The following is a 69433-nucleotide window of genomic DNA, read 5'->3' as shown; positions in this document are numbered from 1 at the left end:
TCAGGCCTCATCAGTGCTGAGTAAAGCAGGACAATTATCTCCTCTGTCTTACATACGACACGCCTGTTAATACACCCCAGAATGATATTAGACTTTTTTCCAACTGCATCACATTTTTGACTCATATTCAATTTTCGATCCACCGTAACACCCAGATCTTTTTCTTCCAAACTGTTTGCAACCCCTCCCAGCTTGGTGTCATCTGCAAATTTTATAAGCATACTCTCCATTCCATTTTCCAAGTCATTGATGAAAATATTGAATAGTATCAGACCCAGAACTGACCACTGTGGAACCCCACTAGCTACACCTACCCAGTTTGACAGTGAACCATTGATAACTACTCTTTGAGTACGGTCTTTCAACCAGTTGTGCACCCACCTTATAGTAATTTAGTCTAGACCACATTTCTCTAGTTTGAACGGCATGTGGGACTGTGTCAAAAAGCCTAACTAAAATCAAGATAAATCATGTCTATTTCTTCTCTCCATCCATTAGGCCAGTAAAGAAGGAAAATAGGTTGGTTTGGCATGATTTGTTCCTGACATATCCATGCTGGCTCTTCCCTACAGTTCTATTGTCCGTTAGGTGCTTACAAACTGATGGTTTAATAATTTGTTCCAGTATCTTTCCAGGTACCAAAGTTAGGCTAATTGGTCTATATCTCCCCAGGTCCTCTTTGTTCCCCTTTTTAAAAACAAGTTCTATATTTGTCTTTCTCCAGTCCTCTGAAACCTCATCTGTCCTCCAGGAGTTCTCAAAGATAATTGCTAATGGTTCCAAAATTGCTTCAGCTACTTCCTTATATACCCTAGGATGAATTTCATCCACCCCTGCCAACTTGAATCCAACTTATCTAAATATTCTTTAACATGTTCCTTCCCTATTTTGGTTTGTGTTCCTTCCTCCATGTTGTTAATATTAATTGTGTTGAGTATCTGGTCACCATTAATCTCCGGTCGTGCCAACCACTGTGCTCCCCCCTTCCGGGGGACCGGCAGTCCTCTGTTCAGCCACTTCCCTTAGTGGCTACTGCAGAAAATTGTCTGGCCACTTCCTTGTAGCCCCAGCATCCTTCCCTCAGGGCCTCAACCTGCAAATCCCAGCAGCCAGCCAGGAGCTGACTCTCACTCCCCCGGTCCCTGCTAGCAGCACTGCTCCATCCAGCGTGCTGGCAATTCTCTCAGCCTTCCAGAGACACAGATCTTCGTCCCTGGACTCCCAGCAAAGAACTCCCCTCCTCTGCTCTGCAGCTCCCTTTTTATATGGGAATGCTTGACCCTGATTGGCTCCTCCCTTCAGTCCTTCTCTGCTTGCCTCCTACGCAGCCTACGTAGGGTTTTATTAATTTCTTAGAGCCCAGTGTGGGGCAGGCGACCAATCACACTGATATTCTTGTTCCTAAATGTATGCATTTATATTTTGCTGTATTAAAATGCATACTGTTCGCTTGCACCCAGCTTACCAAGCAATCCAGATCACTCTGAATCAGTGACCTGTCCTCTTCATTATTTACCACTCCCATAATATTTGTGTCATCTGCAAATTTTATTAGTGATTATTTTATTATTTCTTCCAGATCATTGATAAAAATATTAAATAGTGTAGGGCCAAGAACCGATCCCTGCGGGCGACCCCACTGGAAATAGAACAGCTTGATGACAATTCTCCATTTATAGTTACATTTTGAGACCTATCAGTTAGCCAGTTTATAATCCATTTAATGTGTGCCATGTTAATTTTACATTATTCTAATTTTTTAATCAAAATGTTGTGCGGTCCCAAGTCAAACACCTTACAGAAGTCTACGTTTATGAAATCAACAATTTTGGCTTTATCAACCAAACGTGTAATCTCATAAAAAAAAAATTACATTGGCTTGGCAGGATCTATTTTCCAAAACCCATGCTGATTTGCATTAATGACATTAACTCTTTTAATCCTTTATTAATCGAGTCCCATATCAACCGCTCCATTATGTTGCCCGGGATCAATATCTAGTTGAGAGGCCTATAATTAACCAGGTCTCCCGTTTACCCTTTTTAAAAATTGGCAGAACATTAGCTTCCTTCCAATCTTCTGGAACCTCCCCAAAGCGCTAAGATTTATCAAAAATCAATGTTAATGGCCCAGTGTGCTGCTCAGCCAGATTTTTAAAATTCTTGGATGCAAGTTAAAAATGTCTAAAGATGTTTAAAGATGTTGCACATTGAAGATGAAAGAAGGAACACACATTAATATCAATAAACTCCCTGTATTTCACCCTTTCTGCTCAACGGAAGAATAAATGTGGGCAGCTCACTCAGTACATCTGGATTTGAGTGACAGGACTTCCCATTCTCAAGCCTGGGGAGAGCCTTGTGGCCTGTGTGCCAACTCCTTTGAAAGGCAGAAATGCCCCCCACCATACCACTCCAGATGCCCTCAGGATCCAGCAGGCATTTATATCAGGGGTTCTCCATCACATACGCTACATTTATGAAACTCACTTTTTCTATTCTTTCAAAGAAAGGAACATTAATTTTCTGGAAGCAGTCCAAGATTTTTAGTTAACAATAAAAAGAGTGTTTTCCTAAGGAAAAGGGAGGGAAAGAGGGGGGGGAAAGGAAGGCAAGTATTACTCAACTATTTAGTCTAAGAGTTTGAAAATCAAAAGGATCATTTGACAGATTGATATCAACTCTAATAGAAAACACACCAGCCCTGGGAAAACTCTTCTGCATAAGCCTTCAGTCTGATAGCTTAAACAATTATCCACAATTTGGAATTAATTTTTTTAATTCCCACATCAGTGTGTGTTTTGTAAATGCTTAAGGCACAGATAATTCTGCTAAGAGAAAACCAGAAATTCTAGGCTTATCCAAAACAGACTGAAAATTAGAGGCTATTAACATCATCTTCCAAATCACTTCTGAGCACTTCAAAAAGTAAAAGTACCTCAGACCACAGGGACTATACAATATCAAAAAGCAAAATGCTGCAAGTCATAAAAAACCCCAAACAGTCTCATTTTGAGAGTGCCTTAGCAGCAATTCTAAAACCAATAAAGTACATCAATCTCCTGGTGGCTACTGCAATCAATCCAGGAGATTTTACTAGGTGGTTAAAAGTCCAGTCAGAGGCACAGTGGGGCTAAGGCAGGCTCCCTACCTACTCTGACTCTGCGCGGCTCCTGAAAGCAACTGGCATGTTTGGCTAGGCACAGGGGCGGCCAGGGGGTCTCTGTGTACTGCCCCCGACCTGAGCGCCAGCTCCACAGCTCCCATTGGCTGGGAACCAACGGGAGTTGCAGGGGCGGTGCTTGCAGGCAGGGGCAGCACGCAGAGCTGCCTGGCAGCCCCTGAGCCTAGGAGCTTCCAGGAGCCACACGAGGTAAGTGCCTCTCACCCTCTCTCGCACCCAGCCCTGAGCGTCCTCCCGCACCCAAACCCCCTCCCAGAGCCCACCCGCCCTCCTGCACCCCAACCCAGCCCAGCCCGGAGCCCCCTCCAAAACTCTGAACCCCTCGGTCCCACCCCCCAGCTCAGAGCCCACACCCCCTCCCACTCCCCAACCCCCTGCCCCAGCCTGGTGAAAGTGAGTGAAGTGGGGGAGACCGAATGACAGAGGGAGGGGGGATGGAGTGCGTGGGGTGGGGCCTTGGAGAAGGGGCAGGACAGAAGCTTGGCCTCAGGGAAGGGGTGGGGGGCAAGGGTGTTTGGGTTTCTGCAGTTAGAAAGCTGGCAACCCTAATGGGGGAGTGGATTCTTGGGCTTTCCTTTCCTTTTGCACAGAGAACTATAAACCAGTATACAGTCCTATCCTGAAGTCGCTACTCAAGCACCATTCCCATGACCTTCAATGAGCATTTTTGCCTAAGCAAGGACTGAGTGTGGAATAGGGGCCAGGGCCCTGTTGAATGGTAATGGTCCCAAAATGGAGCCATCCTTTTCTGCAACAGAAATCTTGTGTAGTCAAGTATTTTCACAAATAAATTCCATCATCTAGTGACTCCATCTCCCTTTGAAGTGACTTCACATCTGGGACATCACATGGCTACCCCAAGGAAGAAATCGCAAAATCAGGGTAACAAATTAGGAGTCAGTGCTCATTTTACATTATAGGAAATGCTGTGTTTCAATTGGCTTGGAGGATTGTTTTGTTCCTTTGCTGTGTCTGTTTAGAAAGCAGGTTATTCATAAAAATACTTGGAGGAAAATGCTGACTGCAAGATTTGTTTTGAGATCAGTAAATAAGGATCAGCCATCTAGTAATCTGATTGGCTGTCTGATTCCATGTAGTATAATCAGAAGATTAATGGCTCTGGTAGACATCTACTTTGGAATAAGCAAGAGTAAATGGCTCAGTTGTTTGGAACTAAAAATAGTTAGAAAGTGAAGGTGATAAACCCAGCAAGCTCAGGAGAGTTTGAAAGGAAAGAGAAACAATACACCATATCATTTGGAAAAATGAAAAGATTTGGCTGGATTTCACATCAGCTCTACTCATAATGAAATTAGCCTCTGTTCAAAGAAGGGATGAACTCTCCATGGATTTTTGCAATTGTTTTTTTGATTGGTCTTTACCAATCTCCAGCACTGGACACTCTTTTAACTCCTCTGTCTTTTTGCAATTCAATGTTATTATTAATTAATTATTTAATTATTTTATTTTTATTTTATTATTTATTATTATTATTACTTTAGCACCTAGGAGCCCCAGTCATGGAGCAGGATCCGCTGTGCCAAGCACTGTACAAACACAGAACAAAGTCAATTCAGGGCTCCTGCCTCAAGGACCTTACAATCCAGGAATAAGACAAGAGATGATAGGTAGATATTGAGAGGGGAGTACAACTACAGGTCTGTCTCATCTTACGCTGGGGTTACATTCCGCGGTCAGCGTGTAAAGCGAAAACCGCGTCTAGTCAAAATTACATTGAGTGTAATGGTGGGCGGAATCGCCTGCACTACAGGTACAGTATTTAAATTGTTATTTTTCTCTTTTTTGTTTGCTTTTGCCAACCACGTAAAGCTGAATTCGCACATGTTAAATGCGCGTAAGATGCGACAGACCTGTAATACAAAAAAGAGTGAGAGGACCATAAAATGCCACCATGCCTAAACAACAGAGTAAAAGGCACTTAGAGATGTTGAGAGCAAAGCCATATTTAGGCTGGACAGAAGCCTGCTGTGGATTTTAAGAGTCTGACTGAGTGACCGGGCAAGAAAATGGCAGATGAAATTCAATGTTGATAAATGCAAAGTAATGCACGTTGGAAAAGGTAATCCCAACTCTATATACAAAATTATGAGGGTATAAATTAGCTGTTAGCACTCAAGAAAGAGATCTTGGAGTCATCGTGGATAATTCACTGAAAACATCCGCTCAGGGTGCAGTTAGTCAAAAAAGCTAAGAGAATGTCCGGAACTATTAGGAAAGGGATAGATAATAAAACAGAAAATACCACAATGCTACTATATAAATGCATTGTACGCCCACACTGTGAAAACCGTGTGCAGTTCTGGCTGCCCCATCTCACAAAAGCGTTATTAGGATGGGAAAAGGTACAGGGAAGGGCAAAACAAACGAGTGTATGGACCAGCTTCCATCTGAGAAGAGACTGGGGCCAGGTCTACATGACATGCTTCCTTTGGTATAACTCTGTCGCGCAGGAGTGTGAAACGTCCACACCCCTACGTGACGTAGTTACACCGACCTGAACCCGCCGTGTCGACAGCACTAGCCGCTGGGCTCCCATCTTAGAGCTTCAGCAAAGCCGCACAGCGTCCGTAGTGTAGACCTGCCCTGGGACAGTCATGAAGTCATGACCCCGTGTCACCATGGCCCGTGGTGATGTCATGGCAAGTGTGGCCAGGGCAGGTGGTGATGTCATCACCCCGTGTCACCATGGCCCGTGGTGATGTCATGGCAAGTGTGGCCAGGGCAGGTGGTGATGTCATCACCCCGTGTCACCATGGCCCGTGGTGATGTCATGGCAAGTGTGGCCAGGGCAGGTGGTGATGTCATCACCCCGTGTCACCATGGCCCGTGGTGATGTCACGATGTCAGAGCCAACCCGGGGCCCAGCTGCGGACGCCGCAGGGTTCGGGGGCGGGCGGGGTTGCCAAGGTAACCGGGAGCCGGGGCTGGTCTCGAGAGCCGGCGGAAACACGTCCCGTTCGTCGCCGGAAGTGCTCGTGGAGCTGCTTCCGGGTTTGCCCCAGCGCGTGGGGCCCCTGCGAGAGACGCGAAACCCCCCGGCCCGAGACCCCGCCGCCCCCTCCTCCTCCCCGGGCCGCGACCCGCCGAGCCCGGCCTCAGCATGGTGAAGCCCCGTTACAAGGGCCGGAGCAGCATCAACCCGTCCCGCGCCAGCACCAACCCCGGTACCGAGACCCCCCCGCCCCCACTCCGTGCTGCGACCCCCCCCCGCCAAACCCTCCCCCTGGGCCCCGACCCTCCGCCCCCCACCCCCACTCCGTGCTGCGACCCCCCCCGCCAAACCCTCCCCCTGGGCCCCGACCCTCCGCCCCCCACCCCCACTCCGTGCTGCGACCCCCCCCCCGCCAAACCCTCCCCCTGGGCCGCGCCCCCCCCCCCGCCACCTTCCCTCACCCCCCCCCGCCAAACCCTCCCCCTGGGCCCCGACCCTCCGCCCCCCACCCCCACTCCGTGCTGCGACCCCCCCCCGCCAAACCCTCCCCCTGGGCCGCGCCCCCCCCCCGCTACCTTCCCTCACCCCCCCCCGCCAAACCCCTCCCCCCGGGCCCCGACCCTCCGCCCCCCACCCCCACTCCGTGCTGCGACCCCCCCCCGCCAAACCCTCCCCCTGGGCCCTGACCCTCCGCTCCCCCCCCCCGTGCTGCGACCCCCCCGCCAAACCCTCCCCCTGGGCCCTGACCTTCCGCTCCCCCCCCCCGTGCTGCGACCCCCCCCGCCAAACCCTCCCCCTGGGCCCTGATCCTCCGCTCCCCCCCCCGTGCTGTGACCCTCCCCCGCCACCTTCCCCATCCCCTCCCCGCCAAACCCTCCCTCTGGGCCCTCTCCCTCCGCCCCCCCCCGTGCTGCGACTCTCCTCGCCACCTTCCCCATCCCCCCCCCCCCCACCAAACCCTCCCCCTGGGCCCTGACCCTCTGCGCCCCCCCGTGCTGCGACACCCCCCACCCCGACAAACCCTCCACCTGGGCCCCGATCCTCCGCCGTGCTGCGACTCTCCCCCGCCACCTTCCCCGTCCCCTCCCCGCCAAACCCTCCCCCCCGGACTCCGCCCCTCCGCCCCCCTGTGCTGTGACCGTCCGCTGCCAAACCCTCCCCCTGGGCCCTGACCCTCTGTCGTCCCCCCCTGGTTTTGCGACCCCCCCCGCCACCTTCCCCGTCCCCCCGCCAAACCCTCCCCTGGGACCCCGATCCTCTGTCCCCTATGCTGGGCCATGACCTTCCCCTGCCACCTTCTCTACCTCCCTCCTCCTCCCCCCTCCCCCCTCCCCCCTCCCCCGCAAAACCCTTCCCCTGGGCCACGACCCTGCCCCCCACCCACTGTGCCTCAACCTTCCCGCACCACGTTCCCTCCCCTATTCTGTCCCCTGCCCCGTCCCTTCTCCCCTCCCCCTTAACTCTGCCTTGTTTCCCTAGATCGGGTGCTGGGCGCCGGGGGGCACAATGTGCGGGACCGGGCGACCATCCGGCGGCTGAACATGTACCGGCAGAAGGAGCGCAGGTGAGGCTGGCAGCTGTCGAGGGCCTGAGCATGGGCTGGAGTGGCCCCTCTACAGTGGGCTGTCTCTTGGCTCCTGGGGCCAGCTGAGCACCTCCCCTGGCTTGTAGCTGTGGGTGACCCAGGGCAATGGGAATCCCAGCAGTCCCATGCACTTGGGTCCAGAATAAAAGCTTTGCGTCGACCTTTGGGTGCAGACCTGTGCTGTGAAGGGCCACCACTCTCCTGCACCAGTGGAGCAGGTTTAAGTCTCCTCCAGGTCTTTTAGGTGGTTCCCAAACCACCAACCTATGCTCAGTGTTAAGGGGGTTGGCAGCACTTGTATAGCTTGCCATGCCAATAAAGACTTATTGATGATTCATATTCTTGTCCTCCACCTGGGTGACCCAGATGTCTCCTAATCCGATTATGAGCCAATGGGCAGTTATTGTTTCCAGTTGTTCACCTATAGCCATAGACTTTACGTGGGAGGAAAGGTCTGTGTGTGCGCTTGTTCTATTGGCACTGGCACATACTGCCAAACATAACGGCTCCATCCAAATGTGCCTCGTTCAATAAAACTGATTGCCTAAAGCCTGAGGTCATATTCCTTCTTCAGTAAAGTGAGTCGGTTTAGGCCTGGTCAGTACTTGGATGGCAGACTGAGATCCTGGTCACACAGGGCCCTGTGGTATGTTTGCAAGAATAACCCTGGCATCTTGGCCAAATTCCAGTGTGGGTGAGGATATGCTGGCTGACCTAAATCCTCCTGTTGTCTTAGCTATACAAGTTATTCTGCCCTTCCAAACAGTACTGTTGCTGGTAAAAGTGCCCTTGTGTATACAGTGTTTGTTTGCTTAGGGCCTTTCATTCAGACAAACCACATGGTTTTTGTATTGTCTTGGAAAGAGTGAACTGTGACCCTTGCTGTGTGTCTCTGCTGCTCATGTACTTACACAAGCTCTCATTTTTCTCTTGTAGAAACAATCGTGGTAAAGTGATTAGGCCTCTGCAGTACCAGTCCACCGTGGCACCAGGCACAGTGGCAAGAGTGGAACCAAATATTAAATGGTTTGGTGAGTGTTTCTATCTCGTGACTCAGCAAGGTTAAAATAATGGTCACTCAGATGTTCTAAGGGGATGATGTGCACAGTATGTCGCTGTTCCCTGGAACACAAGATCTGTTGGCCAAACGTTTCTAATGTGGTTATTGATTTTGGGGGGGCCAACTTGAGATGCCTTAAAGATGCCTAGTTTTCAGAGGGTGGGTTCGCAGCTTTTTCTGAAAACCTGGCCCCTTGAAGGTGTATAAAATTGGGACTCCAAAATCACTGATTGCTTTTCCACATCTTGGCCACTGTTATGGTGTAAAGAGAAATTAGCTTTTCCCATTGATGAGGGAAGCACATTCCTTACCGCTGAAAGAACAGAGGCTCTTGCTTCTCATAGGGAAAGCCTTGAGTGTTGTGCATTGCAACATTGGCCTGCCAAGGTTAAGAACCTGAGTTGTCTATACTGATGGAATGGGATGCAGGAAAGTTCACGTCATGCCACTATCTTGGTTTGGTCCCTTTAATGTTTTATGACTTCTAATGTATATTTATGGAAAAGCTACAGTAAAAGCTAGTAGTAAGTATTTATATACTTAGGGCAGGATTTTTAAAGGTATTTAGGTGCCTGAAGATGCAGATAGCTGCCTGGTGGGATTTCAAAGGTACCTAAATTCCTTTATAAATCTGTGCCTTGGTCCTTGCACTGAACTGTCATGCCAAGAGCAACCCCCGTGGCACTGGATTTGTTTTGATGTCCCATTTTCCCATAGGTTCTCTCCTCTTGTGTGTGTGGCCACTGTGCATACGCTGTAAGTGCAGCATTCCATCTGCCTATTGGGATTCCCTGCTGTCCTGAGGCAACATAACGCAATGATGCCTTTAGAGCCCTGGGAATGCTTGTGTGGTCCTGGCTCCATATATTGCTGAAGGGACACATACACTCAATTGGAATATAGAATATGAAAACATATTTGAAACTCGTGAATACCATCTCCCTTACATTTTAGACTCTGATCGGGGAAGCCCCCTGAAGCAGGGAGTTTTCAATTGAGTCTTATTGTTTAAGAAGATTGCCCAAATAGACACCGTTACAATTAGCATGATGCAAAGTTTGCCCCTTTCGCTCTTCTCCGCACATTAATTTAAAGCCTCCCTAATACTAATACAGAAACACAACTGCACAGCAGCACCCTTTTAAGCAGGAGGGCTGCAACAGCTCTAAATCGATGGTTGAAACCAATCTGTAATGGTGGGCTTGTGACCAGGGCAGGATTGTAAGGGTTGTAGGAATTGCCAGACTGGATCAGACATGAGGTCCATTTAGCCAAGTGTCCTGTCTCCAATAGTGGCCAGCACCTGATGCTGCAGAGGAAGATGTGTGCTGTAGGCATATGAATGATAATCCATCTCTTTGTACCATTCATTTCCCCAATAAACAACTGGGTGTGTTGTTGCTAGGGGATGCTTTTTTAAAAGTCTCTCTAAGTGGTGGGAAGGAAAGAATGGAGTGGGCAAGTCAAGGGTTAAGTTTGATTGTGCCTCTATCCAGTGAAACCATCTGTTTTTCTCCCTGGTATTTTCAGCTCCAGACAGAGCTCTAGCGCATCACTTGGTTTGTGTGTGCCCTATGCCCAATGTGGGGACTTGTGAAGGTGCAATGTTTATTTTTCTATACCAGGAAATACTCGTGTGATCAAGCAGTCATCTCTGCAGAAATTCCAAGAGGAAATGGAGACTGTTATGAAGGATCCATACAAAGTGGTCATGAAGCAAAGCAAGCTGCCGATGTCCCTTCTCCATGATCGAATTAGACCTCATGTGAGTATCGCTCGTTTCCTCACACGAAAGACCTGTTAAGATAGTTCTGGGCAGGAGCCTTAGTTCCTAGGTTTCTTTTCTGGAGTCATTTATGAGTGGTCATGTTATATCTGTTCAGTTTGGTGAAGAGTTGTATGGTGTCCTCTAGGGGCAGACTTAATTCCCTCATTCAATGTCACGGTCTTTTCTCTGGCAGAGGAAGGATGGATGCAGTCTCTTGGGTGCCTGCTAGTGGCACTGTGTCAGCCTGAAGGAATCACTGAGTGATCTGAGGTTTCATAGCAGCTTGCTATCCCGGTCTTATAAGCTAAGCAGTGTATCATCCTGTCAGGACTTGGGTGGGAGAGTACAGGGTGCTGCAGACAGTGTTGGTGCTGACTCCCGATATGTCTACGCTTTGAACTGGGAATGTGACGCTTCCCAGGGATACCCAGGCCTGTGAGGCACCTCACTACCACCTGCTCTTAGCATGAGGGAGCCTTGTCTGTGCTTGCCAGGATCAGCTCCCTGACTCTACCAGCCACAGGCAACACAAGCACTTTCCTCTCAGCCTATGCACAGTTTGCCATCTCTTTGCAGGTTAGCGATAGATACACTCCCCCTCTTGAGTCCTTTGGGCATCCCCCTGGAGTTCCCAGCCCCGGATCTACTGAACACTCACAGAATTCCCAGATCCTCTTTTCCCAAAGGAACAGTATTCCCTAGCTTACCAGTTACACTCTGGATCACTGCTCTGCTTAACACACAGCTCTTAATTTTTTTTATAGAGAAAGCAAAATATAAGTTTATTTAACAGAACAGAGATTCAAAGGACAGCAAGCAGAAATATTGGAAACAAAGGATTAATTATAAAATGAAATAATCACACATGTTCTAGAGCCTAAACTTCACTAACAAGATGTACTCTTGTCTAATAAGATATTGGTTACCACAAGTCCTTATCACAACTCTTTTCAGCCAGGATGGTTGAGACCCTCCTTTCATAAGCTTGTCTCCCCAGATGAAGGATGCCAGGGCATCTTTCTGCACCCCTAGCTATATTAGACCACTCCTTTGTTCTTCACCTGTAAACAGGGTCCTTGGATGGGAACAAGTCCTTAGCCACCTACTTTAGGATAATCTGTGTCTTAATTGGTTTTGGTCTCTAAAGGCTTGGATTTTATTGAGGTTGTACAGAGTTAATTGTTTAACTTGCCATGGACCTGTAAGTAACACATCCCGGGTGAGCACTCCCTCCTTGCATTGTGGCTCCAAAATCTTATTCCTTTAACAAATCTGTTTATCAGAGCTGTCTGTGCTGTGACATTTCTACTATTCACGAAACAGCGAAATAGCCTGATATTTGGTAGGACACATTTCCCATGCCTTGCAGAGTAGTTACTAGCAACATTCCCATTAGTAGAAGACTTTTAACCAGACACACAACTCAAACAAGTTCAAAGAACTTTCCACTTAGTACAAAATAGAAATGAAGGCATAGTTATTGCCTCATGTTCAGTCAGCTATAGAGAGTAAATCAATACCCCGTATTCTGTTTTTCAGTACCTCTAAAATGATCCTATTTAAATGTAGCTCTGGAATCCTGCTTATGAGCAGGCAAAGGTGGTTGTAACGTTTGGCTTCTTGGTCTGGTGATTGGTGAGAGTATGGTTCAGTGTTCTGAGTGAGAAGGCCTCACTCTGGGTTTTCATCAGGCTGCTTGTTTGCCCTTGAATATCCTCTGTGGTTCGTAGTTGATGTACTGTGAACTCAGACTGGAGCTAGCAGTACTTTGAGTGGGTTACTGCACTGGAATATTTCCCAGGGATTGGGAAGATGCATTATTTCATTCATATTAATTTTATACAAGTGTATTTGCTGCGTGTAACCAATAAGAAGGTCTGTATTATCCATTGGGACTTAATCTCTTTTGGCAGTAAATTTGCCTTAAAGCAGTTTGTGTTAAAGTGCCAGGATAGGATGGCTGTGGCAGTTTGTTCCCATGCAATCTCTGGTTCCGGTGCTTGTGATGGCACAAGTGACAGCCTGACAATGAGGTCTTGAGGATACTGGTCTCACTCTGCTTGCCTCCTGTTGCGTGATAGATCCTAACTCAAATTAGAGTAAAAAATTCCTGTGCATGTAACCTTCTTTCAGGCACATCAAGTTTTAGTTAGGATCAAGTTTCTCTTATCTAAGCTATTATTTTGGACTCTTGCTAGATGTTTTCATATGAAGACTTTCCATGTGCAACTAATAACATTTCACTTAATTTAGGTAAAAATTTTATCTGAAACTAAAATGCACAGTAAAAAATAAGTGATTCTTTTTATCCATGAAGTAGATTCATTTCCAAGAAAATGTTGGCATTTGTAGCTGGTCTAAAATAAAAACTACGAATTTGAGCATGATTATTCTTGACAAAATCTGTGAATTTGGCGAGATTTGTGCACTTGTTAGAAAAACAAAGGACTGATCAAAGATAACAGTTTAATTTTCATCATTGTAGTCTCAATTATATTTGACTAAGTTTATAATAAAAGAAATGAAACACAGTTCTTTGGCAAGTGTAACATAATTTTGTTTGCTTTCCTTTTTATTAAACAACTATTCTTGTATTTCTCAAAGGGAGTTAAAAAAAACTTGACTCATCCAGATAGTGCATACAACTCTTCTTGTGACAGCTCTTTGTATGTTTTGAGCCATGGTAAAGTTAAAGCATGTTTTTATTACTTTTTACCAACCTATCTTCCCTCAGAATTCCAAAGTCCACATTCTTGACACAGAAACTTTTGAAACAACTTTTGGCCCCAAATCGCAAAGGAAAAGACCAAATCTTTCTGCGAGTGATGTGCAGTCTCTTCTGGAGAACGCTGAGGCCTCCGCAGGGACCTATGACCAGGGCAAGGACCGAGACCTGGTGATGGAAGATACTGGAGTGAGGTAAAAAGCTGGGCGGAGTTAGTTACAGTCAGTGTTTAAACTCCCTAAGAGCAACGCATGTTTTAGTTTTACCTTGGAAAATGTCCACTGTGCTACTCGTACTGTACACCTTTTGCGGGGCCTAGAGAAAATAAGAGGCTGAGGGGAGCTAGACTCTTTAAGGTGTCCAACGTGGTCAATATTTGACTTGGATTTTTTCTCTTGCCGTCTGTGTGCCTGCATAGTTCACCTAGTGGCTGCTTCCATGTGCATGTACCTTCAAGTGTAATTCATGATGCATGACATCTCTGAATATGTACCAAGGGTGTCTTGAGAGTAACAGGAGCCCAGTAGGTGCACAAATACAGGCACATGAAAAGGTATATCTTGTTGGAACCGCTTTATGGGTATTCCTTCTGCATATTCCTAGGCTGATAAGGACTGTAAAACCCAAGTATTTGTCACTTTGGCCTCATCTCCTGTGTGTGCAGATAGTGTCAGAGAATGCATCCTCCAGGTCTTTCAGCTGCTGACATGTGTTTGATAATCCACTTCTTAGGGATGAAGCACGAGAGGAGATCTACAAGAAAGGACAGTCCAAAAGAATCTGGGGTGAGCTTTACAAAGTAAGTGTAATCATGCAGAGGTTGAGAGAGATTCATACATTTGAATTCCCACGACTTGCTCATGGGAGGTGATTTGAAATTGGTGATCCCTCAGCCAAATGCAGCAGCACACCAGCCTGCACAAACTAGTCACTCCATAGAACAGTGATTGGGATGGCTCTGTGAAGACCCTTTGTTGATGGAGCTGGACTGTAAAAACCAAGTGTGGGTGTAGCAGCATTCCCTTCTTCTTCTTAGCATATGTACAACATGCCTCAGGTGGCACGTGACTAGAATTTATCATCAAACTTGGCCCGCAGGTTGGATCATTAACTTCCCCGGTCCGGGCACTCATGGGGAGCATGACATGAACGTTGATCCATATCCCCCAGCATTCCTATGGTTAAAGCTCACTGGAACCATACAATAGGTGATGGTTTCCCTTATAAGGAAGGTGGCAGGTATTTTGCTTGCCTGCCTGCTCTCTCGTCAGCCTGTTCAAGAGTCTAATTTGAAACTTGACCTCTCTTAACCACGAGGTCTGGTACCACCGTGCAACAGCAATTGGAACATGGGAGAAGAAAGGTGTAAAAGGATAGAGATTCCCACAGTCTTCACTCAGACTGACCTTGAACCCCTACCTTAAGGGGACAGAGATCTCATAAGCATACAACCTAGTGGGTGACTGTCAGGGTTAAGGCACAAACCTTCCCCGGGTCTTCATCTGAATGGTTTATCTGTAGTGATGTCAAGGTTGTTTAGGCTAAAACATCAAATTCCGGTATTTTGGCAGGGTTTCCTCTGGAAGGCTCTGACCTTCAGCTCCCTCTGAGTCACATGGACTGCTAGAGGAATGGGAAAGAGCCAAGGTTAGAGCGGTAACAGGACCAGATGTGCATCCTCTTAGTTACTGCTAGACTAACGTGACGTTGCTCGTCTGCTTCTTGCTCTGAGTTTCTGAATGCAGCTTATAACCTGTACAGCCACCTCTCCACTTAGAGACCTTGTAAAAGTGCTGAGAATGATAAGGCAACCTGAACAGATTTCAATTAAATGGGTGCCAAAAATGCAAGAAATAGATAGGGAACAAATTCACTTGGCCCTGAATCAAGCCATATAATGACTGCTCCCTGTTGCAGGTGGTTAGCTGACTGACTGCACGTTCCTCCTTGTTTCTTGCGTGTTAATATTGATTCAAGAAACATTTTTTCATCATGATCACCTATAAAATGGTGGTAGTGATTTTGGAATTGGTCTGCTAGAAGTGCGTTTGTACTCCATTCAAGGTTTTACTAGTGCCTCTCTACTGTTACTCTCACCTTCTTGTCAACTGTCTGTAATGGGTCACTCTCTTATCACTTCAAAAGTTATTTTTCCTCCCTTGGTATCCTGCTGTTAATTGATTTATCTCATTAGACTGACCTCACACTTGGTAAAGCAACCCCCATCCTTTCATGTATTTATACCTGCTCCTGTATTTTTCGCTTCATGCATCTGATGAAGTGGGTTCTAGCCCATAAAAGCTTATGCCCAAATAAATTTGTTAAGTCTCGAAGGTGCCACAAGGACTCTTTGTTGTTTTTGCTGTGAAACGATTGCTCTTCAACTTGATTGATTGCTGGAAACAGTGCCAGTAAAGGAACACGATCAGGTGGCGTAGGCTCCACATTTAGGTGTAGAGTTTTACAAAATCAAAATGACTCTCTACTAGTTTATGCAGAGTCATTTTAATTCCGTCTATTAAGGTGATTAATTAGAGCCTTTCCCTGGAGTGTTTGCAACCAAACTGTCACAGCATCATCCTTGCACACAGGAAGCCAGTGACCGTCTATATACACAGAGTAACTTCACTGTCCGCCACGGCTTCAGTGGGAAAAGTAAACCCCTTGGATGTTAGTTGGTTTGACTAACCAAAGGGATAGTGCGAGTTGCACACGGAGCAGGGGAAAATATAAGTGTTTTTAGCTTGCCCATTTCCCCTTAAAAGTGCTGCATTCGCTTTCAGCCTGAGGGTCCAAACTCTCTCTCCATGGATTTTCAGGTGATTGATTCGTCTGACGTTATTGTGCAAGTTCTTGATGCTAGAGATCCTGTCGGGACTCGTTCCCCACATGTCGAATCTTACCTCAAAAAGGAGAAACCGTGGAAACATCTCATTTTCGTCCTGAACAAATGTGACCTTGTCCCTACTTGGGCCACCGTAAGTACTGTCCTTCCTGCAGTGCTTTGGGTTTTCTTTGGGGGGTATTGTAGCCCATGCTCTGGTGCAAGTGTCAGTCCTCATGCTACAGGGCACAATGTAACTGTGATCAGTGGGAGCTCCTCTAGGAGTTCCTGCCATCAGAGTAGCAGTTACACTGCAAATGCCTCCAAGTTTTGCTTAGCTGATCAACAGTCACCAGCCACAAACTCTCTACTTCCTCTGGCTGGTTGTAACAGTTCAGCTTTTTCTTGCGAGTATGCTAAGTGTTAGTCCTCTTAAGAACTAGCCTGTTTTATATTCTTCAGCTAATTGGGTTTAGCTAGCAATTAACATTTTTGGAGAATTGTCTTGCATGTATAAAATGGAAGACAAAGCATTTACTGTCGGGTTTGAGAAACAATTCAAAGATCTTTGAATTTGCTGTTTCCTTAGCAAATCAATTGTTTGAAACCCAGCCCTGTGATCAGGCTAAGTCGCTGCATGTGTTTTTCTGGGTCTGTAGCATGAACCTCCTCGCTCAGCAGTGTGCTTTCTCTCTAGAAACGCTGGGTTGCAGTCCTCTCCCAGGATTATCCGACACTTGCTTTCCACGCCAGTCTCACAAATCCCTTTGGCAAAGGAGCCTTCATACAGCTGTTACGGCAGTTCGGAAAGGTACATAACAGGTTTTTAGTTTTTTTTTTTTTCTCTTAGTTGCTGGGCTTCAAGGTGGAAAATGTCTTTCTGCAGCAGCCTAGATGCTGGGCTATCCATATCAGTGGCTGACTCCCCCTGTGAAGAGCCCTTCTTTGGGGAGTGATTGGAACGTGTTCCCTGTTTATTGGGAGTTATTGAGAAATGTGCAACACAACTCAGGCAGGCTCAAAACCTCCAGTCTGACCAGCACAGTCTGACCCAGATCCATACTGGCCAGGGGGTGTCGTCTCTAGGCACCCAGGAAACTTCCATTAATACTACCTAGGAATACATAAGCATGTAGAGGGGAAGAATGTACTTGTGCGGCTCCTTTATGCCCTGCAAATTGGTACTATCCCATGAAGATGATGCCTCTTTGAAGTATTCATCTTCTTGAGAGAGACAAGTCAACAGAATAGTTTCCTTTGTAGAGGATTGCTTTCCTCTCGAGTCCAACATCTGTGTCTTTATCTTGTCGACAGATTCCTATTTATATTTGTTTCTCAACCCAAGTGCTTTTTAACTTAAGACATCGATGAGTAATTTCATAACAGCTGAAAACACAAGTGACTCATTTCTGACTCTTCAAACAAAGGTTATGGAATATTTCCTTCAGCACTTGAAATCAGCTCTTTGAAGGCCTGTTAGCTGTAATAAATTTCTCTTATTAGAGCAGGGGTCTCAAACACGCGATGTGGCCCGCGGAGTTAATTCCTGCAGCCTGCCAAGCTCCCCCCGCCCCCGAGCACACCGCATGCCCGCTCCTCCCAGCACTTCCCGCTGCCAAACAGCTGTTTGGCGGCACTTGGGACTTTCCAGGAGGTAGGGGTGAGGAGCGGGGATGCGGCGTGCTCAGGGGAAGAGGCGGGGCCAGGGCAGGGTTTTGGTTAAGGGGTTGGAATAGGGGCAGGGAGGGTGCGGAGTTGGGGTGGGGGCTTTGGGGAAGGAGTTGGAATGGGGACGGGGAAGGGGTGGGAAGAGGTGGGGCAGGGGCGGAGCCTCATGGAAGGGGTGGAATGGGGGCTTTGCAGGCACAAATCAACACAGCTTCCCATCACAACACACATTTGCCCACCCTCACTCATACTTACCATAAACTTGAGTGGCTAAGTGGCAAGTCCTTTGCTAATAAGCATATATTGGGCTACAATGCAATAAGTCAGTAGAAAAATCACTGTAAGATGCTATACAATTTAAGGGTGTAGAAAAAAGGTACACCTCTACCCCGATATAATGCTGTCCTTGGGAGCCAAAAAATCTTACCGCATTATAGGTGAAATCGCGTTATATTGAACTTGCTTTGATCCGCCGGAGTGCGCAGCCCCCCTCGGAGCCCTGCTTTACCGTGTTATATCAGGTCACGTTATATCGGAGTAGAGGTGTATATATTATATGAGAAACAGTATGTGACCCTGTAATTAAAAGATTACGTGATAACATATCGTCTCAAAGGGGCGGAGAAAAAGTTGTGTGTGCAACCCTGATTTTGGCACGTGCTTAACTGTGCAGTCTTAACATTCTCTTAGTGTCGTTTTTTGTATGGAATGTGGTACGATTTGCAAGCAACACTGAGATAGGTTTGATACCCTGAGAGGAAACCAAATATTGATGCTCTGGTTGATGCAAAATGCTGCCAGCTAAGTGGCCAAAAATGAAATGATGTCAAAATTAGCACTGACTTTTCGCATTACAGTTTTTAAAAAGTTAATACATTGACTTTTAATAGCATATTATATTACTCTTCATTTTTTTCATTTTTGACTATATTTTTGTATCGTATGAAAAGGTTTGTGATGCGGCCCTTGGGCCAATGTACTAGTCCTCATGTGGCCCTTGTGGTGATTTGAGTTTGAGATCCCTGTAGAGGGACCCTGTTCCTTGTGATCAGGTTTGCGTTGGGACTGTATTTGCGCTCCATTTCTCTAAGAGGAGAGGAATTGCTGAGAATTCACATTTTGGAATTTTAATAGCAACCGTGCATTTCTCTACAAGGCATTCATAAATGTGTGTAATTTCTTAACAGTTGCACACAGACAAGAAACAGATCAGCGTGGGCTTCATTGGCTATCCAAACGTTGGCAAGAGCTCAGTGATTAATACGTTACGATCCAAGAAGGTCTGCAACGTGGCCCCCATTGCCGGTGAAACAAAGGTAGGTAGGCCATGAAAGAACCTTGGCCTTTGGGCAGGTAAGAGTTCCTAGACACAGAATATAAATGTAATCCCTGGGGAAAACCATGGGCTTGAATTTATGCAAAAATACATGGACATGATGTCACCACCTGGTCCGGTCCTGCTGTCTGGATGGACACCAGTCTTGTGATGGGATCTAGCCTCTGAATTCCACATAGTGCTCAGCTTCCTGGGGTGTGCAGTGGCTGTCACTGTCCTTAGCTCTGGGTCTCTTAGTCCCTCAGGTTCATAAATTGCAGAGCCCGTTTTAAGGGTAGCTTCATACCTTTAAAATGCAGAATCCAAGGCTGCTTGTGAAGAAGGGTAAAGCAGGAGGACTGTTGGTCTCTTGCAGGTCTGGCAGTACATCACCTTGATGCGGCGGATCTTTCTCATTGACTGCCCAGGTGTAGTTTATCCATCGGAGGATACAGAAACTGACATTGTGCTGAAGGGAGTGGTGAGTATCTGCTGAGAATGCTGGAAAGGCCCGTTTTTCTACAGTTGATGCACTTGGTTTGAAGAGATTTTAATACTGACTTCCCTCACCCCAGGGACAACTTGTGATCTGTACATATGACACACTTCAGAATGGGGATGAGGCTGAGGGCAGTAATCATGCTGTTTGGTCTGACCATAGGATGGGGTAGAGTTCCAGGAGCCGAAGCAGTGTGCACACATATGATATCTTAGTTAACGTACAGAGTAAAGGGAAGTTTTACACATTTAAAGTGAACCAGGGCGTCTTGGGGCAGGCGGGGTGGGGTGAGGAGGGTGATGTTTGACCCTTCATTAAAATCTCTGCATTGCTTGGGACTCTGTAGAATTTCTGCAGTATTAGAGCATAACAAAGTGCTGCCTTTCCCTTTACAATCAAGCTAGAAGAGTTTCCATTGTGGTTGGGAGGAGGAAGTTAGAGAGGAATTGTTGAGGCTGAAATCAGTTGCGGCTGTGCTTGCCCAGAGCATCTGAGCCTTTGAATTTTGTCTGACCCACAGTGATGCTCACAGCTGCTGGCTCTCTTTCCCCCTCGTTTTTAGGTCCAAGTTGAAAAAATAAAGAGCCCTGAAGACCATATCAGTGCAGTGCTCGAAAGAGCGAAGCCAGAGTACATCAGCAAGACATACAAAATTGATACCTGGAAAAATGCAGAGGATTTCCTTGAGAAGCTAGCCTTCCGGACTGGAAAACTGTTAAAGGTGAGCCAGATTAAAACACAGTCTGCAGTTTCACAGCTCTCTGTAACCTTGGGTGAGTGGGGAGTGTTTGAGTAAAGTCCCACATTATACATAGGGAATTCATCTCTCCAAGCTCCTTTGAGGTGAGGTGATGGGTACATTTGCCCTTGTGAGTTCAGACACAAATGGTTACTGTCTATTCCAGGGTGGAGAACCTGACATGCAGACTGTGAGCAAAATGGTCCTCAATGACTGGCAGAGGGGCCGTATACCATTCTTCGTTAAACCACCGAATGCAGAGCCAGGCCCTCAGGTGAGAACACTTACTTCCATTCCTGCAGACGTGGTAACCCATTTCCCTTTTGCACACCATTTCTTAGCAGCTTCACTAGCATAGCTGAGAGTGGCTTTCCCTCAGTGTTTCAGGTAATGCTCATTTGAATTCATTAAACAGAGAGAACACACAGCAGGAATGTAGCAATGTCCTGACTGGTTATTTTAGTTGGTTTGTTATTGGCTAACGTGCAGACATTTCAGCAACTTTCACAATATTAACTGGTGGTTAATTTGGGTGGCAAATAAATTTTCTTTTCCAAAGAGATGATTGGAAAGTTGTTTACAGGATTAGAGTTTGTTTTGCAGTAAGTATAACCATTCAGGACAGTGACCCCTCTCTGTGGTCCACCAAGAGCATCCACCCTTAGGCCCTGGCCATCACCTGTCTTAGCTGGAGACCTGCATCTCTCCCTTCTGACCAGGGTATTTCCAGGCTGTACTGTTCCCTACCTACACTGTCAATTCTCCGCGTTTAAGCAGGCTTGCTCTGCTTTTCTCCTCAGAGGCTATAAACAGCATAATTGCCCATAGTTAAGTTACCACACAGCTCTTTCTAAGCAAGCACACTTATTCTTAAGATGAAAGAGAAAACACACAAACTACAGAGAAAACACACAAAAAACAATAAAAGAACCTACTTGCATGCTAATACGCTTACCAGAGATCACGCCAACTCCAGCAAGGGCTCTGGCAGGTGATCAGTCCTTCAAACCCCACACAGGGGTTTTTCTGGGGTCACACGTTCATAATAGGTGTTAGCTTAGAACAGGCATCCCCATGGGTCTGTGAGACACACCTCTATACAGTTTGAGACTTAGATCTGTGAATAAGTAATTCACAGACAATGGGCTCCTTTTTGGGGTAAAGCCTAACCACAGGGGTTACGTGTGCATACGCCTCCCCTTAGAGGTTTCCTGGGAAACCCACTTAACTTTGAAAGTTCACTTTGTTTCAAATGGTGCTTTGAACTCTTATCTGATATGTAGCACATGAATTACTTATTCGGTAGTTCCTGAATTGCAGTGACTCTTGGATTGTTTCCAGCTTTTGCCACTCAGTAGCAACTGTGGATATTTTTACCACTAATTTGTTTTTTAAGGGATTGCATTATGGCCAGTCCCAGTTGATAGCCCTGTGACCCTTGATGGAGTTTCTGGAATTGTGCACTCTTTCAGGATTACTTGTTTTTTGAGAAATGTAAGTGAATGTGAATTGCTGTGGTACGTAAGGGATAGAGGGTCCATTCTGTAATATGCAGTAACTGAAGGCAAATTATTTGAAGATAGAACAGGAGTACTTGTGGCACCTTAGAGACTAACAAATTTATTAGAGCATAAGCTTTTGTGGACTATAGTCCACTTCTTCGGATGCATACCATATTTGAAGATACTAATTGTTTGAGTCAATTTACTGTCTCAACTTCCCTACCTGAGACTATGGCTGGACAAAAGGTCACATGGCTGATTTGGTACAGATTGTTGGTGGTCAAAGTGCATTTGAATGTAATGGGGTAATGGCTGTTTAAGATCTTGCCTGTAGGTGAAATCCCTGGGGTGCAAGTCTCACCTTCCTTTCTCTTGTTTATAGCCCTCATCTTCTTTAGAAGTAGCTGCAGTGCCAAGCCAAGCTGACAGTGATGAGCAGAGCTCAGAGGCTGTAGCTTCGAACACGGAATTGGTAGAGGAAGGGGAGAACAAAGCGAACGCAGAAATGAAGCAACTCATGTCTCACGTCCGGCAGAACTTTGGGAAGATTAATGTGGCAACTCCTTTCTTGGAAGAAGACCTGGTTCCTGTAGATATGTCAGATATTGACAAGATGGACAGCGATCCTTCTGGAGGAGAGGAGGAGGAAGAGGAAGAGGAAGAAGAACAGCAGCAAAACTTAGCTGAGGATGACTCCAACTCCCATAGAGAAGCTGCCAGGGAGGGCTCCAAGGCAGTTATTAAGGTTTTGGAGGAAAAGATTGCAAAATACAAAAAATTCCTGGACAAAGCCAAAGCCAAGAGATTCTCAGCAATAAGGTATTGGATTCTGTTCAGTTTTGAGAGTAAAGAATTGCACAGGAGAAAAGACCGGGCTGAATTCAGTCCTGTTACTGGGTTCGCTGAGTCACATTTCATTCAACTGCTTCCCTGTGTGTTAGGATTTCTATTCTGGGTCAATATATTCACCTTAATTGAATAATCTTCTCTCAAAACCAAACATTTACTTAGCTGAACTTCAAATGAGGCTTATTTATCATCTTAAAAACATCTAATGCTCTGACCTTTATGGGAAAACAGCTCCTTTTGCTGTCATGAGTGAGTTAGTATTCTATTTTTGCTAGCCTGGGCTGATTTACTTTGCTCTATGCTCACGTCTTCAGCTCTCAGGAGGGAAATGAGCCGGTGGAAAAGCCATAGTTTGCCTCATTTTGGTGTCCTTAGTCAAAGGCCCTTAGAATCACTGAACTATACCACATAGCTAAGCTAGAACCAGTTACACTCAGATCATGCTTGATCTTTGAAGTAGAGAGGCCAGCGGTTGTAGACATGCATGCATCCCTGAGACCTGTCTGGTGGATACTGCTGGCCCAGTTTGGGCATAACTGGGTTTGCATGGATAGTTGGAGATCTCCCACCAACTTTGTGCAGGATAAAGGGGATGGGGACCAGGCAGGGTTGGCAATTTTCCAGAAAAACTGGTTTAGGACGGACAGCTCTGCTCTGGTTTCAACCCAGTTAAAACCGGGAAACTGGTAAAAATAAAATATACTCATGAAAATTATTGAAAAGAATTTAGCAACTTGATGATAGTTTTGCAATGCATATAATATTGAAAACTGAAATAAGTTGTGACATTTTCCTTGAAGAAAATACTGACCCAAATAGCACAGCCATTCTGATGTTTAGTATTATATTACATCTATTAGTGTTACACCCACTGCAGTTTTACTCTTTATTTGTAAATCCTAAATAAATCTCTGAATCTGCTGCTTTATGTAATCACCATTTCAGTGTGTAACTAAAACAAAGTGTAATCCAGTGTGCAGTAACAAAACAGTTTTTAAACCAGAAAATGTCTTGAACTGGGATTAACTCGTTTTTCATGGGGCAGTAGAAACCACCTCTGGTCCATACCACACCCTCCCTGGTATTATGGATGACTTTCACTCTCCTTGCAAGGAGACGGGCCATGGAGACAAGATTATTTGAGCATCTATTTCCTGAATGTGGCTGAAGCTTATGACTTTGCTGGTGTTTTGGCTACTAGGATCTATGGGGGAGTTGACACAGTTCCCAGAGCTGCTAATACTCTTCGTAGTATCGTAGAAATGTAGGACTGGAAGGGACCTCAGTAGGTCATCTAGTCCAGTCCCCTGCGCTGAGGCAGGATTAAGTCTTATCTAGACCATCCTTGACAGGTGTTTGTCTAAACACTGCTCTTAAAAACCTGACAGAGATTCCACAACCTCCCTAGGTAATTTGTTCCTGTGCTTAACTACCCAACAGTAAGGTTTTCCTAAAGTCTAACCTAAATTTCCCTTGCTGCTATTTAAGCCTGTTATTTGTTGTCCTGGCCTCAGTGGTTAAAGAGAAAAATTTATCACCCTCCTCTTTATAACAACATTTTATGTACTTGAAAACTGTTATGCCCTCCTTAGTCTTCTCCAGACTGAAGAAACCTAATATTTTCAATATTTCCTCGTAGGTCATATTTTCTAGACCTTTAATCATTTTTGTTGCTCTCTCATGCTGCCGTCTTCTCGATTTTCATGCATGCAGAGGAGTTTGGATAAGATAGACTGTCTGGCAATAATGGACTTTCTAGGTCTTAGCCAGAGGGCAGAGGAGAGCCCCCAGCAAAGCCATATGACCGTGTGCACGTTTCGGGTATCTTGCAGACTTATATGAATTGTTAAGAAGACTCTGGTTTTAGAAGTGGCTTTTTGCTGAGCACCATGGGCACTGTTTGTTTAGATGTACCTATAGAAAAGGTGGTATCATGGTGCTATTTAGGGCTAGCACGATCCCATGAGAATGTCTCTCTGCTTTATCTGTTGTAGAATCCCCAGAGGGCTCAGTGAAAAGGTATTCACAACATCGGAGCAGAAGTCTGAAGAAACCAAAGAACCAGAGGCCAGAGGTAACATGAAATGGTCTAGGTATGCCCCAGGTCATAGCGCAGAAACCCTGAGAAATGGGGCCATTTACTGCTAGTCTCTGGGGCCAGTTTCTTCTTTCCCTAAAACTATTTAAAACTTGCTGATGAGCTAATCCAACTTGAGGGCTCCCTGCAAAGCTGCAGGTTGTTCTTGTTTCAGAGGTCTCACCTGTTTGTCCAGGTTGTGACGTGTTCTGCCCCCTCTGGCTGTGCGAATGAGGGCCAAGGGGTGGTGAAAGAGTCCTGGTATGTTTCAGGCGTGGATGGGGTTGATGGATAGCTCGTGTAGCACTCCCTGTACTTGGCAATAGTCCTGGCCCAGCAGTTTCCCTTCCCAGGGAAACATGGTGAGGCTTGATCTGATGGCTTCCAAGATCCTGTTTCCCTTGCAGGTACCACTGAGAGGGCTTGATTTGGGAGTCAAGGTTTGAAATCAGCAGATGGGGATTTGACTCTGACACAATGGGTGTGCAGTGGAGTTGTCCCATTAGATAGAATCTTGCACAGCGCTTTGAAAATCCGCCCTTAATAGCAGCTTTTATATCAAATGTCAAATAGTTCTCTGACAAAACAGGCCACATGTATTACAAATGTGGTTGGTGCAACTCTGGCATTGTTCCATGTGCTGAAACGCAGGATTGGCATGGAGCCAGCTGCCTCGACCTATGCAAACGGAGATCGGTGCTGGAAGGTGTCTCTGACTGTTTAAAATCCTGCTCTTAGGGTGCACCAAAAAGGGAAAGAAAAGGAAAGCACAAGAGGAGGAGGAGGAGGAGGAGGATGCCCTTCAGGGTAAAAAGCCGTGCAAGAAGCTCACATCCAAAGAAGTAAGTGTTACCACCTATACTCCCAGCTGCAGAGGGCAGGGAATGGACGCTTTGGCTCCTTTCAGATACCTCAGCTTCTTGCATGTCAAAGCTTTGGGGATGGTCTTGGGAGGTGTGGGTGATGCACAGTGCCTCTGCTCGGCACTGGCAGAGCAGTTGATCTACATGGCCTTCCCTCTGGCCAACAGTAACAGTCGTGATGTGCTCACAGGTGACCAGGCCTCCTGGGCGTGGATGAGGAGTCTGCATACATGGGTGAGAGGGAGGGAGTTGAAAGGGAGAATTCTCCTCTGGATGTTCTGTCTGCTTTGTGTGTGAAACACACCGATGACAGAACGGGGGTCGGTGCGCTGGGAGTGGGGGGAAGAATTAGGCCCCAAGGAAGCAAGAGTCAATGGATGCTCCATTGTGTGGTCAGCTCCCACCTTCACAACTAAAACGTCTAGTGCTGTTGATCCCTGGGTGCTGCAGTAAAGTCTGAAAGGATCATCCTGGTGTAATATGTGAATCAACCCCATGAATGCAATTCTAGGCCTCAAACACAGTCACTTCAATATGACATGACTGATATAGCAAATCTCCCTTCAGGGCCTTGCCATGGGAGGCAACCTGCTTCAGTTGATAGGGCATGAAACTGGGAGCCAGGTGATCTGGTCCAGGCTCATTTACCTATCTCTGTCATGCACTTTGAGATCTGTACAAGAAGAAATCTATATGCGAAATCTTATTCGTGCCATTTAAAGCTCACGGTGAAGAATTTATTTCTGATCACTTAATTTCAAAGTGAAGAATGTGATAAAAGCCAAACAAAATAAGCTCTGCCGAATGTGTTGGTTTTACTATGTGTGACTGCATCTCTTTGCAGAGGAGAAGAGCTGAGAGGCAGCAGCACACCAAGAAAGTTGGGGTCCGATACTATGAAACTCACAATGTGAAAAATAAGAACCGGAACAAGAAAAAAAGTGACTCGGAGGGACAGAGATCAAAACACAAGAAATTTAAACATAAGCAATAACTGGGGCTTTTATTAAATTTAACATAAACCAGTGCCTCTCACTAGCAGTTTTTTCTTCATGTACAACTTGCATTTCTAAATTCAAAGCCCAGCCATCTGTCTTGATACAGTGATAGATGAACATAAGAACAGCCATACTGGGTCAGACTAAAGTTCCAGCTAGCCCAGGGTCCTGTCTTCTGACAGTGGCCAATGCCAGGTGCCCCAGAGGGAATGAACAGAGCAGGGAATCATCAAGTGATCCATCCTGTCGCCCATTCCCAGCTTCTGACAAACAGAGGCTAGGGACACACCATCCTTGCCCATCCTGGCTAATAGCAATTGATGGACCTATCCTCCATGAACTTATCTAGTACTTTTTTTAACCCTGTTATAGTCTTGGCCTTCACAACATCTTCTGGCAAAGAGTTCCACAGACTGTGTGTTGTGTGAAGAAATACTTCCTTTTGTTTGTTTGAAATCTGCTGCCTATTAATTTCATTTGGTGACGCCTAGTTTTTGTGTTATGAGAGAGTAAACACTTCCTTATTTACTTTCTTCACACCAATCATGATTTTATAGCCCTCTATCATATATCCCCTTAGTCGTCTCTTTTCCATGCTGGAAAGTCCCAGTCTTATTAATCTCTCCTCATACAGAAGCCATTCCATACCCCTAATTATTTTTGTTGCCCTTTTCTGAACCTTTTCCAATTCCAATAGATCTTTTTTGAGATGGGGTGACCACATCTGCATGCAGTATTCAAGATGTGGTTGTACATGGATTTACATAGGTATATCTCCATATATTACCTCTATCACATAGAGCTGGAAGGGACCCCGAAAGTTCATTGAGTCTAGCTCCCTGCCTTCATTAGCGGGACCAAGTACTGATTTTGCCCCAGATCCCTAAGTGACCCCCTCAAGGATTGAACTCACAACCCTGGGTTTAGCAGGCCAATGCTCAAACCACTGAGCTATCCCCCTCCCTATGTCATCACATTTGCTTCATGGTCTCTCTCTGCAAATGAGTACATGGTATTTCCACAACAGCTCTGTGTAAAAGTGCCCTGGCTAACATTAGTCTATGCTGTGATCTAGCACCAAATTAAAACCTAGAAATATATTTACAAAATTGTTTTGGAGAAGGGGTGAACTGAGTTAAGAGCTGCAGTTTGCTGTTTATGCAGGAGTCTCTAAACATCATAGTGTTGGAATAGTGGAAGTGATTGCTTGAATTCATGCCATAGGTTAAGCTTTCTACCTCATTTGAGGTTAGCCGTGTATTCAAGATAAACAGTGCCTCTAACTTCATTAACTGCCACTTACTCTGCTAGCCATGTCTCTATCATGAAACAACCACACAATTAGGCACTCTTCAGCACAACTGCTTGCTAAGAGACCAGGGGAATGGGAAAGGAAGGGCTATGGCAGATGAAGAGACACTGGAAATGTGTCTGAGGCAGGGGTGCATTCACAGGGCTTCCAGCCTACTAGCTGTTTTTAATCAGATGAAATTTTATTAAGGGCCATGTTTGTTGTGGGATTTGAAGTAGGAGCAGCACTTATGTTCTAGTGCCTTTGTCAGAATAAGGTCCTGTTTTCCAGAGTAACAAATTATCATGGCCATGGAAATGGTAGTAATGGGAATCTTTATTGGAAATCAAAGGAATGGCATAAAGTTAAGGAGTGAACCTGGAAATTCTCAGCTCTGCATGTGCAAGGTTATCTTGCTGGGAGTTCTAATCACTGCTAAAACCAAACATTTGTCCACTTCATGGGATATTTAGCCATCCTCAATTCTTGAGCATCTGAATGACACATGCCTTGGAAGCGTTCTTGTGTCTTTGGAGCTACAGAATCACTGGGCCCTGCTCTTACTTAAAATGAATCCCTTGTCTTAATTCCTTGCTTGAGTGAGTAACCACTTTGCAGCTTTTCAGGACCATAGCCCCCAAGAGTGATTCTGGCAAAGGAATGAGCCTGGGATAAATTAAATTTCAGGCTGAAAATGAGCAAGGAGAAACTGAAGCAGTAACAGGAAATACTGGCTAATTAGGTCATTCACAAAATGGAAGTCTCTGCAGGAGACTAAAGTCTCCAGTGTTGGACTTCTGTAGGGTTACCATATTTCAACAAGCAAAAAAGAGGACGGGAGGAGCCCCGCCCTAGCCCCGCCCCTGCCCCTCCCACTTCCCTCCCCCCGTTCCTTGTCCCCTGACTACCCCCTCCTGGGACCCCTGCCCCTAACTGCCCCCCGGGACTCCACTCCCTATCTAAGCCTCCTTGCCTCTTGTCCCCTGACTGCCCCAACCCTTATCCACACCCCCACCCCCAGACAGACCCCTGGGACTCCCACGCCCCATCCAACCACTCCCCACCCCCTGACAGCCCCCCCCAGAACTCCCAACCCATCTAAACCCCTCTGCTCCCTGTCCCCTGACTGCTCCGATCCCTCTCCACACTCCTGCCCCCTGACAGCCCCCCCAGAACTCCTGACCCATCTAAACCCCTCTGCTCCCTGTCCCCTGACTGCTCCGATCCCTTTCCCCACTCCTGCCCCCTGACAGCTCCCCCCCAGAACTCCCAGCCCCCTACCCCCCGCTCCTTGTCCCCTGACTGCCCCCTCCTGGGACCCCTGCTCCTAACTGCCCTCCAGAACCCCACCCCCTACCTAAGACTCCCTGTTCCTTGTCCCCTAACTGCCCCCTCCTAAGACCCCCCCAACTGCCCCCCAGGACCCTACCCCCTACCTGTACCCTGACTGCCCAAAACTTTCTCCACTCCCCTCCAAAAGCCCCCCCCCCCGTTTCTTGACTGCCCCCTCCAGAACCTCCCTGTCCCTTCTCCTGCCCCCCCTTACCCTGCTGCTCAGAACAGGGTGTTGGGCTCTGTGCCAGCCGGACACATGGCTGAGCTCCCCAGCACAACAAAACCCGGTCCCTGGCCCTGCACAGGGCTGCCGGAGCGGGCTGCAGGAGGAGGAGCTGCCGGCCGGCTCAGAATGCAGGGGGGGGGGGGGTGGGAGGAGGAAGCTGCTCTGGAGTCCAGCCCGGGACTTTCCTGCAGCCCTCCCAGCCGCTCGCTCTGCCGGGGGAGGGGGAAATCCCGGACATTGTGAGTGCTTTACAAATTCCCCCCGGACGCTATTTTTAGCACACAAAAGGAGGACATGTCCGGGTAAATCCGGACGAATGGTAACCCTAACTTCTGCCACTATTCAGTAGGAAGCAGTTCAGTAGCAGGGACTAGTGATCACATTGACCTTTCTTAGAATTTGGAGAGTGACTGTGAGAAATGCTTAATGTCAGGTGGCAACTTCAGGGTAGGTTTTTTAACATCCTTTTCAAAAACGTGTACCACCATGGCAGCCATGGGCACGGCAGGATAAAACCACCTCCCTTGAGAGAACTGGAACAAATCTCTGTCCATTGGCTGTGGAAAATTGTGTGTTGCAGTGAAATAGAAAAGGGATACTTTAACTGAGGCTCTTCTTGCAGAACTACACTGAAGGCTGCAGGAGACTCAGACTGACTGGACACAGCTTGCAATAGCTCCTTAGCAAAGTAGAAAATTCAAGTTGATGTAGTGATTATACCAAGGCCTATTGTGAAAATGTTGAAAGGGGGAAGATTTCATTGCTGGAACAAAGGCCCCTAGTCTGTGGGACCATAAACACTAAACCCACCATCCCACGAGCAGGGTAACGTGCCCTTAACTGATCTTCCTGCACCTTTGCTTGAAGGATGGCTTGCATGATTTTTTTCTTTAGAAAACCCTATAAAATCTTAAGTCCCTCAAAATGTCTTCTTTTCTGCATCGTAGAGTCCAAGATAATGGGAAAAAGGATGCCTCCCTCATTTGCAATAACTCCCTACGCTGTGAAAACAGAAGCTGGGAATTATGACTTAAATGACTGTTACCCTATGATCCTTTTCATTCCTCCTCAGCTGAGCAGAGTACAGCTGGTAGTTCCAAAACGTAGGCTGAAACTTGCTTCAGCAGCCACTGTCACAAGGCTCTTCAGCAGCCACTGTCACAAGGCTCGTTAGAAAGTCTTTCTGCAGATTCTGAAAATGAGCTCTTTTTAGAGGATTTGGGGATGGCTAACAGTAGCTTTCTCCTCTGAACTCTAATTTCCTAATTACTTCCCTCTTTAGTTCACAGTAAAACAAAACCCTACACAGCTGCATGGGAAATGCCTTTTTAAGTTTTCTTTAGTGAAAAGTTAGTGTCTAGTATCTGGTTCTGAATGTTACATAGCAAAGAGACCTTTAGTCCTCAAGATCAGTGGTTCTCAAACAGGGATCCAGGGCCCCCTGGGGGGCCAAGAGCAGATTTCAGGGGGTCCGCCAAGCAAGGCTGGCATTAGACTTGCTGAGGCCCAGGGCAGAAAGCCAAAGCCCCACCGCATGGGGCTGAAGTCGAGGACCCCAAGGCCCATCACCCAGGGCTCAAGCTGAAGCCTGAGCAACTTAGCTTCACATGGCCCTGGACAATTGCCCTGTTACCCCTTAATGCTGGCCCTGGCTTTTCTAGGCAGAAAAAACGGTGGTGTGGCTCAGGTGGACCATGGAGTTTGGATAGCATTGGGGGGGGGAGGAGAGGGGAGAGAGAGAAGGCAGAGTCAGAAAGAAAAAGGTTCAGAACCCCTGCTCAAGATGACCCTAAATATTACATAAAGTTAATTGGCTCTCTTAGGTTTGAGAGCAGGGCTGTCCTTATCAAGTAGTACAAAAGCATGTTTCAGCAAACATACTGAAGTTAAAATAAAACTGGTTTTAACCAATATGGGATATAGCCAATGCAGATAAATAAGCTATTGGCAACCTGCAATATTTACGATCAGGTACTACTGGGGCATAAGCTCTGGGGTTTGTACTGAAATGTGGTATACCAGCGAGCACATGTGCATTAAAGATCTGTAGCCGTTATTTGCGTGATGATAGAGCCCAGAAGCCAGGGTGCTATTGGGCAGGGTACTGCCCTGGCAGGCTGAGATGAAGTAGGGGGACTGCTGCTGTGGCTGGTTGGTATTTGTCCAATTGCTGCTTAGTGCACACAGCTCCTTGCTGGCTGTTTCTCCTCTCGTCTACAGAGCTGCATGTCCAGAAGCTGTCACTAGCAGAGTTTCTAGGAAAGAAATGCTATTACAGCGGCTACTGAGAAGAGAGCACCCCCTTGGCTGGACAGCTGGGGATTACAATACCAAAAATAAACAATTGTAGGTGCTCTATTTGTTGAAAGGAACTGAGGACACCAAGTGATCGCACTTTTGGTTGAGTGGGCAATGTGGTAATTGTGCATAGTTAACAGTAGTGATGAACAGTAAAGAGAACTCAGGGCTAGAACCAAGCTGGGCTCTAGGCCATAAGGTTACAAGAGTTAAACCTTCCATCGGGGTAGATGTGGCCCTTGCTAGGAAAGGCAGAAAATGCACCACAACCTGCCCACGATGAAGGGCAAATCTTGGCCTTCCTTAACTAAGATTGGCACTTTTAAATTGTCACCATGCCCCACCAACTGCCTGTTGATCACTTGAGCCAAAGGTATCCAGTTGCATTTTGTCCTGTTTTAGAAATTCTTACACCAGGGAGTACATGTGATGTATGCTAGGGCTCAGCAGGCAGTAAAGCATGTCACAGAAGTGCACTGAAAATAGTCAGATGTGGGATTCATTCCACAACAGCAATGAAGGTGCTGGCCCAGACAAGTGATTGGGATGAGGAAAAGCAGGGAAGCAAGTAGAAAGGATAGCAATGGTACAGCATGCTTGAAAGAACTATTCTTTCCCACACATACAGCTCAGAAGAGCAGAAAGCAGGCTGGCAACTTACCATTCACAGCTAACATTACTGGCAGCTGTACAGCTTAGTGAAAAGCTCATGAGTCTGGACCTGCTCCCATCCCAGAAACAAAATACACTCATTTGAGCAGATTGAGTATTTGAACAGTAACCTCCATTTGAGATTAGTCCAGTGCTTTGTGTATGGTACTTCTGAAAGCTGTACAGCCTCTAACAGATCAACAGAGGCAGAGGTGCTACTGTAAAAAAAGTTTATTAAAAAGAGTATGACCTTAACGGTGATAGGTTAGAGAATCACAGAGGCAAATCCCAGACGTGTTCAGCATACAAAGAGCTGGATGCTGAAAAGTCACTGAAAATGAGGTCACGGTAATTAGCAAAACACTTTAATCTATTAGAATAGGGAAAGGGAGAAGGAATACAATTCCAATGTTTCTAGTTATTTTAAGTGTGGAAATCAGGATCATTATGAATGAGATAGATCTGGGTCACTAACCACAACCTCCTTGCTCAGAGAAAGGTTTCATGAGTTCTTCCTGCAGGGCCCCACAAGGAAATCTACTTCTTTGGTGCAATGATGCCTTCAAGTTGGGCCTGAAAGACAAATAACTCATTAAGTCCAACTAGACTCAATCTACACCCCACCCCCCAGCATTGCTGTAAGGTGACAGTTGTTCATTGTTTCCAGAGCGAGGATGCTAAGAAGTTACTGGAATACTCCAGGGGAACCAGGCCAGGATTTTCCTCCTGGTTATTTCATTCTTTACTCCATGTTTTATAAATTAGTTTGTTTCATTCTTGGTACAGACGTGTTGCATTATGAGAAGAAAACTAAAAGCTGGCCGTGGTTCCATTCAGTGAAAGACCCATTTTATAATGTAAAGCATTGAAAAGGAAATTAAATAAAAGTTGCTGAAAAAGTGGTTTGTTCTCTGATTTCAGGCTGTATTAAGCTTGCTAAATTAAACATTTGGCTGTCGGGGTTTGGAATGCAAGCTCTGACTCAGAGACAAAAGTATCTGGGAACTGCAAATTTTTCAGTCACAGAGACAACTTGACGCCCAAGTCCTGGATAAAAGAACTTGCTACTAATGCACAGGGAGCTTGTACTGTATGAAACTTCCAGCACTTACATCAACAAAATAAGTGGTAGCAAGTGTAAGTGTACAGCTCTTTATAAATACTTCTGGCTCAGGAAAGGAATATGGACTTGGTGGCAACATATTCTTGGCCTAATGGCTACCTCGTTCTGTGGCCTAGGACTCTGCAAGGTGGTCTGAAGCTAAGAGATTATCTGAGGAAGTCTAGAGTGTAAATGTGATGAAGTCAAAGATAAGGAAAGTAGTTCTGAGTGCTAAGTAAAGAGATTTAGATCTGGCCAGGAAGGTTCTTTTAAATAGACATTTTTACCACAAGCATGAGGTAACTTTTCAATAGCAAAGACATGTTATCCTGGGATCAGCTAACACAAACCCTGCTTTCATCAAATTAAATATTTTTGGCCTGGAGAGCCATCTTAATTGCCAAAGCCAGGGTGCTTTGTTTTAGAGTGAGAGTTATTCCTCCTGTCTCAAAGAGAACTACACTGCCATGATCCACATGTATCAACCAGCCACGGGAAGTTATTTTGACATATTCTGGCTCCAGGAGAGAGCACTAGCAGACAACTGGAGAAGTACTACTAGTTACAATACAGTAGTTATGCTTTAATCTGATCCAAGTAAATGCTTCCTGCCTTAGGAACCCAGTTAGTAATGCATCCCTGCCATTTACTATCTGTAATTCTGGTGCAAACAGAGGAGACAGACTGGAAGCTCCCAGAAAATGTAGTGATATTGCCATCAAGTTCCCCTGAGGATTATGATTCCAATGCAGCTGAAGACATGTGATTAGAAAAAACTAAAGGTTCACAGACTCAGCCCATGTGACAGATTCAGATTCCAGTTTCTTCCAAACATTACTTTGCCCTCTAGTGGAAACCCACACATTTAAATTTGTAACAAAAGCACCTATCCAAAAGTTCTTCAACCAAGCCTCTGACCCACAAGCAAGGTGTGAAGGTCAGCAGGTGGATAGGCAGTAAGTAGTTATTGCGGTGATCTAGGTCAGACAGCGCAGCTAGAGCTGTTTACCAGCTGTTTACATTAGGTTAAATAGCTAGCACTCCTGTGACAAGCGCAAGAGCCCATTAGGAAAGGAGAAGGAAACCACTCCCTCCCTCCCCCCGCTACAGAGGTGAGACCAAACAAGAAGTTAGTAGGATCCATTTTGAAGATGTAAGCCACAGACTAATATGAATGGATTTCTGTGCTCTTTTATAAGTTAGCTCCCTAAAGCTAGGAAAGTTTACTATGTGTATCATTATAGAAGGATTTGTTCCTGATAATCTGCATTGTTTATAAACTAAAGAAATAAGGTGGAATGTTGTTTTAAATTTTTAGCTATTAAAAGTCTACTTTCTGGGGTAGTTTCTAATTGCAGGTACACTGCTCACCCCTCATTCCACTCCAGGAGTATATGAATATTTTACAGCCTACTCTTTCAGTGATAGATGAGATCCAATTACCGTTACCTACCGAAAACTCCAGACATGGATAGGAGAAAAGCCCCTACTGCACTGAACCCAAAGGAGTTTTACTGCAATAGTTCATTTTAAACTGTCCCTTGTTGTAAGGGAGAAGATTCTAATGTTTTCAGGCCCACAGCAACAAAGGAATAATTTTGTCTTCCTTACTTTGGGCTTTCTGTTTTGTACTTATGAGGCTTTAAAGATGAAACATTCTCAGATTCTTGGTGTCTTCTGCTGACAGCCAACTGTTCTAGAGTCAGGTCTACACAAAAATGTGGTCCTTGAGCATCAGTCAGGTTTAAAGCACAAACGTATTTTTAAAAAGTCCCTTAAATTCTGAAATCTAAAATGCCGCTGTGTCTAGGAAACAACTGCACTCATGCATTCAATAACTGATCAATTAACCAGCCATAAAAGATTTGGGGTCATTTGAACTAACGGCATTATTCCTCACCCTACAGAGCTGCAGGGAGCTTTGAGAATTTGGAGAATGTGCAACATTAATGCAAGTTAGTGAGGAACTAATACATGCACATATGGCCTTTTCATTAAGAGAACAAAAGACTAAAGGAAAATTTATTTTCAGGTCTCACTATTTAAAAAGCAAATACTTCAGTTGTTTTCCTACTAAGACATTGCAGTCAGGGTTCTTTACTAACCTTCAACTGCTGATTAGTTCGTTTCAAGAACTGCACCTCTTCACCATGTTTCTTCTCCTCTACCTGCCGTCTTTCACTTTCACGTTTTTCAATAGCTTCGCATTTAGCTTTCTGCTCATTCACTTGTCTTTCCAAATCTCGCTTTTCATCTTCTAATTCTGCAATCTTTTAAAGAACATAGATATGCCTGACATTCATTGCTATGTTTTTGAAATACAATGAAGATATAAGTTATGCATTTTACAGTCTTTGAAGAATAAAAATGATAATAGCAGCCAATTTATCCATTAAAAAGCAGCCTTAGGGAATCAGCAAGATGTGTGTTTTGATGATCTTTACTGCCACCCAGTGGAACTAGAAAATTAAAAAAAAAAAAATCTAAGCAGCATATTTTGAACGAGTTTATTGATGAAATCAGAAAATGACTCAAATGTAAGTACTGGAGCTGAGTGAAAAATGGTGAAGATTTTGTTTGTTGATTTTGTTTGCAAAAAATTGTCAATGCTCTAATAGATATGTGAGAAAATATGATCTACTGAGCCAGCATGAGGAAGATAAAAGAGAGACATTTGTGTACCAAATCACAGGTACATTATGAAGTTAACAGCCTCACTTACTCTCTTTTCCATGTCAGATTTGCCCTGCTCAGCCTGTAATGCCTTCCTCATACCAAAGGCAACACTGCTCTCATACAGTGTCTGATAGGCAGCGATGGTCATTCGGATTTCATCTCTGACTCGAAGCAGCAACAGTCCCCGCTCTGCACAATTAATCGTAACCTCACGGATAAGTTCATCTTTAAATAAAAAGGGCATAATAGTAAAGATAGAGGGAAAATGTTTTACATAGGTCTCAAGACAAACATTTTGACATGGGCCAGTGTGCCTAGCAAGGTAATTATGGCCATGACATTTGAGGTGTTCAAGGCCAGGCAGCGTAGACCTGAAGCTTCCTATTGCTAAGAAATTAACGAATCATTTATATTAATAAGAATTCTCTCTAAATCAGTGGCTGGTGTCTTCCTCCAGCCTCCGGGGTTGGTCTGTAGCAGCTGGAGGACTAGCATAGTGTCACCAAGATGTTTAATAATTTAAGATGAATTAATCTAGTTATTGGAGTATGATCTAAGTGTGGTTGGATGAATCTTTCCCTCCCATGCAAATATGCAACAAATCCCAGCTTACTGTTCAATGCCCTATTGCCACAGTAACACCTCCTCAGTGTCTGCTTGTATATAGACATTTTTTTTAAAAATACTGTCTGTATACAAGCTGACACTAAGAGGAAGCACTTCTGCGGCAACCGGGCTTCATCTCTACATGGTAGTGAGAGATGCTAGAGTGACAGACTGGGCAGCCTCAAGAGGGCAAGTGCAGTCTGTTTAATAACAGTGCAAGCTTCCCACATGCACTGTGCCTCAACCCTGCCCTGTAGGGACCCATTAAGGCTGAAAGAGGAAAGTGTGTGTCCATTCTGACTTTGGGTTCCTTTGCTGAGACTTCACACAGGGGTCTACTTGTGTTAATTCTGATGTGGACCTCTGCACCAGGAACTGAACTGAGATCAACAGGTCCTCAAACAGGCATGGGATGGTAATAACTCTCATTCCCTATTGACCAGGGTGGATTGGAACCCATACACCTTAGATGAAAGTCTCTATTTCCCATTCCCTATGTCCTGAGCTATTCAGAAACTTCAGGCATTTTAGTATCATTCAAATAAGCTTTTCGCTATGGTTTCTGAGACCTGGATGTATTCACTAACCAAAGCATTGTGAGTAGAGTTCCCTGCGGACAGGACAAATCCCAGTTTCTCGAGCCTGTCTTTGCTGTAGTTTGAGATCCATCTCTTCCTGCAGATGAACTACATCCATTCGGGTACTGGGAGTGGTGGACACCTGCTGAATCCATAGCTGATTGTCTTCCACCCATTCTCTGCATCACAAAAGCAGCACAGATTAGTTTGTTAGCCATATTCATTGCCTTCATCATAGCTTCACTTCCGATAAAAGCATTGACTATCAGCAACAACCTAGGAGCTGCCCCTGGATAAGGTTTAATCAAGCATATGCTTGAGCACTGATTTCCACCAACAACTGAAAGAATCCCATTTTTTTTTCCACAGCAGTGTGCAATACAAGCATTCTCTCCACCCGCCATAGTCAGTACAATTGAGAGACAATGTCAGCACAGCTTCTGATAATTGTCCTGATCCCTAAACAAATGCTGCCTTTGTATCTTTCATTATCCCCACTGAACTGGCATTTCAACAACAGAGGGAGCGCCTGCATTTTACACATGTATGTAGCAAGGCAGGAATTTTTAGCTACACAACACTTGGATGACAGCAAACATGGCTAACTGCACACTACACGGCCATCAAGCAAGACAGAGGACTTAAAAAGGCTTGGGGACTGCTGCTTTGTGTCTAATACAGCAATGTCAGGAATTTTTTTTTATATTACTTTTAAAACTGATGTATAATTCATCAGGGGCATTTGCTACCTCAGTACATCATTGAGGAAAGCATCTTTGTCAGATTCAGAAAGAGCCAATATTGATACAAATTAGACAACATACTTATTTAACTACCACTCATCACCCAGCACGAATAACCAGCTATTAGATAGGCTACATTCATTGACAGGCACAAACATTTAATTCAGCTAGAAATCCATCCCCCACTCTCCCCAACACCATTTTGTGACATTCACTGAATCCCACCTTCCCTTGCTCTCCACGTTAGAATTTTACATTGCTGACTCTTCCTGGCATCCTAGGACCATGGTGAAAGGGGGAAAGAGCAGTTTCTTACCTTGGTGGCAGGATTGCGTTTAAGATTTCCTCTGCCTGTTTTGTTGGATCTATAGCTGTAGGAGTCGTCTTGGGTTTTGGAGGAGGTGGCACAGGTCCTGTTGACACAGGCTGCTGAGGACTCACTTTCAAAGCACGCGCCTGCAAATGAGAAACATCCTGGGACTATACAGGCAGGGCACCCATTCCAGCAATAGTGTGTGGGGAGGCAGACCCAGAGAGACACTGGGGCAGAGGAGGCCACTGCTCCCACAAGGGAAGCCAACCTCCCCCTCATCCTCCGCTACCCCCACTCTTTCCTGCCCATTCCCCCATTCACACACTCCTCTCCCACATGTTCAGCGGAGCTATGCAAGTCAGGAGAAAAGAGAAAGCCCTTCCCCACAAAGACTCAGCACACGTGGGGAAGGAAAAACAGGCTCTTTATGACTAATGACTTCTCTCACAAACACACACAGGCCCCCTATGTCCCCATTTCATACACATACCTCCAACAGGGTCCCCATCTTAGGCCTTCCACATGCTCCATCCTTTACATCCCTATGCCGTTCACACCCCCTCCCCATGTACCCCCAGTTCAACCCTGACCCCCCCTCCCCACAGCTCTCCCCATGTACCCCCAGCTCAACCTCGACTACCCCCCTCCCCACAGCTCAGCCCTCCCCGCACCCCCTCCCCATGTACCCCCAACTCAACTGATCCCCCTCCCCACAGCTCAGCCCTCCCCGCACCCCCTCCCCATGTACCCCCAGCTCAACCCCGACCCCCCCTCCCCACAGCTCAGCCCTCCCCGCACCCCCTCCCCATGTACCCCCAGCTCAACCCCGACCCCCCCTCCCCACAGCTCAGCCCTCCCCGCACCCCCTCCCCATGTACCCCCAGCTCAACCCCGACCCCCCTACTGCATCCCCTCCCCCCCCCATATCCCGGTTCGCCCTCATACAGCGGCCCCACGCCCGCATCCCGGGCCCGTCCCCCGCAGCGCCTTCACCTTCGGGGAGCGCTTCTCCGGGTTGCGGCTCACCAGCACCGGGGTCTCGTAGCGGAGCAGCGAGTCCGCCGGCGGGATCATGGCGGCTCCGAGGCCCGCACTCTCCCCGTGAGCTGTGTACCGTCACCATGGCAACAACGAGCCGCGCCGCGCCCAAGCGTCATTTCGTCATGACGTCCCCCTCCCCCGAGCGCTTGTATGCAAGAGATCGGACGATGGCTGGACGCGCATGCGCGCGGAAGGTATCCGATGGCGCATGCGCAGAGTGTAAAGAGTCTCGGCCAGCCCCTCAGAAGTGAGCGACAACAAGGCGGGGAACCGCACCTCGGAGCTCACGCGGCCAAGGCAGCCCAGCCCGGCCGATCCCTGAGCGGGCCGCCCAGCAGCCGCCTCCAGGGGCGCTCGCAAGAGAGCCCGGCTCAGGAACGCGCTGCGCGCGGCCGGGGCAGTGTACTAACGTGCTCTCCGTAGTACGGGGCTACTGAGCATGCTCAGTACATCTGCTGAAGCCACTGCCCTGCACCCTGCCCTTTTACCCGTGCGGGGCTGCGGGCCGCTTTTGACAGGGGCTAAGGGGGGCGAATCGGAGCAGGGGTGGAAATGTGCTGCTCGGGGGGGCCGCTCCTCGTGCAAATCACGCGTGACAGGGGCGGACTCCCCGCCCGCCCCCTGCTTGTCCCGCCCGCGGCCACCCGCCGTCAGCCTCCAGCCCCTCGCCCCGCACTCCGCGAGCGCAGCGGGCCCGGCCGCGGCAGAAACGCCATGAGCGGAGCAGCCGCCCGGCAGGAGTGCTTCCGGCTGGCTCGGCGCGCTTGCCCCGGAAGCGGAAGTGGACGTAGACGGAGTCGCGCTTCCCGTTTGCGGGTGAGCGGAGGCCTCGCGCAGCCGCTGCTTCTCCGCCTGCCGGGGACTTGCGGCCGAAACTCGGCGCCTAGGCCCCGGCCGCAGCCATGGAGGAGGCCGAGACCGAGCGGCGGCGGCGGAAGCGGCGGCGGCAGGAACAACAGGAAGGGGCAGAGAAGCGGAGCCCCCGGCGCTCCCGCTCCGCCCGGGGCAGCCAGTCCCCCCCTGCCGAGCGGGAGCAGGGCCCGGCCCGGCCGGGCAGCAGCAGGTACCGGCCGCCAGCGCTTACCCCGCTACACCTGGGCCGGGGGCTCCTAGTGGGGAGACCCCGCTCATCCTCTCGGGCGGTCCCTGCGGCTCCGCTGGACGCCTTGAGCTGGGGGGAGCCCACCAATCCCTCCCCGGCCCCTCCCTCAATGCCCTCCTCATCCCCCCACTTTCTCCTGTAAGGCCACTTCATCTCCCCCACCCCCAAATACACACAGTGGGGAGACCCTCCCACCCTTCACCACCATCCCATCCTCCTACGACACAATACAGTGCAGTAGTAGCTGTAGGTTAAGGTTAAATTACCCTGTGCGTTTTGCACAGACTCTCTTCCTTTCCTTTTTTTCTTGGGGACTGTGGACCCAACAAATCATTTTTTTAATATTTAAAGGTCACCAGCCAAAAGAAAGAACAAGTCCTCTGCTAAAAGAAGCAAGTCTCCTCGAAGTAAAAGAAGTAGAAGCCCTCATCATATTGTAGTCAAAGTAAAGCAGGTAATTTACTGGATATTAAACACTAAGGCCCCAGTCTTGAAAATTACTCCACGGGACTAACCTTGAAATCAGTGGGGGTCTGTGAAACCACAATTGTCTGTCTGCATAGAGTAAATGTGGAAACCGGGTCTAAATGGGGTGATGTGACTAATTTATCACTTGATTACCCCAATATTTTCTTTTATCAGTTATTGTAATTTGTACATTCGGGAACATATTTAACTCTTAAAAACAAACACATTATAACTACCTCTGATTTTGCAGTAAATGGTTGAGTATCCACAGGCATTAGCTGTTAATGATTCAGTAAGAGTCTGGATTTTGTCATGGTACACCTTACTCTGCAAGCTGTTCCATTTGCAGTGTGCTGTTGATTTCAGTGTTGTCACACCCAGGCACAGGATTCTGATCATGTGGAGTAGTATGCTGGCTTGGCCCCTTGGTGACAGCAGCAAGATTCATAGACTTTAAGGCCAAAAGGGACCATCATGATTATTTAGTCTGATCTCCTGACATTATAGGCTCCAGAACCTCACCCATCCACTCCTATACTAGACCCATAACCTCTGGCTGAATTACTGCAAAAACTGAAAATGTGGAATACTGTGCTTCACTTAACTCCTTCCCCTCTTTGGTATCCATTCCTTTGATGTATTTATAGAGAGCAATCATATCTCCCCTCAGCCTTTGTTTTGTCAGGCTAAACAAACCAAGCTCCTTGAGTCTCCTGCCATAAGGGTGGTTAAGCACTGGAATAAATTGCCTAGGGAGGTTGTGGAATTGGGGATTTTTAAGAGCAGGTTAGGCAAATACCTGTCAGGGATGGTCTAGTTAATACCTAGTCCTGCCGTGAGTGCAGGGGACTGGACTAGATGACCTCTTGTTCTATGATTCTATGTAGTCAGCAGCTTTATGCTGACAGAAGAGAGCTCTCCTGTCAACATAATTAAAGCACCCCTAACGAGCATGGTAGCTTTGTCAGCAGGAGAAGCTCTCGGCGAAACTTACGTTGCTCAAGGGGATGGTTTTTTTTCACACCCCTGAGCAACATAAGTTTTGCTGACATAAGTTGTAGTGTAGACAGGGCCTAAATCAATAACATAAAAATTACTGAGTTATAGTCGGGGATTATTTTTCCAACTTTAATATTGAAGAGCGCTAGACAAGAGTGTTACTCACACATGTGGTCCATGGTACCCTTCTTGGGGAAACTGAGAACCAAGATATGGGATGTTGGTAAGTGAGATAAACTATGAGAGGAATCTCTTACAAAGAGGGTTGCATAATGGAATGACTGGAAAACTGGGGCTGTTGAGTTCAGGCAGGGAATAAGCAGGCAAAGCAGAAGAATTCTGAGGGAAGAAAGATTTAGGGTTTATGCAAGTGTTGATAGTAATGATACATGCAGAAAACGGAATAGACAAAATATTAGGAAAATTTATTCTAAACATTGGTCTGTGAAATGTCAGCAGTAGTTTGGAAACTTGGTTTAAGTGGTATTTTTCCATGTGTGGAAGTGACCAAACTGTTAGAGCATAGAAAATATCAAATATTTGAATTTAATTTTTAGATTGTAAACCTTCCAGGCCAAGGATTATCTTCTGTCTGTACAGGACCCAGCATAATCCTCAGTGGGGCTTTTGTGGTGCTACCATAATATACATCTTTATAATAATATATCATTTAAGCTAAGAAGCCAAATACTAGTAAATTATATGTAACTCAAGAACCTCTACTTTTTAGAATAAAGTAACTGAAAACTGATTCTGCTTATATTTATCTTACAAAACATGAGTTCCTGGTCACATATTCCCTGAACAGTCATCTCATCAACCCCTAATTCAGTGCAGGGAATGCAGGTCTGTGTTCTCTTCTGGAGCTAATTTTATTTACTGTAACTCAGAGACCTGAACATGGGTCTTAGCAGGTGAGTGAGGAAGTCATTTTCATCCACATTTTAAAAACCTGTATACTTGATGATTGAGTTTTGTTCTATAGTCTCATATTAAATTCAGATTTTAAAGACCAAACAAAATTCCCTGTGTTTTTTATCTTTAATTCTAAATAGATCACTGTAAGGTTTTCTTTGTTACAGGAGCGAGATGACCATTCCCGGAGAGGACATGAGGAACGACAGCACAGAGATCAGTCAGAGCAAGAACACAGACGAGATAGAAATGGTGACAGAGACAGACACAGAGATCATTCAAAGAGAAGGAAAAATCCCAATGAAAGGCCAGGAGGTCGAGGGTATGAAAGAGAGAGGGATGCCCAAAATCTCCGTGAGCAGCAAGTGGAGAGGGAATTTTATAACGAGAGAAGACGTGAGCATCGCCAGAAGAATGAATCAAGCAGTGGTGATGAGACTCTGGACCTTGGTAAACCTGATGGTGAAAATAAAGACAAAGATCCAACAAATAAGGAGAAACCAAGTTTTGAACTGTCTGGTGCACTCCTAGAGGATTCAAACACCTTCCGAGGTGTTGTGATTAAATATAGCGAGCCCCCAGAAGCTCGGATTCCAAAGAAACGATGGCGTCTCTACCCTTTTAAGAATGATGAAGTTCTCCCAGTCATGTACATTCACAGACAGAGTGCTTACCTGCTGGGCAGGCACCGAAGAATCGCAGATATTCCTATTGACCACCCCTCTTGCTCCAAACAGCATGCTGTGTTTCAGTATCGGTAAGTGTTACTCAGTGTGCCTGCCTAGGAAACCAGATTGTAGTGGAGGCTAGAAGTGACTAGTATGTTGCAAAACCCTCTGCAAACTAGTAAATCTATAAATTTATCTTCTATTTCAGAATTAGCCAGTTTTTATGTACAACAGCTGCATATCCTTTTAGCAGTAATCAAAATTACCTTTGATTCCTCACATCTAACCATAAGCAGCCTTTAAGTAAGGCAAAGAGTACAGCAGTATTCGAAATAGAATCAGACATACATTGGAACCGGAGTAACACTTGCAGTCATGCTTGATAGGTTAAAGGTTAAAAGGAGCATTGCCAGATTGGCCCAACACAATATGGAGCGCTGGCTTTCCTTGGGAGCACCAGGGATTGCCCACCGCTGGAGGCAGAGGAGTTGTTTGTTGACGGAATTAATTATCTCTTGTATATTACTAATCTTGAACTTTTTAATGTTTAAAACGTGGCACAGGCTTTCATTTAACTTCAGCTCATGGTGAGAAATTTTTAGGCAGGCTGAGTGCCTCGCATCTTTTCAGAGACTTAACTTTCTGTATTTAATGAGATTTTTTGGAAATGGAGGTATTAGCTAGCTTGAGGTTATTCTGAAAGATCCATCTCCATTTTTATTAACAGCGTGAAGTGGCTGTTTATACTTCTTTCATTGTGGTTTAAAGGTTGTTTCTGTTTTTGGCAGGCTTGTGGAGTACACCCGTGCCGATGGTACAGTTGGCCGCAGAGTCAAGCCTTACATCATTGACCTTGGCTCTGGCAATGGTACTTTCCTAAATAACCAACGGATTGAACCTCAACGTTACTATGAATTGAAAGAAAAGGATGTGCTGAAGTTTGGGTTCAGCAGCAGGGAGTACGTCCTTCTCCACGAATCTTCAGATACATCTGAGGTGGACAGGAAACCAGAGGAGGAGGAGGAGGAAGAGGAGGAGGAAGAGTCAGACAGTTAACAGACCAGAAAGAGACTTCAAAGATCTTCTTTCAATAGAACTTGAATCTGGATATGAACGTTGGAGCATCACAGCACTGATGCCTCTTATTGCCTTAAAGTCTTTCCTCTGTTGCTGATCAGCTCTCGCTGTAGTTTATTTTGGGAAACTCCTGACTTATTCATCTCCTTTGTAGTTTTGAAACTCATCTGGAAATACAGCCTTTGCTTTAAGAGGATTCTCCCTAATAACAAGAAAAAAAATAGAAGGCACCTGAAAGAGAGAAGTCCAGTGATGGAGCTCTTCATCAGACGTAAAAATAAATATGTAAGGTTGTACTTAAAGGATATGGAACAAAATAGGCATTTTTAAAAAGAACATGGTTTTGCAAACTGTTTTGTTGACAATCCTTTGAAATTGCTCCTTTATTTTTAACTAGAATCTTAGTTACAGTGAACATGATCTAATGTTTTGTAGTGTCCAATTATTTGATGTGATTTGCTGAATTGTACACCCAGAGCAAACCACTCACTAAGGGAAGGAATTGACCAGGTTTGTTTTCATTGAAAAGGAAGATATGCTGCAAATCTTCTTTATATTCATATAATTTGGGTAGCCAGTTTGCATTGAAATGATTTTTCAGGGAAGGACCTTTCACCGGAATACCTTGTAATTTATAGGCAGTGTAGTTTGAAATGAAAGAAAATGCTTCATGGGACCTTAAGTTATGATAGTGTGGCTTGCTGTTGAAGGCTGTGTGCACTCAATATGTTGTAAATGTTTGCTGACATTGCCTCTGGATACTGATTTTTGTCCATATTTGAAGCTAGATTTTTTGTTACTTTGACACCACTCTGCCCCATGAATCTTTTGACATAATTTCTGCATTTAATTATATGTTACCATCAAAAAGAAAAATATCCAATGTTTTAACCATCATTTGCACTATTATTTTTTAATTTTAGTTTGTGGAAAATATTATACTGTCATGTCTGAAATACTCCTTTTCACCTGCATGTAACAGAAAACAGTCAATACTTTATAATTGTGAAAAGTTTGTTTCCGAGAAACATTTTCAAAACTTGGAACTATTTAGATTTGCATATATTCAGACATCTTCCTCCTGAGTTTTACCTTGAAACAAGAAATATAACTTATTTCACTTTGATTACTAATTTTCCCTCGCATTTGTGATTTATGGGCACATACTGCCTTCATGTGTTGTGTGTACACACACACACACACACACACAACTAAAGTTTATTGTGTAAATATTGGGGTATAAATGCAGGTTTTCAAACAGTAGGCATAAGAAGAATGTGCTTTGGATAGCAGACTGTCCTTTATATGTACTCTGGGGTTTTTAAATAAAGAATTTATAAATTTAGCCCTAGCTGCCTTTAGTTGTAATGTTTTTCTAGTGTCCAACTTGGTTTTGCTTTATATTCTCTGAAATAGATACTATATATATTTTTAATAAAAACCCACAAATACAAAAAGATAGGGTGGGGGAAATTCTAAGATTGAGAGTATACATTGCTTAGAATGCTGTGATACATTCAGCAAGGAAAGGCTAGATAGCTGAAACGTAGATAATTCTAGAATTGTATTACAGTTTGGTAATTCATTACTTTTATTTTTTGTTAATACTATAGTACTACTTTATTTCGTCATAAAAAGCAGGAGTACCACTCATAGGATGAAATCTCTCATCTTTACAAATGGCATTAATGTGGTATCATGACTCAGTGGCAGATCTGCGTGTGTACACTTGAAGATTATGTTGTGTGTTTGCTTTAAAATCGGAGTGATCACATGTAATTCAAACCCGCGCTGAGTATACTTCTCGCAGAGCTGAGCAATCTCTCACTTCTACCAGCACCACCCAAGCCATCCTAGTTTTTGGTGTCTGTGTGCCACCTGTGCTGTTGCATGTTTATTTTGTAATCTGCATGTACACCCATCAGGTACTGAGGTCACCAAAGACTCCAGCTAGGTGATTTTATGTTCTACTCTGGCAGATCCTATCTGTACACTCTTAAAAAATGCAGTGAGTTTGTTTTGAAAGTGAGAGAGGGGTGCATATGGCTCAAACCAGAGCTGTGTGCACATCTGCTATTGCTGGGCAATGCCTGAAACCCTTGCGTGGCTGCATGATATCTAACCAAGTTTAGTGTCTGTGATTTCCTGTTGTGTTGTATCTTCTGGAATGTGGACATATATCCATTAAGGAGTGCTGAGATCACCAACCGTATTAGATATATGACCTGACAGGTTCGACCAGTACTATGAAAGATGGGCTAGTTTGCCCTAAATCTTTACTTTTTTCAGAAAGTGTCACCAGCACATTTGGATTATTTTTAAAATTAAAATGTTGGCTGAAACTAGCTCAACAAGTTTAACCTAGTTAGACAAAACAGAATATATAAAGCCTAATAAAGTGCAGTACTTATTTCTTTTTAATAAATGCGACACTGGCCCATTAGAATGGATCTTCCTTCCACAAAGAGAAGACACAGAGCTCAAATACTCATAGCTGTGATGTAAAGGTGGGATGAAAAATATGAGTAGAACACTTTTTTTCAGATTTGTTGACTATTTATACACTTCCTGAATGTTGCTGATTTGTGACCCTATCAGCTCCATCTAAGGAGCGGCATTGATTTGCTTCAGGCTGAAGCCATGTCCAATCATGAAGTATGATGAAATGTCTAGTGACATTCCTAAATAGTGTACGATGTGATAATTTGTGAATTACCCTTTTCAGACTTGATTACACTGTGTACAATAGCACAAAACTATTATTTTGATTTTGTTGTACTGCATCAGTTGGGGTCATTTTTTATGCTAGACCAAACAGGTTTCTTGTGGTGGAATCCAACAACTGTAATACACCAACACTGAGTGGTGGTGTGAAAACCAAAGCAACCCTCTTTCTAAATGCAACATCCAAATTTACGTGCAAATGATTTCTTGCCTTTGTTTTAGTGTAAAATCTGATGACTCCTTGTATCAGGCCATGAAAACCCTTAAGATGCCTGCAGATATGCATGTATGTAAAATTAGGACTATTAATATTATGCAACTGATGTGCTTAAGTGTTTGCCGGATTGGGCCTATAAATTGACCTGCTTGGACAATATAAGAATTTTACTCAGTATTTCTTTCCGTCACTCTGTCCTGCTTTTCCTGGGAACTAGCTTGCCCCAATGTGGGCATGTGCCAGCCCAGTGAGTACCAATGCAATGTAATGTTTTACTGTTGGTGATTGAAGTATTGGTTCAAATATGATGTTTTTAATTTTCCTTAAGATATTTTTAAAAGATGCAGGCTTTTAAATAATTTAAGGCAGTTCAAGCTGCCATTTGCTAAGCATCACAGAGGTTTACATTTTGTGACATCTTTCCATTTGGAACAGAGTTTTACCTATGGGAAAACTTTGTTTTACTACAGTATGTGGAAATATCCCAGTTGTATCTTTTTTGAATGGTTGTGTCTACACTTTGTTATAAATGGCACAGTATTTAGCATACAGTATGTTCAAAAGTACGTTAAGTTTGTATCAAGTCAAATGTATAAAATCCATTTTAAATTAAAATTCTAGAATTTCATCAGACCCTGTTTTAAATGGTATGGGGAATGTGTTTTTTAACAAAGGTGCCAGTGCAAGGATATTACTCTTCTTATTAATACTGCAGTAGCGGAGGGAAAGAGAACACATATCAATATACTGTTTTTCCATTTCTTATATTAAAGCCTTTCTTCATATAGCCTTTAATCTAGCCATCATTAATTGGCTGACTTCTTTGTGTTCTGGGAGAGGTGAGTCTGGAGAAGGATGTGGAGCAGGAAGAGAGTAGTTGCTTCCCCGATCAGTTGGGGGAGAGGGGGGTTTGAGGAAGCTGGGATCAGCTGGGCAGCTGTAAAGGTTACAAAGAGAACAAATGAGAAACATGCTGTTGATTACTGGACCTATTGGATATCTGACTACTGCTGAGAGAGAAACTTTAATAACCCTGATCCATGTTACATGACTAGAGCTCTGAAATAAGTCCGTGGGGGGAGATGCCGGGGGGAGGTGGGTGGAGGGGGTCCCGGGGGGGGGGGCTCGGTGGAGGGGGTCCCGGGGAGGGGGTCCCGAGGGGGGGGCTCGGTGGGGGGAGATGCCGGGGGGAGGTGGGTGGAGGGGGTCCCGGGGGGGGGGGGCTCGGTGGAGGGGGTCCCGGGGGGGGGCTCGGTGGAGGGGGTCCCGGGGGGGTCGGTGCAAGGGGATCCCGGGGGGTGGAAGTGGGCTCCGCGGGTCAGGGCCCATTCGGCCGGCGCGGGCGGGCGGGTCTCAGCGCTGCCCCCGGCGGCCCAGGCCGGCAGCGCAGCCCGGCTGCGGCCCCCTCCTCCCGGCGCGGCTCCCGCCCGCCGCAGGCCGCAGCCCATCATGGCGGCGCTGCACACCAAGGCCGGGGGCCCCCCCCAGATCCCCGACACCCGCCGGGAGCTGGCCGAGCTGGTGAAGCGCAAGCAGGAGCTGGCGGTGAGGGGCAGGGAGCGCGGCGGCCCCCTCCCGCCCCGCGGCCCCCCGGCCGCCCGCGCTACGAGAGGCCGCGGGCCGGGGAGCGGCTAGGCCGCGCTCCCCCCCCCGCCCTCCCGGCAGCGCCCCGGGTCCGGCTGGGTCCCCAGCCCCGCCGTGGGGCGAGGGGACGTCTGGGGGATGGGGGCACCGGCTCGGGGGGGCTAGAGAGCATTGGGGTGCACCGGCTCTGGGGGGTGGTGAGGATTGGGGTGGGGGGATGGGGTACACCGGCTCTGGGGGGTGGTGAGGATTGGGGTGGGGGGATGGGGTGCACTGGCTCTGGGGGGTGGTGAGGATTGGGGTGGGGGGATGGGGTACACCGGCTCTGGGGGGTGGTGAGGATTGGGGTGGGGGGATGGGGTGCACCGGCTCGGGGGGGCGGTGAGGATTGGGGTGGGGGGATGGGGTGCACCGGCTCTGGGGGGCGGTGAGGATTGGGGTGGGGGGATGGGGTGCACCGGCTCGGGGGGGCGGTGAGGATTGGGGTGGGGGGATGGGGTACACCGGCTGTGGGGGGCGGTGAGGATTGGGGTGGGGGGATGGGGTGCACCGGCTCTGGGGGGTGGTGAGGATTGGGGTGGGGGGATGGGGTGCACCGGCTCTGGGGGGTGGTGAGGTTTGGGGTGGGGGATGGGGTGCACCAGCTCTGGGGGGCGGTGAGGTTTGGGGTGGGGGGATGGGGTGCACCGGCTCGGGGGGGCGGTGAGGTTTGGGGTGGGGGGATGGGGTGCACCGGCTCTGGGGGGTGGTGAGGATTGGGGTGGGGGATGGGGTACACCGGCTCAGGGGGGCGGTGAGGTTTGGAGTGTGGGGGATGGGGTGCACCGGCTCGGGGGGGCAGTGAGGATTGGGGTGGGGGATGGGGTGCACCGGCTGTGGGGGGCGGTGAGGATTGGGGTGGGGGATGGGGTGCACCGGCTCTGGGGGGTGGTGAGGATTGGGGTGGGGGGATGGGGTGCACCGGCTCGGGGGGGCGGTGAGGTTTGGAGTGTGGGGGATGGGGTGCACTGGCTCTGGGGGGTGGTGAGGATTGGGGTGGAGGGATGGGGTGCACCGGCTCTGGGGGGTGGTGAGGATTGGGGTGGGGGATGGGGTGCACCGGCTCGGGGGGGCAGTGAGGTTTGGAGTGTGGGGGATGGGGTGCACCGGCTGTGGGGGGCGGTGAGGATTGGGGTGGGGGATGGGGTGCACCGGCTCGGGGGGGCAGTGAGGTTTGGAGTGTGGGGGATGGGGTGCACTGGCTGTGGGGGGCGGTGAGGATTGGGGTGGGGGATGGGGTGCACTGGCTGTGGGGGGCGGTGAGGATTGGGGTGGGGAGATGGGGTGCACCGGCTCTGGGGGGTGGTGAGGATTGGGGTGGGGAGATGGGGTGCACCAGCTCTGGGGGGCGGTGAGGAATGGGGTGGGGGATGGGGTGCACCGGCTCTGGGGGGTGGTGAGGATTGGGGTGGGGGGATGGGGTGCACCGGCTCGGGGGGGCGGTGAGGTTTGGAGTGTGGGGGATGGGGTGCACTGGCTCTGGGGGGTGGTGAGGATTGGGGTGGAGGGATGGGGTGCACCGGCTCTGGGGGGTGGTGAGGATTGGGGTGGGGGATGGGGTGCACCGGCTCGGGGGGGCAGTGAGGTTTGGAGTGTGGGGGATGGGGTGCACCGGCTGTGGGGGGCGGTGAGGATTGGGGTGGGGGATGGGGTGCACCGGCTCGGGGGGGCAGTGAGGTTTGGAGTGTGGGGGATGGGGTGCACTGGCTGTGGGGGGCGGTGAGGATTGGGGTGGGGGATGGGGTGCACTGGCTGTGGGGGGCGGTGAGGATTGGGGTGGGGAGATGGGGTGCACCGGCTCTGGGGGGTGGTGAGGATTGGGGTGGGGAGATGGGGTGCACCGGCTCTGGGGGGCGGTGAGGAATGGGGTGGGGGATGGGGTGCACCGGCTCTGGGGGGCGGTGAGGATTGGGGTGGGGGATGGGGTACACCGGCTCGGGGGGGCGGTGAGGTTTGGGGTGGGGGGATGGGGTGCACCGGCTCGGGGGGGCAGTGAGGTTTGGGGTGGGGGGATGGGGTGCACCGGCTCTGGGGGGTGGTGAGGTTTGGGGTGGGGGATGGGGTGCACTGGCTGTGGGGGGCGGTGAGGATTGGGGTGGGGGATGGGGTGCACCGGCTGTGGGGGGCGGTGAGGATTGGGGTGGGGGATGGGGTGCACCGGCTGTGGGGGGCGGTGAGGATTGGGGTGGGGGATGGGTTGCACCGGCTCTGGGGGGTGGTGAGGATTGGGGTGGGGGGATGGAGTGCACCGGCTCTGGGGGGTGGTGAGGATTGGGGTGGGGGGATGGGGTGCACCGGCTCTGGGGGGTGGTGAGGATTGGGGTGGGGGGATGGGGTGCACCGGCTCGGGGGGGCGGTGAGGTTTGGAGTGTGGGGGATGGGGTGCACTGGCTCTGGGGGGTGGTGAGGATTGGGGTGGGGGATGGGGTGCACTGGCTCGGGGGGGCAGTGAGGTTTGGAGTGTGGGGGATGGGGTGCACTGGCTCTGGGGGGTGGTGAGGATTGGGGTGGGGGATGGGGTGCACTGGCTCTGGCGGGCAGTGAGGATGGGGGAATCTGGGGGGATTGGGAAATGGGGGAGGGATATAGAGGACACATTGGAGAGTAGCAGTATGGGGGGTGTGGTATACCGCTTCCGTGGCAACAGGCACAAATCCGCAGGCATCTCCTGCATCCTCTCCCTTCCCCCTTTTCCAACTGTTCCCATCCCTCCCTGCCTGCTCCCTTGCAGCAGGTGTAAACGGTGAGATCTGGGGGAGTTGACCCACGTCCAGAGCTCACCCAGCCTCTGCAGACTCCTGGGGGTCCCTTGGCTATGGCCAGCTATGGTACCCCTGGGTCATTGACCGGCTCTGGGGATGTGCTGGCATTAGCCTTTTCTTGTTTTGTTCTGTGCTTCTTATACCAGGAGACCCTAGCGAATTTGGAGAGGCAGATCTATGCTTTTGAGGGCAGCTACTTAGAGGACACCCAGATGTACGGCAACATCATCCGTGGCTGGGACCGCTACCTGACAAACCAGAAGTGAGTGGAGAGAGGTGACATTTCTGGGTGCCCTGGTTCAGGGGTTAGTAGTTTCACTCTGGCATGTAACATTTGGGCTTTTCTTTTTGTAATATGTTTCCATCCCAGTCCCGAGGTTCTGGCTTCTAAACAGCTTTGATAAGCAGAACTTAAAAAAAAAAAAAAACAGATTGGGATGGTCCCTGAGGTTAGCTAATACACAGGACGTTGTTTCTCTTAAGATACCTTGTTTGTGGACCAGCTGAAACTACATCAGCCAGTGAAACTTCTCTGTGCACTTGTATCTTGTCTCCCTCTTCCCAGCACTAAAGGGGGCTGTATGGGTATCAGGGACTTGTGGAACTCCCCAAGTCTCCATATGTTTTATGGGGACACAGCATGTAGCAGGCATGATTTCTCTTCAGATAACAGTAAAGACATGGGTGCAGGGCATTCCCTGGGATTAGTGGCTGGTCCATTAGGGACTTTTGTGCAGTGTCTTGGGCTGCAGTGTCTTCCTGCCTTGTCCTAACCTGCAGGCTATGCCTTGCATAGGTAGATAAGGGAACAGAACGCCATCTGACATGGTGACTGAGTATTTGCAATGAGACCGTGCTGTGTATTTCAGAAACTCAAACAGCAAAAACGACCGAAGGAACCGGAAATTTAAAGAAGCGGAACGACTTTTCAGCAAATCTTCGGTCACCTCAGCAGCAGTGAGTATAGTGCTTGTGACCTGGCAGTGTGCAATGCCAACTGAAGTCCTGAGCTTCCTGGGCTGAACTGCCTGGCCTTTGCCCATGAACATCGGGGTGGACAAATCTGAGCTGAACAGATCATATATTGTGCGCTATCCCCTCTGTCATTTCTCACTCTTCTCCTTTCTTCCAGGTTGTGCTGAATTGTTCTTCATGGAGTTTCCGTCAGTTGTTCACTTTGTACCTAACAAAGGGATAATAGCCTGTTTATTCTGCTGTCTTTGGCCTCATTGAGAGGAAACCCTGGGGTGGCTGATCTCTCCCTGTTCTTAGGACTAGTCACCTGGGCATAGTTTGTGCCCTTTCAGTGGCTGTGTTGATCTGTCCACTCACAAGCTTTCTTCCACATTCCCATCCTCCCATAAAATTCACATCTGCCGCAATGCCCAAATGCCTCTGAGAGGAGGGAGTGGGTGACAGACCAATCAAGAAACTTCTGTGCCTCACAATCCTATTCCTGCCCTCATTGTCATTCTCCCGCCTCTTCCTTTTTGGCTTTAATGCCCTCTCCTGTCATGACATGTTGAGTTTAGACTGCAAGTTCTTTGGAGCAGAGAACTCCTCTTGTTCTGTGAGGGGCCTTGCATGTTTTTGAGAGCTTGAAAAAAATAAAAAATGGGAATCTGTCTTTATTAATGCGCCTTCTGATTTTCTAGGCAGTCAGTGCATTGGCCGGTGTTCAGGACCAGCTCATTGAAAAGCGTAAGCTACTTCTTTCCTCTCACCATCTGACTAACTTGGAATGAAGCAAACTGCTTCCTGAGGAATTCGGTCCTGTGTCAGTTCTCTTCACCCCACAGGCACCCGCTTCTAATTTTTCCTGGGGGTGCTCAACTTCCGCGCAGCTCCAGACCCCATCCAAACTCCACCCCTTCCCGCAAAACCCCGCCCCTGCCCCTTCCCCGCCTCTTTCCGCCCCCTCCCCTGAGCACGCCCTATCCCTGCTCTTCCCTCTGCCTCCCAGTGCCTCCTGCCTCCAGGAGGCGCTGGGAGGGGAGAGGGAGGAGTTGATCAGTGTGGACCGCCTGCGGGGAGTGGGGGGAGTTCGGCTGCTGGTGGTTGCTAAGCGCCTGCTAATTTTTTTCCGTGGGTGCTCCAGCCCTGAAGCACCCATGGAGTCAGCGCCTATGCTTCTCCCCTTACCACGTGCGTGGCCGAGGGTAATTATGGTCCTGTAGAGAGTTCCCCTTCCAGCACTGTTTTACTGGTCCTTGTGATTCCCTGTCGGTTAGGCTTTTCACACCCCAGCAATTGTGTTGCTCTAAATAAGGTCACATTGTACTCTTACAAATGTATACATTAAAATTAAAATGTAGACCTCTCTTTTAGCAATGGCATTATCTTTTGGGTCTGCTTGAGCTGCTGTCTGCAAGTGAAGTGGGTTTGGTATTTTTGGGAGATGAGGCTCTGGGGGTTGGAGCTCTGGTACTTTTTCTTTCCTGCCATTAAATGGTAAGTAATTGTCAGTGGATCTGAGTGCTTGCTGCACAGAACCCCTGGCATCTATCACAAGGTTCACACAAGTTTACATCTTCCCTCCTGAGTTAGCACAGCCTCTAATTGTTTGGCTTTGATGCAGAGGTTGAATTTTACATGCACTAACTTTTAATCCACAATAAAATGGATTGTTGCCACAACTAGGTGCAGTGCCGGCTTTCTGCCTTTGGGACTGAGAATTTTTGCTCTTTTGGCTTCCTTTCTTGGGTGCTTAAGGGCATTGTGTGGCATATACTATAGAAATTAGTATGCAGTAAATAATTTTTACCAGGGTTATTCCTGAATCAGGTGTTGATTTAATTGGATTTGATTCTAGCATGCATCAGTTTCTAAGGGGGTAACTTGCCCCACTGAGGAAATGCTGCTTAGTCACGCTTAGTGACCTTTTTCTGTGCTCTAGACTGGAGACTTTAAGCTGCTCTCCATGTGGCTTCCATATGCGGTTTGCTGCTCTACTCGGGATTTGGCTTCAGCACTTCCTTATTGTTAGTGTGAAGGGATTCACCAGGGTCTGTCCTGGAGCTGAAGTGCTGGGAAGTAACAGTTGTGCTCTTCTGGGTTTGTTGTGTTCTAGGCGAGCCGGGTAGTGGGACAGAGAGTGATACTTCTCCAGACTTTCACAATCAGGAGAATGAGCCCAACCAGGAGGACACTGAAGAGCTGGATGGGTCTGTGCAGGGAGTGAAACCTCAGAAAGCCGCTTCTTCCACCTCCTCGGGGAGTCACCACAGCAGCCACAAAAAACGGAAGAACAAAAATCGACACAGGTTAGTGGGGCCAGCGGCACTCACCATGTCCTCTGAACAGCTGGTTGTTGGCAAAATGGCTTTATTGCCTGAAAGTACCCAAATGTATCAGAGCAATGAGCAGTTCAGACCACTGGTTAGTTGGGGTCATTAAGCTCGAATGACAATCTGATTTCCCTCTTCATGTTAACCTTCAAGTTACTGAATCAAATTTATTACATTCATTGGGTGACATCAGACAACCTTTCTGGCCCCCTTTTCTGTGCCATTTCAATTTCTCAGTCTGTAAAGCAGAATAATACTGGCCTCCCTCCCAGGGGGAAGAGGTTACAATCCAGTCCCCTTGGTGCCTGCACCTTGTTCTCTGGAACTGAGTGAGGTAGGGATGTTGGCAGATCTGTTTGGGGAAGAGGATCAGGAAATAAACAAAAATGCTTTGGGAATCCAGTGATTATAAAAGTCCTGGAAATCCTGGATATTTTCACCCAAACTTTGATTCCAAGCCATTTTTGTTGTAATTTGGCTCCAGACTGAGCCTTTGTTCCATGCGGCGTTCTGGAGCTGCCTTGCTTTTCACGTTCATTTGAACGCAGTGGGAAGGAAGCTGGCCTCACAGTCATGTAAGAAGTAGTAAAGATCTCACAGCCTTCACTTGGTTGCCCTTGGGTGGCCAATTCTGAAATAGGTGGCTTTAGAGATAGCCTATTAGAAATCGTACGTGTGAGGTCACACCACGTGGATAATGCCATTTTTCTCTACAAAATGGTGTCCTCCGCACAATGTGATCTTGTACATATGGTGCATGCAAAGTCACTCTGTGCAGAGAATGCCATTTTGTAGAGCAAAATGGTGTCCTCCAGGCTTCGTGACCTCGCATGCGCCATACAAGTGAGGACACACTGCAGAGCAAAATGGCATCTTCCGCACACTAGGGATCGCTGCTGCCGGCGCAACCCCATTTGGGGTCACAACCCACAATTTGGGAACTGCTGGGTTATGGGCAGGTATTTTGCCTGAGTACTACACTGAATACTTTTAACTCACTTTGTGAAGTTGACTGGATTTTGTGATGTCAGTGTCTCTTTAATTCTTAGATCCAGGATTTCCGTCCTGCTATAATCTTAAAATTTAAAAATGTTTGCTCAGTTATATCTCCTTTTTAGTTCCTCATGAGCTAGGAATCATGAAGTAGTTTAGAAAGACTTTTTTGGATTTTCCTGTAGGTAGCTAGAAACAATTTCAGAAGTAACAATAATTTAAGAACATAAGAACGGCCATACTGGATCAGACCCAATGTTCCCATCTAGCCCAGTGTGTTGTCTTCTGACAGTGACCTGGTGCCTGATGCTTCAGAAGGAATGGACAGAACAGGGCAATTATCGAGTAATCCATCCCTGTTGTCCAGTCCCTGCTTATGGCAGGCAGAGATTTAGGGACACCCAGAGCGTAGGGTTGCATTCCTGATCATCTTGGCTAATAGCAATGGATGGACCTATCCTCCATGAACTTATCTATACTTTTGGCTTCACAGAATCCTCTGGCAATGAGTTCCACGTGTTTGTTTTAAACCTGCTGCCTATTAATTTCATTGGGTGACCACTGGTTCTTGTGTTATATGAAGGGGTAAATAACATTATAAGTTTCTCGCAGTATAAGAGAAAAGGGACATCCTGTAAAACTAATAGACAGCACATTTAAAACTGACCGAAGGAACTAGTTTTGAAACAAAGCATACTTAACCTGTGGAACTCACATCTATGAGATATCTTTGAGACCAAGGCTTAGTAGGATTCAAATTGCCCACGTAAATGCTATGAGAAAGTTCACAGTTACATTGATACACTGATAAAAACTTTATAAACCTTCATGCTTCAGAGCATAAGCCAACCACTAGCGACAGGCGTTAGGAAGAAACTCCCCCTCTGGGCCCGTTATTCTGTTACGGGGTTTCTTGTACCTTCCTCTGACGCAGCTGATTCTGACTACTGTTGGAAGCAGGACATTGAACAAGATGGAAGCCTTATCTGATCTGGTATGTCAGTTCCTATGATCCTAGAACGTAAAGCAGAGAGAGAAATCTAAATAATACAAAGTCACTTACAATTAATTGACTGTTGTTCTAAAATGCCTTAGTGTGGCCAGTTACTGAATCTGACAAGTCTAACTGTATTTGATACAGCTCTGTGCCATTAAAACTGACTTTTCTTACTAACTACTTCCTCAAATCCTTCCAGCAAAGGAAAATTTCCAGGCACCATCCAGGAACATGAAGCTAGTCGCCAGAAATTAATGACGTAACGCTAGGTGCTTTGAAATGAAATATAGTGGGAAATGCTCTTCGGAAACAGACACCTGCTTGTTAGCCCATTTCTCCTGACTGTCCTGAGATGAAAGTATTGTTATAAGAAATCTTGAAAGTCTGTCACTGGGGCTGCCCTCTGACTGCAAATCCTAATTCAAGGCTCTCCCAGTTGTGAGCATAAGCTGAGTGGTGACTGAAGCATTGGGGGCCACGGGAATGGGCTGTCTTCAGGCACGGTTGACACTGCTTGCAAAGTAGTCCAAGCTTTCCTACGTTCTACTCACCAGCTCTGCTAGCAGTGCTGTTCCGGCGTGGCTGAATATCCAGCTCTCGTGTCTAGCATTTGTACACTGTGATCCAGGTGAAAGATGTTGGCCATTGCTTGTGAGGGCCCTTAGTTCCACTCTGCTGTGCAAGTGTCAGGGATACCATTACCTACCAAAATGCCCCCTATTCAGCTACTTGCATCAGCTGAGGAATATCTCACATTCACCAGGAATGCTGCTTCCTCTTAGTTCAGTTGTAACGAGGCTACTAAGTTAGGACTTAACATGACATTTCAATGGTATTAACTTCCCTCTTTCTAACCAATACAATTGTTGGCTTCCAGGAGGAGGTCTCTGGAAACAGAGCGCCATGGTGGGTGGGTGTGCATGCGTGTGTGTATGGATGCTAGAGTCCGTTGATGGGAGTGTAACTGTTTGGTAACTAGATTCGAGCAATTCACAATGTTTTCTTTTTAGGTTTATAAGTGAAAAGTAAGCGTGAGTGTGTGTGTGTGCATGTGTGCGCTCGTGTGCATACAACCATATTTGAATGCAAAATTGCTAGATATTTCTATGACAGCCTCTATCTAGCTGCCTGAACCAACTTCTTTGCTTCTGCCCTAATAATCTATTCTAGAGAGAGCCTCTGCTTTCTGAGTGCCCACTTGGTTGTCTTTGCGTGCATAGAAAGTTCTGTCTCTGTCTGGGAGCTAACGTGCAACTCCAAATAGCTGATGGCTTCCTTCTCTGCATATAAAAATACCTTCCATAAACCACTCTTCCTCTGTTTAACATCTCATTTCCCAGCAATCCACTTGGGGAGGGGGGCTCTGCACTGCCGAGTCCGGAGTGCTTTTTTGTGCCAAATTTTGGTAAATAAATAAGTAACATATTCTATATAAAATAAGAACTTTATGGCATTTGGACATTGGCTTTATTTTTTTCAATAATCTCGCTAGGGTGGCTAATCAACCTATTTATTGAATTCATTAGTATATTAATGGCTATTGCTTTCTTCCTTTCAAATGCTGCCCCTCAGCCCGCCTGGCATGTTTGATTATGACTTTGAGTAAGTTTGACTTGAATTAGTACTTGTGCTGTCTTGTTAGTGTGTAGACACCGATGTGCCTTTCTGAGACCTTTCTAACTCATAGTTTATCTGTTTAATTGTAGGTATGTATATTAGGTTAGGCTGGGAAGTTTTTTTAAAAAACAGAAAAACATGACGGAGGTAACATTTTATTTAATAACTTCAGCAAAATTAAATCAACTTTACTCTTCTGCCTCTTTATTTCGTTTTTAAGTAGATAAACTTTATCTTAATAAATAGTTAAAGACTGATTTCTGGCTTTGCTTCCTAAAGAGATTAGTGGCATAAATTTGGATATTTCCCTCTGGAGAAATGTAATAAAGCCAATCCCCTTGATTTTATAATACCTGTTGTCTCAAAATCCTCTCTCTCTCTCTCTCTGTATATTTCAAGTAAGTAACTATTACTACTATGTCTGAATAATTGTCTGTGGCATAGTTACACCTATCTCTAACAAATTAACATAGAGCATGCATTTTAATCCCATTTTTGCACGCTGCATAACTTCCCTGTGATTTTATTATGAACCTTTGATAACTGTTTCTCTGGTTGAGTGGGTGGAATATGCATTTCGGCAAGGTGTAAAGAGTCCACTCTCATTGATGTTGTTGGTCCTTGCCCAGTAATATTGGGACAATGATTCGGCTCGGCCGATTCGGAGAACGTGGATTGAATTAACCAAATAGCCTTTGTTGTAGCCTGTGCCATATGCTGTAGCTGGTTCTTGAACCCCTATTGAAGTGTAATGTATTGAAATGGACATTTCTCTTGTCTTTCCCATCACAGGATTGATCTCAAGTTAAACAAAAAGCCCAGAGCTGTAAGTATCAGTCCTCCTGTGTCATTGTTTTTATTGTTAGTCTGTACTCTGAGGTTGCAGGCTAATCCCCAGCACTTTAGAGTCTGCGTCTGCCATGGTCTATGCTCTCATATTTTCATGGTGGGGGAATAGTTGGTGTGAAATGAGCAATTTCCTTCTGGATTTATCGTAGCTAGATTTCTCTGTTGCTTGTTACCAGATGTTGGTGACAGTTGAGAGCCCCATAGATTTTACTCAAGAAAAATTGTTTCACACCCTTTCTAGCTGTGATTATTAATCTAGTAAATTGAAAACTATTGGTGATTGGTCGACATATCTCTGAGTTGAAGATTTTGAAGTGCAGATGAGGGTGTCAGCTACAGTCAATTTCTCTTCTCTCTGTTTGCCTGAAAAGAACGATGTGTGTGCGTCACACGGCTGCGCGTGAAAGCTGAGTTTCCCAACTCTGAGAGCAGCGTTGTACTTTGGAGGATATTAACGTCCTGCCCTTTCCCCTATCTGCAGGACTACTAGACTCATCGGTGCCGAAGCTTCCCGGATCTAGGCCCCCACATTGAGTCCACACTAAGAAAAACATCAATCGACTGAATGAGCACAATGGGCAGCTCTCCCACCGAGTGTCTGCACACGGGAGTAGTTCTTACTAAAGTGTGTGGGGGGAAATAGTCTTGTTTGGCTACATTGGACCATGTACTCTGTGTCATTTTAAAATCACCTGAAATGCAGGAGGACTAAGCTGTGGTGTCACCAATCTCTGGTTCCTGAGTGCGACATTCTTCCCCCACAGCTGGCAACACTCACCCTGCAATCAGCTGGTTTTGCTGCTGCCATCACCATTGTCTGTAATAACCATTGAGAGATGTCGTTGTTTCATTTTATACTGGAATGGAGGAGTGGCTCCTTGTGTCCCATGCAGGTTGTAAATCTGTTAGGTTATTTTTTTAATACTGATATTTAGTTTGTTTGTTTTTTTAAACCAAACTGTACAGTTGACAAATTGGCTTTTGATTTTCTTTCTTAAATCTGATTAGGCTGTTCATTTTGCAGAACGATCCACTTGAATTCTTACCTTAGTAGAGAAGAAAGTGGCTCACCCCTTTCCTTTATCTTTGATTTTAACATTTCCCCTCCAGTTTGTTTGGGGCACTGAGCTACAGGGAGCGGTTGGAACTCAAAGCCGTCTTGCTCTTAAAGGTTGGGTGGATTCTCTTTTTAATACAAACGTCTGTCATTTGTATATAAAACAATAAAAGTCACGTTTGTCTCTCTTCTCGTGTCTTGCTTTGCAGTTGGAGATGTTTCTATGTTTTGTTTGTTCTAAGCCACTCAAGAATTTCCATCATTCTTTTCCATTTATTCTGTGAGGTTTTCCTGAATTCCTCTACTTTCAGATACTCTGTGTGTTTATGCAGCTCCATGAGCCTCTTAAGAATTGTCTCCTGTACTCCTCCTTGTATACACACAACAGTGGTGACTGTCAAGGGAGCCAGGAACTAGCCTCAGTATGTGCTAACTATTCACGACTCCCAACTAGAGAGATCTTGGGCAGAAGTGACCACTTGCTGATTTGCTGGAATACCTCTTGGTAATGGGTGAGCAGCCCTGACTGTTCTCAGAACCAGTGCACCCACGCACAGGGATGAGTGTCCTAAGCAGGGCAGGAACGTGGTACTGCCCTTTCCTGTGGGCAGAGCTTTGAGTGCCGCTCGCCAGTGTTACCTGGGACCGAGTGGGGTTTTAGCACCTTTGTTCTCATGTTACAGTCTCTGGAAGGGAGTTGTGTCCACTTGCTTAAACCTCTCCAAAGCCCTGGCCTTGAGTTTTTGGCTACTCAGCCTGGTTGGTGTGGAAGACCCACAACAGCTAATTCCCCTTATCCTGGCCCAAAGCAGGGATTGCAGAAAGGCGTGAACTTGGTATAGAATCTTTGGTGAACTTTTTCTGACCTCTGAAAAACTGCTGCCTCTCCCAGCTAGCGTCTGTGGGAAGGATGCGGTGGACATACAAAGAAGGAGAGAGACACTGCAGGGCATCGTGTGCTGGAATGGAAGCTGCGCTGGTAGTGACAGCAGTGTGTACTCATCTGTCCACTCTGTGCTCTGGCTGGGGAATATGTACTGTCTTATATCACTTATAGTTCCGTAGACACTTATGCAGAAGGAGATTTGTACTGAAATGATCATAAAGGGGGGCAAGGTTAATGCAAAGCCATCAGCAAAGAGGTAGAGGTTGGTATTTTGGGGCCTGGGCTTTGAATCTGCGGGGAGGTGATGACTTTCAGCAAATAGTCAACTCTCCCCTTTCCCTGTGCTCCCTGCCACCCCAGCTCCTGAATCTCTTTGTTCCAATGCAAACTGGTGCCCCACTCAGCTCAGCAACAGGGACAGAGAAATCAGACTGGGCCAGGAGCCCTGTGATAGCAGGGGCAGGGCATGGGAGGATAGCTTTGTACCTGTGCAGACACAACTGCAACCCCATGCAATGTGATTTTCATTCTCTTTAACAATAGTGTGCCCAACAGAGATGTGACCATCCATCAGTCCTGGGCCCAACCCTGCCTGGTTGCAGAGACATTTTGGTTTTAGAGCTGAAGCCCTGGTGCCCTTTCTGAGATGTAATGTATAGACTGAAATTACCTCCTGGAGCTGCTCGCTCCTCCCCGGGTTTCTGTGCAGTTGCTGGCGTTTTGACTCACTTTTTATCCCCGTGTGCGTGGGGTGCTGGGGAGCAGGTTCGACAATCTGAGCTGTAGCCGTATCTGTCCCTATAAAGAAAAAAAGGCAAAGCTCCCTCCTCGACGAGCGACGTTTTTTTCCCCAGCCTCTGACATTTCAGGAGTCACCTCAGTGCCTGGAGTGTGCAAATGAAATGGCAAATACTTTGCTCACAGTCAAAGCAAATCTGGTTATATTAATATCCAGCAGCTCCCTTTCAGGCCGTATTGAATTATAGCAGCACTGTAGCCATTTAGACACAGGAGAAATGAAACGACCAGCCCCGCTCATTCCCGAGGGCTTGCTCTGGCAGAGGGGACTCGTTCCCACATCTGATTGTCAGAGTAAGAGCCGACACTGTGACCTTCACTTCCATAGCAGCCTCCCAGCTGTGTATTCAGCATGGAAAGCAGACGAGATGCTATTTAATGTCCATTAACCAAACACCAGTTAATTTCTAGGGTTAGGAAAGGAGTGTTCAGAAACTGACCATGTCCTCCTGAACCTGGAACTTCTGCTCTTCCCTGTGTGCGCTTTCTTTCTGAATGAACAGAAATTATTAAATGTAAACTTTTCAAAGCTGTGGAAGACTAGAACCCAGGTGTGCTGTCCCTAGCCCTGTGCGTTGATTGCATATGCCCACAGGGCTGTGTACGGAGGCAGAGTGTTGTATACATGCTAATGAAGAAGGCATTGAAGAGAAGGACACATCCTTTCCTGGCAGCAGACCCACTCCTCCCCATTGCACAGGGCACGGGCTGGGAGAGGAGACACTCCTCAGAGACACAACAGGGGGAGCAGGGAAAATCCACTAATTCCCTTCACTGCCTTGGTCACCGAGAGGATTAGCTCAGTCCCGAGCAGGTGGCCTAGCAGCAGCCAGGAGCCTGTAAACAGCAGAGAGAAAGCAGCAGATCCAGTCGCCGCCTTCCCCAGCCCATTCAGCACCTCGCAAAGAGCAAGGATCTTCCGTCGAGTGTTTCCCTCCAGGCCCAGCACGTCCCAACTCCTGCAGCTCTGCTGCCCTGAAGGCAGGTAGGGGATGGGGTGGTGCTGGCACCTGCCCTCTTCTGTACACACCATTATAGGCAGGAGCCTCGTTGTCTGGATTAAAGGGCGTCGCAGCCCCTGCAGGGAATAGTTCATGTTTGGCTGTAATTAAAGGATCAGAGAAATGTGGGGCTGGAAGTGACCTCGCGAGGTCATCAGGTCTCGTTCCCTGCGCTCATTGCGGCAGGACCAAGTAAACCCAGACCGTCCCTGACAAGTGTTTGTCCAACCTGGTCTTTAAAACCTCCAGTGACGGGGATTCCACCACTTCCCTTGGAAGCCTGTTCCAGAGCTGAACGTCCTTAGCTATTGGGAAAAGTTTCTACTGATAGCTCCCTTGCTGCAGATTATCCCATTACCTCTTGTCCTCTCTTCAGTGGCCACGGAAAACAATTGATCACTGGCCTCTTTGTAACAGCCCTTAAGATAGTGGAAGACTGTTCTCAGGTCGCCCCTCAGTCTTCTTTTCTCAAGACTAAACGTGCCCATTTTTTTTAACCTTTCCTCACAGGTCAGGTTTTCTAAACCTTTGATCATTTTGGTTGCTCCCCTCTGGACGCGTTGTCCGTGTGTTTCCCAGGCCAGACCCAGGACTCCAGCTGAGGCCCCAGGAGTGCCAAGCAGAGTGGGACAAACCCTCCCGTGTCTTACATGCAGCGCTGCAGTTCACCCCGCCCCAGAATGCCAGTTGCCTTTCTGGAAGCTGCTGGCAGCACATAGTTGAGGGACCAATCAAGCGAATGAGAATGCTCAGGACGTGGCTGGTGGCCGTGAGTGGCCACGTGGGGTATGTGATGGCAGTGCAGGGGCCTGGCCTTGACTCTTCTTCCTGGCTTCTCCTGTTCAGGGACTCGATGAGGAACCCTAGCTCCCCGTCACGGCCCCAGCGGTGGCTGCTTTGCTCGCGAGCCGGGTGCAGGTGGCTCCTGTCTCCTGTAAGGACGTCCCTGTCTGGGCTGCTTGTGCTCTGGAGGCTGATGTGGGTTAGTGTCATCGGAGGCGTGGGGGGGGGAACTGGGCCACACCCGGACACGAGTGGGGACTTCCCGCCCTTCCTAGAAATGAGAGTTTCACAGACACAAATTGAGTGTTGACTTCTGGGTATGAGCGCTTCTCCCTGGGCGGGTAAGGCTGGGAGCACCCCAGGCCAGGCAGGCTGCTGGAATGGGTATTCTTTATGCACGGTATCACACTAACACTAATTTTACCATAAATTCCTGCATTAAATCCAAAGCCGAATGGTATTTATACAATGACTCTAAACATGCCTAAAGACCAAGCAATTGACTACATCTGCACAGCACATGGACTAACCCCAGGGGTGCTGAGACCCACCGTGGTCAGGCAGGTATCAGCAATGAACCCCGTCAAAGGTTACTTTTTTCATCCCCTTTAATGATGATGTGATGTCATTACCAATGATCTGACCTTAGCCACTGCCAGATGAAGGAGTTTCTTAAATAGCCAATTATTTACTGCATCTGGTACCCTATTAACCATGTCCGATTTCTGTTACTTTGCCCAAACCTTAATGAAGGTAACGGGTATTTCGAAGGGTCCCCACAAGTTTGACACGAGTTGTCTTTCTCATGCTTTCATTCTTTTTGGTTCCATGCCTATTGCTCATGCTAACGTCCCAACTCAATGTAAAACCGTGCGTCACCCAGATCTAATGTGGGCCTGTCTTCCTCCCCGGGGCGGGGAATGCGCCTTCTGCAACAACCCCCTCCCCCTGCCATCCCCAGAAGTGGGGCAGGGGCCGGGTTAACAGACTCCAGCTGGGGAAGGTCCCTGGCACTGCTCAGAAGCTGGGGGAGGAAGCGCAGGGATAGCTGGGGGTTCCTGGGGCAGGGAGTGGGTGCTCTCAGCTCTGAGGCCTGGAACACTATGTGTCTCCCACCCCAGCTAAGTGCAGCTCGTGCTGGGAAAGGTGGCAGGACAGCACTGTGGGTGCCATGGAAGGGCTTGGCTAGGTGTCATTCTCCTGGTGGTGGTGCAGCTGGGAAATCCTGCCTCTAGGCTTTCTGCGTTTCACAATAGAGTTTATTCCCCGCCCCAATAACAGCCCAGCTTCATTGGTCCCCACAGGCTCTGAAAGCCATGTGCCCAGGCTGGCGTAACTCCGGCGGACCCAGCACAGGCCAGACACCACAGCCAGAGGTGCTCTGGGAAAGGCTCTGGCAGACAGAGAGGTGCAGGGCTGCCTGCCCTCTGTCCTGGCCAGGGCGCTCTGAGTCTCATGCTGACGCTGTTCTCACCCATCTCTCCTCTTCCTCCCCAGCATGCACTGTTCTGCTACAAGGTTTTCTGGGAGCTCATGTTCCATTTCATGTGTGAGGTAAATGGCCCTTGCAAATGCTGGCCCTGTCCCTTGCCTCCACTGTCAGACCCTCTGCTGTGGTGCTCTCAGCTCTCAGGGTGGTCCTTGTTCCGAACCGTGACCATGCACACGAGTCTCCAGGGCCCAGGGGTACTCAGCAAAGTCAAACGTCTCCACTTCGTTTCTGCCCTCCCATGCACTCGGAGCCAATAGAGCTGGAGGTCAAGATGCGTGGAGCCAGCGCATCCCGAGTGGAGGAAATGTGCTTATAAAACAGGGGCAGGTTGGCTTCCCCCACCCGAACACGGGTCTGGGAGTGTGGGGGCATTAAGCAGATCCCAGACCCATTCATACACATGTACCAGATCCCGGCACTTCCTGGGGAGGGGGACAGACACCTGCCACCTGCTGAGGGCCCTCCATGGTGCCCAGAACGTCTCGCTTGCATCCCGTATATCGCAGACCCAGTGTCACTCCTGCACCCAGTGTGAACGTGTGCGCCCAGTACAGCCCTGTGCCGGTGCTGGTGGGTCAGGCACCAAATGTGCGTGTGGTTGTGTCCCTGCTGAGCCGATTGAGTTAAGGGCATTTCTGGGTTAATTTTCCCGGTGGCTCCTGCTGCGGCGGAGCTGTATCCTCCTTCCTTCCCTGGCTCTGGAAGCAGGAACATCTCAGCCCTGCTCTGACTCCCCCGTCTCTGTGCCGCTGGGAAGGGCTATGGGGGGGTGTCAGTGGGTATGAACCTTCCGGGAGGGTCTGATGTGAGAGCAGCCTGTGGGCCCCCTCCCCCACTACCTGATGCAGCGATGACCTGGGCTGTGTCCCCCTGTGCTGCCTGGTGGCCAAGTCCCCAGGCCGAGGGGAGTGAGTTGGGCTGGGCCGAGCCAGTCTTGGCCATGTCCGTGGATGGGGCTGCGCGTGCTGCCCCAGTGACAGTGCCGGCACTACGGGTCTGATCGGCTTGCAGGTCAGTGCAGCGCTGGGCTCCTGGCTGGAGAGCGGCAGCGAAGCTTGCGAGGGGGATGGCGCGTGCTCGCCTGTTCCGGACCTGGAGCAGCCAGGGGCAGGTGAGTACTGGGAAGTCACAACGCTCCGCCCCGGCTCAGCGGTGTCCTGCAGCGTCCGGGGCGTGCTGGGCTTTCCCCGGCTGGGGTGATGGGCTGATGCAGGCGCTGAGCTGGGCCGAGCAGCCAGGCCGCAATGAGACAGGCCCTGGGTGCTTTCTGGTTCTCTAGTCACTTTGCTCTCCCGGGGCAGTGCAGACGCCCCTGGGGCCCAGGCTCACCCTGCACATATCCAGAGGGGACGTGGGCTGCTCATCCCTCCAGCTGCAGCCATCAGCTGGGTCAGGCCCCGCAGCTGGGAGAAGAGCGAGAGCTCTGTGCCTGAGGCCGGGTCCCGTGGGGGGCATCACTCCTGGCCGGTGGGCAGTCACACAAGCAGGGGGGGGTCTTGCTGTCGCCTAGGCCCTGGGGAGCCGCAGAGGCTGCAGGATGCCAGCACTGCCGTCCTGGAAAGGCTCATGGAGCTGGAGGTGGAGGTCAAGTACATCAGCACTGAGCTGCGTGCAGAGAAGTTACTGTGGAGCAGCAGGTACCTGGAGCTGCTGAGGGAGCAGCAGGAGCTCCGTGAACAGGTAGGCCTCAGGCAAACGCCACAGCGACACTGCTGCCTCCCTAGCATGCCGGGGGGCGGGGGGCTTTGCTCACCTGCTCTCCCCTTCCCAGTTCCAGGAGTGGGGACGGAGCCAGGGGCCCGAGGCCAAGGATATGCCGAGCAAAGCCGAGGCTCCCAGTCTGCATGGAACTGATGGGTGGTACATGGGAGACAGCGGCCTCCAGACGCCGTCAGGTGAGGAAACCGCCTGGGGACTGGGGTGGCGGGAGGTGCAGGGAACGGTGCACCCCAGTGAGTGTGCCCGAAGGGTGGGGGGCAGGACCCCCACAGACTCACCCAGGGTGCTGAGCGCTACCTGGCTCTCTGGGGCAGGTTGGTCACGGGGCGACAGCAGGGGCAGGGGGATCTGCTGGGCCAGCGCCTGAGCAGGACTCTGTGCTCGTCCCAGCCTGTGCAGAGGGGGAGGTGGCCAGTGTGGGCTTGCGGGGAGGGGTTGGGCAGGGGGAATTTGTCGCTGTATGCCCCATGGGGCCCATTGCTGCCTCCCATACCCAGTCCCCTCCCATCTGCTGCCTCGCAGGGGAGCGGGCCCACCCCGGCCAGCCAGACACGAGCCCACGCTGCACGCTCCAGAGCTCTCCTGCTGCCAGCTGCTCAGGCCGGGCGTCCGCTTCTTCGGCTTTCGCAAGCTTCACCCCCAGGCCCAGCTCAGCGCCCGTGGACGTGGGCAGGTGCATCCCTGGCTCCGTCTCGCCTGCACTCTGAGCGCAAGCTGCTGTGGCTGGGGCCTGTGTGTGTGTGTGTGTGGGGGACTCCCGCTGCCAGCCTTGCTGCCCCGGCCTCACCCGCTGAGCTGGGCCCAGCTCCCCCAGAGTGGGCAGTAGGTGGAACTGGGCCTTGCAGGGCCCAGCCCCCAGGATTGTTCCCCGTAGTCTGCGCCCCACAGCAGTGGCCAGTTCACAGCCAAAGGGGCGAAGCAATGAAGCCACCCCATTCTCTCTGCCTTACATGCCCCCCGGTCCCTGTTCCATGGGCTGGGGCTCCTACCCCCTCACATGGTCACCGGGAACGCCATGCCCTAGCCAGAGCACACCGGTGCCACGGGCAAGGGTAGCGTATTATCCCTACTAGAGAGCCTGTGCACGTAATGAGGGGGGATCCAGGCTCTGGGGCAGTAGGGGGGCAGGCCCTTGGCCCTGGTGTGGGGACTGTGGGGGAGACAGGCCCTTGGCCCCAGTGGGGCTGCAGGTCCGTGCCCCGGCTGGGAGGAGGAGGAGACAGGCTCTAGGGTGGGTGCGGGGGGAAGGGACAGGCCGTGGCCCCAGTGTCAGTGGGTGTGGCAGGCCCTGGTGTGTGGGGGGCGGAGGCGGGACAGGGGCTCGGGCCCAGCGCCGGGCTGGAACCGGGGACTGGGAGCGGATGGGCTGGCAACGAGCTGAGGCAGGTGCTGATGGGAGCCGTGTGCTATGGGGAGCTGCCAGCAGGGGGCAGGCGCAGCACATTGGCGCCTCAGCCCGGCTCCCATCTGGGGCTGTGCCGGGCTCCCAGGCCACTAGCCCCCCGGGCTAGTGACTGGTGTGGCCCCCACCTCTAGGGCTACCGCTCCTGCAGCCTCCGGGGAAGGGCCCTGCCAGAGCTGGGCTGGGTGTGATGGGCGAGTGGCTCCCCCCCACTTCAGTGATTGTGCGTCTGAGCCCACCCCAGGGCTGAGCCCAGCGGGGACTCGCTGCAGGGGGCTGCCCCACCAACTGTGTGTCCTTTGCTGTCTCTTGCAGCACCTGGCTGCGCAGGGCCCAGCAGCACCCTGGTTCCCGGGTGTCCGTGCCACGTTCACCACGGGACCTGCGCCTCGGGCACAGAGCCAAGGTCCTGCTGCACTCAGGCGGGATCGGTGTGGGCACCATCCGGTACCTGGGGGTCTTCCCGGACCAGGCCGAGTTCTCCGTGGGAGTGGAGCTAGAGGCCCCGGGTCATGGGGTACATGACAGC

At 48.2% G+C, this 69433-nt stretch overlaps 4 protein-coding genes across 6 annotated transcripts; 3 read left to right on the top strand and 1 right to left on the bottom strand.

Annotated features, from left to right (window-relative positions):
- Nucleotides 1–6176: 6176 nt before the first annotated feature.
- Nucleotides 6177–26636, top strand: GNL2 (G protein nucleolar 2). Its single transcript, XM_054011978.1, has 16 exons — nucleotides 6177–6368; nucleotides 7616–7700; nucleotides 8658–8752; nucleotides 10407–10546; nucleotides 13284–13468; nucleotides 14007–14073; nucleotides 16094–16252; nucleotides 16796–16909; nucleotides 18954–19082; nucleotides 19458–19562; nucleotides 20143–20301; nucleotides 20486–20593; nucleotides 22204–22640; nucleotides 24665–24744; nucleotides 25486–25589; nucleotides 26455–26636. Exons 1-16 carry the CDS (start codon nucleotides 6305–6307, stop codon nucleotides 26602–26604), a joined length of 2181 nt encoding a protein of 726 aa, XP_053867953.1. The 5' UTR covers nucleotides 6177–6304; the 3' UTR covers nucleotides 26605–26636.
- A 5989-nt stretch (nucleotides 26637–32625) lies between these two features.
- DNALI1 (dynein axonemal light intermediate chain 1) lies at nucleotides 32626–40110 on the bottom strand. The gene is made up of 6 exons (XM_054011851.1): nucleotides 39421–40110; nucleotides 38431–38570; nucleotides 37381–37550; nucleotides 36234–36412; nucleotides 35617–35781; nucleotides 32626–32982 (listed from the first exon to the last, which is right to left on the bottom strand). The coding sequence occupies exons 1-6, from the start codon at nucleotides 39499–39501 to the stop codon at nucleotides 32947–32949; spliced, it is 771 nt and encodes a 256-aa protein (XP_053867826.1). The 5' UTR covers nucleotides 39502–40110; the 3' UTR covers nucleotides 32626–32946.
- A 150-nt stretch (nucleotides 40111–40260) lies between these two features.
- Nucleotides 40261–48266, top strand: SNIP1 (Smad nuclear interacting protein 1). Its single transcript, XM_054011855.1, has 4 exons — nucleotides 40261–40531; nucleotides 40922–41024; nucleotides 43120–43709; nucleotides 44409–48266. Exons 1-4 carry the CDS (start codon nucleotides 40371–40373, stop codon nucleotides 44674–44676), a joined length of 1122 nt encoding a protein of 373 aa, XP_053867830.1. The 5' UTR covers nucleotides 40261–40370; the 3' UTR covers nucleotides 44677–48266.
- Nucleotides 48267–49034: 768 nt separating this feature from the next.
- MEAF6 (MYST/Esa1 associated factor 6) lies at nucleotides 49035–61011 on the top strand. 3 transcript variants are annotated; one of them, XR_008443097.1, is made up of 8 exons: nucleotides 49035–49183; nucleotides 52170–52285; nucleotides 52893–52980; nucleotides 53679–53724; nucleotides 55094–55286; nucleotides 59007–59064; nucleotides 59710–59743; nucleotides 60248–61011. XR_008443097.1 is itself a non-coding variant. In XM_054011860.1 (8 exons), exons 1-8 carry the CDS (start codon nucleotides 49088–49090, stop codon nucleotides 60254–60256), a joined length of 612 nt encoding a protein of 203 aa, XP_053867835.1. In that variant the 5' UTR covers nucleotides 49035–49087; the 3' UTR covers nucleotides 60257–61011. The 3 variants fall into 3 exon arrangements, 2 of the variants coding, with proteins under 2 accessions (XP_053867835.1, XP_053867836.1); XM_054011860.1 differs by lacking the exon at nucleotides 59007–59064 and adding an exon at nucleotides 58873–58902; XM_054011861.1 differs by lacking the exon at nucleotides 59007–59064.
- Nucleotides 61012–69433: the final 8422 nt, after the last annotated feature.

The sequence above is a fragment of the Malaclemys terrapin genome, chromosome 22 (assembly GCF_027887155.1).
Source record: "Malaclemys terrapin pileata isolate rMalTer1 chromosome 22, rMalTer1.hap1, whole genome shotgun sequence".
Taxonomy (NCBI): Eukaryota; Metazoa; Chordata; order Testudines; family Emydidae; genus Malaclemys; species Malaclemys terrapin.
This window is presented reverse-complemented; position numbering and strand designations above follow the sequence as displayed.

Coding starts and splice junctions, on each gene's coding strand:
- GNL2 (XM_054011978.1), top strand. CDS start 6,305: ATGGTGAAGCCCCGTTACAAGGGCCGGAGCAGCATCAACCCGTCCCGC. Junction 14,074..16,093: donor TCTGGGGTGAGCTTTACAAA/GTAAGTGTAATC, acceptor ATGGATTTTCAG/GTGATTGATTCGTCTGACGT. Junction 16,253..16,795: donor TTGTCCCTACTTGGGCCACC/GTAAGTACTGTC, acceptor CTTTCTCTCTAG/AAACGCTGGGTTGCAGTCCT.
- DNALI1 (XM_054011851.1), bottom strand. CDS start 39,501: ATGATCCCGCCGGCGGACTCGCTGCTCCGCTACGAGACCCCGGTGCTG. Junction 38,571..39,420: donor CGGAGAAGCGCTCCCCGAAG/GTGAAGGCGCTG, acceptor TCTCATTTGCAG/GCGCGTGCTTTGAAAGTGAG. Junction 37,551..38,430: donor AACGCAATCCTGCCACCAAG/GTAAGAAACTGC, acceptor TTTGTGATGCAG/AGAATGGGTGGAAGACAATC.
- SNIP1 (XM_054011855.1), top strand. CDS start 40,371: ATGGAGGAGGCCGAGACCGAGCGGCGGCGGCGGAAGCGGCGGCGGCAG. Junction 40,532..40,921: donor GCCCGGCCGGGCAGCAGCAG/GTACCGGCCGCC, acceptor TAATATTTAAAG/GTCACCAGCCAAAAGAAAGA. Junction 43,710..44,408: donor CATGCTGTGTTTCAGTATCG/GTAAGTGTTACT, acceptor TGTTTTTGGCAG/GCTTGTGGAGTACACCCGTG.
- MEAF6 (XM_054011860.1), top strand. CDS start 49,088: ATGGCGGCGCTGCACACCAAGGCCGGGGGCCCCCCCCAGATCCCCGAC. Junction 52,286..52,892: donor CGCTACCTGACAAACCAGAA/GTGAGTGGAGAG, acceptor TGTGTATTTCAG/AAACTCAAACAGCAAAAACG. Junction 58,903..59,709: donor ATGTTTGATTATGACTTTGA/GTAAGTTTGACT, acceptor TTCCCATCACAG/GATTGATCTCAAGTTAAACA.